The sequence below is a fragment of the Ochlerotatus camptorhynchus genome, unplaced genomic scaffold (assembly GCF_037179485.1).
Source record: "Ochlerotatus camptorhynchus isolate MF236.1 unplaced genomic scaffold, CSIRO-AGI_Acam_v1.1 ptg000569l, whole genome shotgun sequence".
Taxonomy (NCBI): Eukaryota; Metazoa; Arthropoda; class Insecta; order Diptera; family Culicidae; genus Ochlerotatus; species Ochlerotatus camptorhynchus.
In genome coordinates, this window is record NW_027041050.1 from 1,708,821 (window position 1) to 1,780,909 (window position 72,089).

Consider the following 72,089-nt stretch of genomic DNA (forward strand, 5'->3'; position numbering starts at 1 on the left):
TTCCGGTTTTCTTCACCACGATGTGAGTCGGTGATGCCCATTCCGAAAAGTCCACCTTTTCGTAGAATCCTGCAGAGATTTCCTTGTCGATTTCAGCTGCATAGCGATCACGCAGAGCAAGAGGTACATCCCGAGCCTTTGCAAAAATTGGAGTTACTCCTGACTTTAAATGCACTTTTGCTGGCGGTCCAATCAGTTTACCGGGAACTTCACTGAAGATTTCTTCGTAGTTGTCCAGTAGTCCTGACAGTTGCGCTCGTTGATTTGGAGTAATTTCGGTGGATGTAACCGTATTGACAGATGAGTCTACAGCGAACATTTGGTTCAAATTTATCTGGTCAGAAAACTGAGAAATCCACTCGCGCCCAAAGAGAGGGTCGGAATCTCCTTACACCACGTACACGTTCAGTCTGCACGATGTTGATCCGACGGATACATGCACAGGAAGGCGACCAAGGCAGTTGATCCTGTGACCAGAGTAGCTTGAAAACTGTCTATTTGTCGGCAGTAACGCAAATCTTGCCTTGATTCCTCTCAGCTTCGATTCCGAAATGATTCCACACGGTGCTCCAGTATGCAGTTCCATTTGAAGGTGTTGGCCATCGATTACAACGTCGATCATTTTCTTTTTCGAATGACTTTTGTCGTCAACTTGACCCAGTGTCTGTACCACATCGATTTTGGTAGCTGGGTTCTCCGACGACTCTACTTGATCAGTGGAAGAGTTTTGGAACTTCGACCTTCCCGATCGACACACCTTGGCGATATGGTATTTTCTATTGCACGTGTTACACCTAGCATCGCGGAAACGACATTGATTCCGCATGTTTCATATCCGAGCTTGTTCGTAGCCTCAGGTTCCGTCGATGAGGTTCCCGTGTTGACTTCCCTTGCTGTGTTACGGGTTGCTTCCAGCGTGTGCGCGATGTCGTACGCAGCCTTAAATGTTGCCGGATTTTTCGCGATGATTTCGTCGCACATAGGGTAGAGCACTACTTCAGCCTAATCGCCCATTTTGGGCCTATCGAGCAGAAACCTTCAAATAAATCCATGATTTCAGAGTTAACAAGTCAATTATGCGTTTGGTTCGATACTTTAGTTAATAAGCTACCGAACAAAGTCAATGAGAACGCGTGATATGAAAGTTTGCACCGATAATTTCCAAAAACAAAAGAAGCGCTCTGACCGAATCAATTTTTATCTTCATCCGATAGGCCGAAGTGAAGTCATTGGCGTTTCAATGCGTTAGGCCGAGTTTAGAATCCGTAGGCCGAGTTTGGCGTCAAGAAACAGTGTTAGACTTTTGACAATATCTCAACGATTGGTTTCTCGTTTTCAAATCTTACGGTACGTACGGAAAGGATAATAAATTTGAAAGCCATCAGTAATAATAACATTCCGTTTGGTGCTAAACTGCGCTAGATTAAGAAATACTAAGTAATGGTTGTGCTTAATAGGCTGGAAATGGGGTAGTTAACCCTATCCTTAGCTTCTAGCCCGTGCAAAAACTGTTCAATCAGCATCCGATCCAAGAATTCACCGTATTCACAGTATGCAGCGCCTTGCTTCAAACGAAGAACGAACTGGGGAACAGATTCACCCTTATTCTGTACGATGTGTCGAAATTTGATGCTCTCGACGAATTTGTTCTTGGTGCGATCAAAATGAACGATGAGAGTGGCGCATAAATCATCGTAGCTAATCCCGGCAGGGTCACGGGGACTCACAAGGAACTTCAATGCGTTGTTGAGCTCTGCCCCCATGTGTACTCTAGCATAATTCGCGTACTGAGCTTCCGGAATGTGACTCAGCTGCAATGCCCACTTGAACCTCTTGAAGTAGTCAGCGACGGATACTTCTTCCGTGGAGCGGAACTCTGACATGGAGAACGGGGGTACCTTCGGCGACGGAGCGGCAGCTTCTCCTGCCTGATCCGGATTCGCTTGTTGGACGACACTTCCCATTGATGCTCTCAGAGCCTGCGCGATCATTTGGGACAGAGCCTCCATGAGCTCTGGAGTCACTTGTGCCATTTTTGTTTTCCGAAGTATGAATTTTTCCGAAGATCCTAACCTCACATTCAGAACGCTACAGGTTTTTCCGAACTATCCCACTTCTGACACCAAATATTACGTTTATATCAGTGGGTGTTTCTGTGAGGTAAGTAATAAACCGGTTCTACTAACGCGAGAATTAACTTTATTGATTGGGACTTTAAATAGAAATATAGCTTTCAACATAAAGCCATTCGAAATCGATCTCGCGGTTTTTATATTCTTCTATTGACTGACTGAAAACGTAGCATACACTGATTGAAAACGGTACATGGAAAATGAAATGAACATACATAATACCGCTAATTCAATAGTGTCGTCCATGTACAACTAAAATAATTATTGTGTAATCTTCAAAATAAAATCAAATATCCGGAATATAAGACTGTCCGGTATTCGGTACATTACACAGAAAGATTATTTCACAGATATCTGTGAAATTTTACCGAAATCCGAGCAGTAGAACCTTCGGTAAACAGATCGGTGAATATCAGTGAAAACCCAAAAATCTATGAAATAATCTTAGTGTGTACGCTATGTTGCAAATTTAAATAAAACCAAATGCAAATGCAAATAAAACCATGGAAATTTATATCAAATTTGATTTTGGTCCTAAAAAGCTGGAGAACTGGTTCCATTACTGACACACTTACCATACACACTCAGAAAAATTTATGTAAATTTAGGTGCTCTGAGAGTGACGTATACGAGCGTCAATTTTGAAATAAAGTTGAGTCATAACAGACGCAAAGTATAGCTCAATCAAATGTACTTTTCGTCAAGAAAAGAACTCTTCAGTCTCGGAGCACTTAATATTACAAGACATGTTTGTTTACGTCTCATCTCTTATGTCAAATATGGATTCCGTCACGAGTAAAATGATTTATTTCTAAGGATGTGAACCATTTGCCGAGTTAAATTTAACTCGTGGTTAAAAATGACATTTCGAAAGTTATTTCTTATGTTCGAAAATCCCCGTGCTGTCGATCGACCGGTTTTCGAGCCACGGTCGTCAAAATTTAATTTCTTGTCTGTCAGAAATAACCATGCCCGGATAGCAGGGTTAATCGATAACTTTCCATCTGTCAAATTTTAACCAAAAGTTTAAAAAAAATCGCTAAATGGTTCAGAGCCTAAGGCTGTGAACCATTTGCCGAGTTAAATTTAACTCGTGGTTAAAAGTGACATTTCGAAAGTTATTTCTTCTGTTCGAAAATCCCCGTGCTGTCGATCGACCGGTTTTCAACCCACCGTTGTCAAAATTTAACTTCTTGTCTGTCAGAAATAACCATGCTCGGATAGCAGGGTTCATCGATAACTTTCCATCTGTCAAATTTTAACCAAAAGTTAAAATAATCCACCAAATGGTTCAGAGCCTAAGTGTGTACTGTTCAGAAATTCAACCACAACGAAATGAATTTCCCTAAATATCAAAATTCTTAACAGTTAACGGCTCAATCGAGAAAACAAATTGTAAATAAGAATGTTCTAAACTTTGTTCACAAGTCATTCGCACATTCGTCGTAAACAATGCACGAAAAAGTTCTCCGAAAGATGTCTATATTTGTGATCATTTGCATACATTGGAAAGCACAGAAGATCACAAGACGCTAAGCAGAGGACTTTGTTTCAAATTCAATAAGAAATTCATATTTCACTTGTCCTTTCTTGCTGTTTCCATTGGCAGATTGTTTGTGTTCGGTAAAACAATATATATCCTCCAAAAGATGAACACGAATAAAACAAAACAGCTTGTTTGCTGAAAAATCCTTCGTTTACATGTTTATTTACCTTTGGCGGCGCCTTTGCTGTCCCCTTTTGGCATTCAATACCTCGGATGGCTCTTTTGAGAATGCAAATTTCCATGATTTCTGCAACTCATGGTTCAAATATTCGATTGCAAGTGGGAAAATCGTTTCTTACAGAATCGACCAATCGAAATAAAGTATGCTTTATTCTACCGAAGGGTCAAAGTGCATCTTATGCGCACTTCAGCAATATACCCTTCAATCAATTACGCCACTAACGACGTCAATTCTCACATTATTTACCCCACTTCGATGTCGCCGCGCCCGAGGTGGGTAGGTAGGTACGTGTGTGAGTGTTTATGAGCCGTAGGAGGCGACGTTCAATGGCTCGAGCCGCTCGCTGAAAGGAACCGCAACCACACAGCCAACGGTCAGAAACATCACATAAAAATCAATTTACATCCCTTACGCCTTTTCTCACAGAAGGGCTATCTGCAGCAGACTGGTTCAAGTACCTCAGGAGTTGAATAAGTAAATGCCCAATGGGTCAAAGTGATATATTTTAAACCAGTCTTTGCTTCAAGATCTCAACCAGCATGAAAAAGAGGTTACCCGCAGAATTCAGCCAGCAATCGCAAAGGTGCGGAAAGGTACCAAAGCAATCAATACTATTTGATTTGATTTAATATAAATGCTTCAATAAGCGCAAACAACTTGCCGATATCCCGCAGGAACGAAGGCGAATATTCTTTACAAGAAACAATAATCATGTTAAACATATATGAGTTCGATACCAAAGTCGATACCGCGCCGCGCTGTGAGCTCAAATTGTGATTAATGAGCTATAAATTGTGAACCGATCGATACCGGCACCGTACCTGCAGCAGTGTTTCATTCGTAAGTCAATTCGGCTAATGTATTTATTAAGCTGAATCCGGCCGATCGGTGGATTGCAAAAACTGATCAATCGAACCAAACCTGCACAAGCAAACGGAGCAGAGCAGAGAGATTTGTTTCCGAGAGGGATATTTATCATTTACATATTCTCTGGCACCGGTTGGGACTTTCTTCTCGTTGGTTGACTTTGCACGCTTTGAACTGATACCGATTTGGGAATCGATGGGAATGAAGATACAAAGTTAGAGACCGGTTGTAAAATGGCTCAATTGTGATTCGAATTGTTCTCTGAACATTGTGTAGGGAAGAGCAGATTTCAATATTTGAAAAGACAATTACCTAACCGAAAATGAAACATCGAAATTAGTGCCATGCGGTAATGTTAAAATGATTACTTCTACAATGCGTTACTGTAACATTTTCATTTAAAGGTGTTTTCCATACAATTCCATTAATTAGGTATATACTGAACGCAGCAATGATTGCGATTGTGGTGGGAGTCTATTTAAATCGGCATATCTATGTTCATAGAATTAACCGCATCAATGATCCGTCAGCTTATTAGCGTTCCCATTGACTATTTAGGTTATTTTTGTCACGACCAACATAAACCACAACTCACATAGCCGCCCCTTGCACATTCTAGTTCAAGGCAATCACCGAAATCACGAACGACCGACCTTTCAAAGACGACGAAATTCGGTGAGTCATCCCGGCTCAATTTTTGACTAATTACGAATCATAAATTTCAATCAATCTGTCGATTGTATATTGCTCCATAGTTCCCGCTCGAAAGGTTACAAGGCTCAATTTTGGGGGGGGGATTTGAATAGAATGTTTTAACACTTTTCATAAGATCCACGCATGGCTCGTGCTAAGGTGGCCTCCATAGGTAAAGGGTCAATCAGGCCAATCAATCATGCAGATCTCACCAAAGAAAGGCACCGATCACTACACCGATCGCGCAGAGGAAAGTGAGACCCGCTCGTATTGTTGGTAACAAGGCGGTGTTGCTCTTTTGATTATTGTTATTGTTTGGATCAATCTTCACCCGCTGACAGCGGTTTGTTTACATTTCCCGCTGCGGGTTACCTGTATGTATACTATACATATACACATAACTTTGTTTTGCTCTTCGTTTTTACCTTAGCTTGATGCTTCGTTCCTTTCTATGAAAGCACGATCCGCCGAATTCTACTTCGAGAAATCACGTTATTATTTATGCGCCATAATTACGAAATTTATTACTCCATTATGTCCGATTTTCGCACCTTCGCAGACTTTGCTTGTATTCTTCTTAATCATGTTCACCTGATCGTTCCTTTTATAAGATGATGCTTTCATGGTACTAACACAAAAATCAGGATTTCGGTAATTATTATATTTGTTTATTTTTAAAGTTCATTTTTGCTGAATTATTGGTAAAATTGCCTCAATTTACATATACCTTTAAAAGAATTAAAAGTAATCCGTACAGCACCCAACAGGGAAATGTAAAGTTCTGCTACAGATTTGCATGAAAATTATGCCGAGTTTACAATGTTTTGCGTCGTGAACAGATTCTGTAAAACCTGCTAGCAAAACACTACAATCATGTCGAAAATTTCATGTAATTTTTATGACCACATAAATAAACAAATGCAGTAAAAGCAGCGTAATGTCAGTTCATGCATTGTATTAATGTTAATTTTGTCCTTTTTAGCAAGTAATATTACACAATATTTTCGACATGATTGTAGTGCTTCCACCTTGACGTGATATCAAAATTATTTTTTTGCTGTGTACGTTTGTATTTTCCTGTTCTAACAATCGAGACCCTCACAGGATTCATCCTCAAGTACATGTCCCCACCGGAGCTGGTAGCCGGAAGGGAATATCCATTCGCTTGCTCTAAGCATCTGGATGCCCCGTACTACGGTAGCAAGATCCTGGTCAATTTCATAACCATTGCAGAGAGAAAAGTGCCCTGCAGAAGGCCATCATCAGAGTGATTTGACAAAAAAGCCAAAACTTTAATGAACTGGTAGAAACGAGATCATTTCCTTATTGAAATATTGCATCCAATAATTTTCTTCATTCATTGTTTTCGTTTCGTTATCGAACTGACATTTGCATGGTCAGATTCCAAAACTATATGCCCTACTAATTCTGTTTTCGTCACCAATTAGATCAGATCCCAGAGCAAACCAGAGTAGCTCCAACAATCAATACGAAACTAACGATTTTAAATTGGCTCACCACTTTAGTAGCCTATTGGTCCCAAGCTAACGTACCCTATTCTAGTTGAAATTCTATTACTACACTATGTTTGTTTTGATTCGCTATGAAAGTTTGACAGATAACATCAGGGGTGTGTGGATTCATGCAGAACATGCAGGGGTGAGTGAAATAGCTTAGGACTGCTTGGGACCGTTGTTCTGAGTGAGCCAAAAATAATAATGATTTTCTTCGGGACCCAGTGGTCTTAGAGTTACCTCTATGGTAGCTCGGAGCAACTCTGAGTAAAAGAGGTACTCAAATAAAAGCCGTCTTCCCCCTCGCTGCTTACCCTGCATCCGTTCTTCCAGGAATTCGAAAAGCCTCCGGGGGGAGAGGTCGGAACATAACTTTTGACGTAGAACTACGTCTTTGTCGACTATACTGGGGTGCAAATCAAAAAATATGTGTGGTGAAGGAGTGTTAGGTTTTGAACGCTTGTAACTTTGTCATTTATAGATGAAATTTAAATCCAAAAACGCCAATCGATAGGATATTACATTACAAACCTGCTAAAATAAATATTTTTTCCATTTTTTCTGTAACTAAACTTTTGAAAATGTACAAATGATAATTTTATCACTGTTTTCATGAAATAAGCCTTTTTCCCAAACCCAGTCATCATAAACGAAGACCACTTGGGTGCACATTATTCTGCTTGAACCTGAAAATTTATAAAACAGCGCTGCTGTCGTGCTTTTCCTCATTGTCACTTCGGACGGCGTGGCACTAGTCCTCCAGCAAGCAGGACCAAGTCAGTGGCTAAAGGTGGATCATGGCGTGACCACAATGAAGAATGCGACACAATGAGGAATGAGGAAAAGCAATGCATGTAAACCCCTCCCCTTTCATAATAACCTCTGCCACTCCCCCCCCCCTCTCAACAATAACCCGAAAAAGACATGGACTTTGACGATCACTTTTTTCCGGGAAATAAATTTTAAACAAACCACAATTATAGTTTAAACAGAAGTTTTTCCCTTAATTTCTTCCCGCACGAAAACTTTCAAATTTGAGGAAAAAAATTGCTTGAAAGACATATTCGATGAGTTTATGTTGGTGAATTACACACAACTGACTGTAAACCATATCTGGTACCTCTATACATGAAATTATATTAACATCCAAAGTCCATCAATTTTTCCATATTCTGCCCAAAAAAACGTTCTGCCCTGCCCTCATTGATAATAAAATGGCTGGAAATCCTGTCAGTTGCGGGGCTTAGAAAGTATGTTTTGTGCAGAATATTTAAATAAGGAGGGACTTCGAATGTTAACCTAAATGCATATATCATGCATCATAGATAGAGATAGATAGATATGTTCTACGTCATACTGCGGTCGTGTCTAGGACACAACCCTTTATTTTTTGTTACAACCAAACCCCCTTCGCTCTATGGAATTTATAGAGACAGATAACAGCGCCAAACGGTTTGTGACGAGACAACGTTGAACTGCAGCGTTGGAATAAAACACGCACACCAACATCTATACATGTACGAACCCACACAACTGAGCGGACGGTACAGCGCAAATCAAAACACGAAGCGGTGTCATCACTCATCATTCAGCTTTGGCTTCTTCCGTTTGCGTTTGCTTTCACCGACGTTGACAAATACTTCCTACGTTATAAAATAGGAAAGTAATGATTATTCCAATGTAATTTTTGAATAGAATGCATGCTGCGTTGGCCAAAGAAGACGGCATATTTTATTACGTTCAGCAATGATTCCGATACGTTGCATCTCCAGTGGCTGGGGTGTTGGAATAATTCTTTAGAGAGAGTGAATGCTTTTCCCATGTTTACTTCTATGCTTATTAAGATTCTTTTGAGCACCAGCTCCGCAAAACATCAATTACTATTAGAGATTTGCATCTTACTGATACCGGTGGTATATTGGAAACTCTTTCGCTCTAAAGTAAAACATATTACAAGCACATCATGATGCGCGCTTGGATGTGTGATGGTTTTCTCAAGTATTCCTGTTGCGTATAAAGTGGTAATGATTGAAAATCGGAACAATCACAAACAAGTAAGAATATTGCTATCGCAATATAATGATGATGACTTCGAGGATGATATCGTCTCAATGAGCTGGATTACCGAGGTGAAGCAGTCGGTTAAGTTGTGTGAGTAAAACCCCTGTACGATACATGCAATTAGTGACGTCACTAATTGCGTTTGCGTTGATTTTTTGGATTACTAATACAACCATATTTCATGATCTGCTTCACCTCTTTCTGTACCTCATTGATATCGTCTTCTTTCCTCGGCTGATCATCAACGTCCGCATTAACATCTGTCATGCTGACACCTGTCAGTTATTGAGCCCAGGTGGTGGAGTTGGCGGGGAACTCCCAACAGTTTCAATGTGCACTCAACAGATGCCACTGCGATCACATACGGGTGGTAATTATATGCCTTGTATGAGTGGGATTAGTGGGATATCTTCTAAATTTGATATCTTTGCTTGTATGTATGTACACTGAGGCAAAAGTACTTAAGAATTTCATAACGCATAACTTATGAACCCGGATGATTTTGATTTCATAAGACGCTTATGCATTTCATAAGCGTAACTTATGATTTTCAGAAGCGTCGATGAAGTTATCATTTTTGGATTTGAAGTCAGTTTGTCAAAATGGCGAATCATGGAAGCCTTGTGTTCAACGAACAGAGATTAATCGCAGATTTAATTTCGAATGTACCGGGTGTGTGCATTGGACTATTTCAGCAGGCAAAACTACGCTTAATAGACTTGCTAACGTTGGATGAAGCTTCTTTTTGTTCGCTGTTTTCGAATTACTCGCTTCCATTTGAAATCAACCAAATTTGGAGCTGGGTGCTGGATTGGCGGCAGAGAAATGTAAGTATTTGCATCCTATTTTAAATGATTTATGCTTTTTTAATTGATTTCATTTCAAGCACCTTCAAAACTGTTTCCCGAATAGAAATTGTAATGTAGAAAACATCAGCAGACATCTTCAATACATTAAATTTTAACGTGTATTGCTGTACCCTTAATGTATTCAGACTTCAGTGTGACGTCCAAGTACATAAAAATACATTAGCCTCAAACGTTACATCAGAATCAAACGTCTTGACGATGTAAAATTTGACATCAGAATACATCCAATGACAACAGAACCTAACGTTACATTAGAATCAAACTTCATCACGATGTAATTTGTTGCACGCATAAAACATCAGAATACATCCAATGACAACAGAACCAAACGTTACATTAGAATCAAACTTCATCACGATGTAATTTGTTGCATGGATAAAACATCAGAATACATCCAATGACAACAGAACCTAACGTTACATTAGAATCAAACTTCATAACGATGTAATTTGTTGCACGCATAAAACATCAGAATACATCCAATGACAACAGAACCTAACGTTACATTAGAATCAAAGTTCATCACGATGTAAATTGTTGCACGCATAAAACATTAGAATAGGGTATACGTCCCTAACCTCGGTCTAATATGCAGCCATCGATTACGTTTTTAATCATAACTCATCAATGAATTTACCTGCAAACGATATTCTACTGCTAAATGGTATGCTTAGATATGCTTATCATGTCGTTTGCTATCAGAAACCACGAAAAGTTGAAAAACTTACTTTTTTTAAGACAATAACTCACGAGGGAAATGTATGTAATATGGGTCTATTGTCCCCAAATTGGGTCTATTTATGGATGCAACTTCGTCCTATCTTGTTTGATCCTCAAAAAAAACGCTCTTGGTAACGTTTTCTGATGTATTTTTTTTTATCACTATCACTGTTAACTTAATGCTCTTCATTCCTCAAAACATTTCTTAGAGAAAATTTTACGAAAACTACATTAAATCACTCAATTTAAAAATTAAAAATTAAAAATTTCGCTTATCGTCTTTTGACCGCAGAATATCTAAATCAGAACATTGTGATGTTCATTATACAGGTTTGGCAGAAAAAATCTCCCTTCCTGTTCGTTCCTTATCATCCAAATGCAAAACAACATTGTTGACGTTACTCTTATTGCTATATGCTGTCAAATGAATTTCATGGGCCATAGTTAGGAACATAGAAAAGAAATGTGTCCCTAAAGTTGGGTCCATGTTTTACTTGTGAAAACGTTGTTAAACAATTAAAATAAACATAAAATATTCAAACAGCAACTGTAAGTTTTACGTCTAGTGTGTATTATCAGGTAATTCCAATCAATAAATGCCATAATCAGGCCATTTGATGATCGTCAGTCAACCTTCCCATCTTAACCTTATAAGTCATGGCGGCTAAAAACTCCGAACATTGTGATATTCTCAACCAGTTTTATTACTTACGAGAGCTGAAAATGTATTGAAATGTTGTGATATAAATTGATTTGTGTGTGGTACACATTTATCAACCATCAGTGATCAATATTTTCCTTATTTTTTGTGTAATATTCCTTAATTAATTATTTATTTGCGTGATAGGCCGAATGAAAGGACTAGACCCACATTACATACCGTAACCCTACATCCTATGACACAACAATAAAAAGAGGCTTGCAGTGCAGTGATGCCTCCTATGCATAGTTTTGTGACATTATTAATTGCAAATAAAATTGAACTCTTTAGAAGAGTGGAGACGCTAATAAAAGTGCACTTAGACGTTGTATCGTCTTGACGCCTTCTGCGCACTTATTATTCATTCACCAAGGAATAAGTGCGATGAAGCCACAACAACAATTTAACGTAAAACCGCACTTTTATTAGTGTTTCCGCATTCATAATCTCATAAATGTGCCCAATGCGCAATTCTCGGCGCAATCATATAAAATAGCACATTGCGATTACAAGGTAGAGCTTACCATCATTAACTCTTACACGACTGACATAGCCTCAAATCACTGAAGGAAAGTGTGGCATGCCCTGTGGTCAATGTTTATTTGTATGTAAAACAAATGCCCTGGTGACGTTACAGTGCAAGAGTTAATTAGTGTTTTAATTGATTATTATCGTTTCAATTGAAACCCGATTTTACTCTTGTTCTATACGTTAAACATAACGTCGGCCATAGAGATTGCTAAAGTATGATTGTGTCAGTGATTTGTTTTCATCGGGAAAATTTTCTGCTATGAAGTTTTTTTTCCCGATGAAAACATTTTGCGTATACGTATACGTGACGTAGTGTGCGTACGATAAACGTCAGCAATCTCTATAGTGTGCTGTATACCGCATCAGTGTACGAATACAGCACACTATGTCCGACGTTATGTTTAACGTATACAGAACGTTTTCAACGAGGTTTTCATTTGAAACGATAAAATTAATTCCAAGGCAAACGAAGAAAACCACCTGGCCACCCTGCATGGGCCGGCGCAGCCTGCATGCATATGCATTCCTCGGTACATTCTATGCGCTCGAGTATTGATGGTCCGAATGTGAGGATAACAATAACAAACCAGCATATCTGGCTGAAGCGAAAGTGAGGATAACAAACTTCGCACTTGAAAATGGGATTGCGCAAGTGTGCGTGTTATGAACGACAGAAAGGTCATTGTCGTTCTCATTTTTGAAGTAAAGCTCTATACATCGCTGCTGCATTAGCGTATACCAAAATTATTCAGGGTGTAGGTGTCAGATGGACGTTCCATTACAAACAACTGATGTTGACCTGTCAATAATTCGCGTTATTTGGCGTTTATTAGCTGAATCGCAAAAAGAAAACTAGAGTCCCTGAGGCCCTTCACGGTGTTTCGCAAAAACCCATTAATGGGTATAAAAACACCCATTTCCGCTAAAAGTGCCCCTCTTCATTTAATGGGTAAACTATGGTTTACTCATTAATGGGTAAAAGGGGGATCTGTCAATAAATGGGTGTTTTTTACCCATCTTCTTAAATTGTGTTTTTCGTAAAATGGGTAAAAAAAATACCCATTGCTTCAAATGGAGGATGCTGGTGCTGGGTTATTTGTCCTCGTTGATATAAAAAACTTTCAAATATTTACATTGAAAATAAATGCAGTTGTAGCATAGAGGTAACTCTAAGACCAGAAGGTACCGAAGAAACGAGCTCAACTTTTTGGCTCAGCTCTGGTACTATCTCCGGTCCCAAGCTAATCGATTCACCCCTCGAAACATAGGAAAATCCACTAACCCCTCATTATATCAATCAAACTTTCATAGCGAACCAAAACAAACATTGTGTAGTACTGGAATTTATACTAGAATCGGGTACGTTAGTCGATTTGCTTGGGACCAATAGGCTAGTCAAGTAGTGAACCAATTTAAAATCGTTAGTTTCGTATTGATTGTTGGTTGTAGCGAAAAAAAAATATTACACGAGATATTACAATACCATATTGGATAAAACTGAATAGACTTATCCGTAAGCCTCTCCAATGTTTCGGAATCTAACCTTTTCCGGAGATCGTCCATTTTTGCTAAAAAAAAGCGGACAGAAACTGTTTGCATTCCTTAAGTTTGTTTTGTCCGAGTCAGCACTACACGGCAAATGAGAACACCCAAATTTGAGTTTAGTTCACTCATAAATCGCAAAAAGTACAGGTTTTCCAGGTTTTTCCAGGAAAAATTTTCCGAAAATAAGAAAAGTAAAGATTGGATTCTGTGGATTTTCGTCAATCCTAATTTTCTGGAAGATTTTTGAGGTTTCCGTAAAAGGATCTCGATGGGAAAACCGAATACGGATCCCGATGGGGAAACCGAATACGGATCCCAATGGGGAAACCGAATACGAATCCCGATGGGGAAACCGAATACGGGTCTTGATGGGGAAACCGAATACGGATCCCGATTGGGAAACCGAATAAGGATCCCGATGGGGAAACCGAATACGAATCCCGATGGGGAAACCGAATACGGGTCTTGATGGGGAAACCGAATACGAATTCCAATGGGGAACCCGAATACGGATCCCGATGGGGAAACCGAATACGGGTCTTGATGAGGATTCCGTAGACGGATCCCGATGGGGAAACCGAATACGAATTCCAATGGGGAACCCGAATAAGGATCCCGATGGGGAAACCGAATACGAATCCCGATTGGGAAACCGAATAAGGATCCCGATGGGGAAACCGAATACGAATTCCAATGGGGAACCCGAATACGGATCCCGATGGGGAAACCGAATACGGGTCTTGATGAGGATTCCGTAGAAGGATCCCGATGGGGAAACCGAATACGAATTCCAATGGGGAACCCGAATACGGATCCCGATGGGGAAACCGAATACGGGTCTTGATGGGGATTTCATAGACGGATCCCGATGGGGAAACCGAATACGGATCCCGACGGGGGAACCGAATACGGATCCCGATGGGGAAACCGAATACGAATCCCGATGGGGAACCCGAATAAGGATCCCGATGGGGAAACCGAATACGAATCCCGATTGGGAAACCGAATAAGGATCCCGATGGGGAAACCGAATACGAATTCCAATGGGGAACCCGAATACGGATCCCGATGGGGAAACCGAATACGGGTCTTGATGAGGATTCCGTAGACGGATCCCGATGGGGAAACCGAATACGAATTCCAATGGGGAACCCGAATACGGATCCCGATGGGGAAACCGAATACGGGTCTTGATGGGGATTCCGTAGACGGATCCCGATGGGGAAACCGAATACGAATTCCAATGGGGAACCCGAATACGGATCCCGATGGGGAAACCGAATACGAATCCTGATGGGGAAACCGAATACAGATCTCGATGGGGAAACCGAATACGGGTCCCAATGGGGAAATCCAATACGGATCCCGATTGGGATTCCGTAGAAGGATCCCGATGGGGAAACCGAATACGGATCCCGATGGGGAAACTAGTAGGTCCCGAAGAAACGTGCTCAACTTTTTGGCTCAGCTCTGGTACTATCTTCGGTCCCAAGCTAATCGATTCACCCCTCGAAACTTAGGAAAATCCACTAACCCCTCATTTTATCTGTCAAACTTTCATAGCGAATCAAAACAAACATTGTGAAGTACTAGAATTTTGACTAGAATGGGGTACGTTAATCGTTTGCTTGGGACCAATAGGCTAGTCAAGTATTCAGCCAATTTAAAATCGTTAGTTTCGTATTGATTGTTGCTATTATTGTATCTGCTTCTTGCTATTACATCATTATTTCATACATCAGCTTGAATTACGTTGATCGATATTACATTTTTTTTTTTTGCTGTGTACAGCCATAAGTGAGTTCAAGAGCAAATTTTCATTATGTCGTAAGTAACATTCGCACCAATCCGAGAAAAATAAAGTTTTGTTTTGATGACCGAAAAGTTATTCCTATTTCCAAGTAAACACATATAATCTCATAGTGATAGCAATGTTTAACATATTTAGCAGGGTTTTAATCATACAAATGCAAATCGCTAGCTTTCATGCTAAAAAATACTGGTTTTTGAGTCAAAAGTTATTATACGTCGTTTGGTGGCCCCTATTGTTACTTAAGTCAAAGTGTATTTACCAGGATTTTTGGGAGAATTATCAATTACGTCTCCTTACGTGCAGCCCATTCATCATTTTAGGACCACCGAAATCATTAGCAACAAACAGTTCGATTTATTCACTTTAATAATGAGAAAGCGAAACGACGAACATACACTTTTCACGGGTTTCTCAGCGCTGTTACTTAAGTCAAACGGCATCTCCATAGAAATTGGGTGACTTAAGTAACATCGAAAACTATTTTGATCGGAAGGTGATTACGTCAAAAAGCAATTTGACTGGTAAATAAATTAAAAAATGGGATTTGATCCTATATTCGGACAGTATATAGTGTAATAGCAGGAGAATCGATTGACACTGATAGCTCGACTTTGTTTACCTTTGTTACATTCGACGTAATGAAAATTTGCTCTTGATTTAATGAATTCGCTGATTGTGACTCTCTGAAAATTAAATGCCCAGGTTTTATACGTCAAACTCATCCTTTGCAACGTCCTCTTGTAACTTAAAAATACAAAATGTCATCATAACGTACGCCAGTCACTTCGAATGTATGGGAATGGTAGGAAACCATTTGAAAATGCATGGAAATTTTCAGTTTTTATTCATTATCGACTTTATGGGCAGTTTTAGATGCACAAAAATTGCGCGAGTACATTACTATGGTGATAAGGTAAACACTCGTTTATTTGTTTCCTTCTGTGAAAGCATGTTTAGTCACAAATCGTGGATTTTCTGATATTCTCCATACTGCAAAAATGACTATCCTACCACTGAAGGGGCGACATCTCTCGGATCTTCAGTATAGCTACTACTCAAATCATATAATTAATTCCGAAAAAACATGTTTCCGGGCGGAATAAGTTTCATCAAGCATTATGATGGTACACAAAATGGGCCACAAGTTTATATAAAATTTAAAGTGTGGTTCGCAATCAGGGAAAGACTGAGATTTAAGAAAGCACAATTCTAATGTAAATTTTTCATAAATAACATCAATTTAGAATTCTGTACTATTCAATAACTATTTCTTCGAATTTTTAAGCAGTTCGGATAACAATTTGGCCAACGTATAAGATACTTTACTTTTGCTGGTCCGATGTCCCTCAAGATTTGACCTGTATAACAAAGTTGTGCAAACTAACTCGGTCCCTGGCTGCTTGTCTCCAATTAATCATGTTTTGTGGTTTTTAACATCATCCAAATCCAGAGGGCCAGTCACTTCGAATGTATGGGAATGGTGGGAAACCATTTGGAAATGCATGAAAATTTCCAGTTTTTATTCATTATCGTCTTTATGGGCAGTTTTAGGTGCCCAAAAATTGCACGAGTACATTACTATAGTGATAAGGTAAACACTGGTTTATTTGTTTCCTTCTGTGAAAGCATATTTCAAGAGCAAATTTTCATTATGTCGTAAGTAACATTCGCACCGATCCGAGAAAAATAAAGTTTTGTTTTGATGACCGAAAAGTAATTCCTATTTCCAATTAAACACATATAATCTCATAGTGATAGCAATGTTTAACATATTTAGCCGGGTTTTAATCATACAAAGGCAAATCGCTAGCTAGTTCTTATACGTCGTTTGGTGGCCCCTATTGTTACTTAAGTCAAAGTGCATTTACCAGGATATTCGAGAGAATTATCAATTATGTCTCCTTACGTGCAGCCCATTCATCATTTTAGGACCACCGAAATCATCTTAGCGACAAACAGTTCGATTTATTCACTTTAATAATTAGAAAGCGAAACGACGAAAGTACACTTTTCACGGGTTTCTCAGTGCTGTTACTTAAGGCAAACGGCATGTCCATAGAAATCGGGTGACGTAAGTAACATCGAAAACTATTTTGATCGGAAGGTGATTACGTCAAAAAGCAATTTGACTGGTAAATAAATTTAAAAATGGGATGTGATCCTATATTCGGACAGTATATAGTGTAATAGCAGGAGCATCGATTGACACTGATAGCTCGACTTTGTTTACCTTTGTTACATTCGACGTAATGAAAATTTGCTCTTGATTTAGTCACAAATCGTGGATTTTCTGATATTCTTCATACTGCAAAAATGATTTTCCTACCACTGAAGGGACGATATCTCTCGGATCTTCAGCATAGCTACTACTCAAATCATATAATTAATTTCTCGAGCGTCCCACACTTCCTACATCTTGCTCCACTTGGTCTAACCACCTAGCACGCTGTGCTTCTCTGCGTCTTGTACCGGCCGGATTTGAGTAAAACACAATTTTTGCGGGATTGTTGTCCGGCATTCTTACAACGTGTCCCGCCCATTGTACCCTTCCACCTTTAGCGACTTTCTGGATATTGGGTTCGCCATAAAGTTACGCCAGTTCGTGGTTCATTCTTCTCCTCCATACACATACACTTCATATACCCTGCCAAAGATGGTCCTAAGCACGCGTCGTTCGAAAACTCCCAGTGCTTCTCGAGCATTGTCTATTGTCATATTTTTCGTGCACAATAATTTTGTTTATTATATATTTGCAGTTCGTCAATAAGGCAGCCCAAAACTTTCCGCATTTTTGGATCATCTGTGGAACAGGCAGCAATTTTTGGAGCGATCCGTGAAGGGGAAGGCTTGCCACTTGTAACAGTGGACCAAACAAGCCAGCAACCCCGTCCAAAGTGTCTTGCATTATTGGCAAATTGGCACAGCGGGTCGATTTAAAGGGAGATCTGGAGGCGCAGCTATCACATTGTCATGATTGTCTGGTAGTTTACTCAAAAATGCTATAACAATCGCTAAGCTCGCTGTAATGTCACCAAGTGCCTCGTCACCTACAAATTGGCGCCTATGTCAGTGGTCTAATAACTCTTAGCGTGCTAATGGCATAGTTCCCCTGCCGCATAGAGAGTTGCCACAATGATATTAGGTTAGCTAAGGTCAGTTAACTGACTGGTGGGAAACGGGAGCTTCAGCATTGACTATTATGTACGCATTTTTATGATGTTATCTAACAATTATGGTGTGTAGTGTTTACACGATCATGTTTCTAATTCTAATGTGTTGTAAATATAATTGAAAGCATTTGAAAAGTAAGATTCTAGTGTTCTGTATATCTAAAAACATGTTCTCTGATGTTTTCAGATGTACAAAACGTTTAAAGGAAACGTTGTTTGAATGTTTTCAAATGTAGATGTTTATACATTTGAAAACATTCAAACAACGTTTACTTCAAACGTTTTGTACATCTGAAAACATCAGAGAACAACAAACACGAAGTACAATTGAAAACATCAGAACCACGTTTAGTTCTAACGTTGTGTACATCCGAAAACATCCAAAAAACGTTTGGTTCTAGCATCAGGAAACATCTACGTTAGAAAACATCAGAATACATTTACATATAAAAACATACCAACAACGTTTAGTTCTAACGTTTTTTACATCCGAAAACAACCGAAAAACGTTTGATTCTAACATCAGGAAACATCTACATTAAAAAACATCTGAAAACATTTACATATAAAAACATCCGAACAACGTTTAGTTCTAACGTTTTTTACATCTGAAAACATCCAAAAACGTTTGGTTTTAACATCAGGAAACATCTACATATGAAAACATCAGAAAACGTTTACATATAAAAACATCCGAACAACGTTTAGTTCTAACGTTTTGTACATCCGAAAACATCCTTAAAACGTTTGGTTCTAATGTCAATAGATTGAAATTTTTGACGTCAGACCGACATTAGAATGGCAAAATTTTGTTCCAAAATTTCTGATGTATACACCATGTTACGTTGCTTAAATACAACTAAATCATAATGTTTTCTAATGTTTGACATCAGGCATACATTTGATTTCGATGCTGATGTAGACATCAAAATCAAACGTTGGGCTAATGTAAATTTCTATTCGGGTTGCTAGTGGAAGAAGTTTCAGATTTCGCAAGAGGTGGCCAGCTCCTGAAAGAAAAAGCAGTTATAATCGGAAATCCGATCGATGTAAGTTCCTGTTTCTTATTATTTCCTCGTGTTTTACCCCATTTTGTTTTTTTTTCATTTTCACAGGATCTCCGAGTGTTTAAAGAGGAAATTCAGGAAAGTTATCCATCCGCTGATGAAGATTTCAGCCATGTAAACAAACCAGTTAACGAAATTGATGATTCGAGTGAGTTTGTTCTACCAGCAGCCTCGAGTTCAGCAACCGGAAAGCAGACGACAATCACGAACGCAGCTGTATTTAAGTTTGAAATTACCACTGAAGAGTCAAATTTGGTAGCGGAAAGTGCAGAAAAATTATCTACAGAAAAGCTCGAGAAAAGAGGATTATTTTCACTTCGAAGTACTCTCAGTGAGCCTATATCAAATAAAAAGCTTCCTCCAGCTGTACGTACCGTCGAGGTTTTAGAGCCAGGAGTAGCAGAGCATTTTCCTGCGAACAGAAAAGTGGAACAAAACAACGTAAGTTATTTTATAATATATTTGAAAATCTAAAAAATCTACTTCTTTACTGCTTCTAGGAAAGAGAAGAATTTTTGACATCAGCGAACAGCGAATCACCTCCTTTTCTGTCGCCAAACCATCTCCGAGCTCTTTTGGTAAAAACAGATTATGGAAAACAAGTGTTGAAAGAAGCGACAACGCACAAGCTTTCTAACGTGGGTCAAAAGCTAGTCGTCGACACGGTTGCCCGATTCCATTTATCTTTGGGACGAAAAACCACTGCAGAGTAAATAAACGACCTTAGTGAAGTCATTATTCGCGTTTTTCCCAAAGAATCAAAGGTAAAACTTAGTGAGAATATGACACGATTAAATGATAATGTTTTCAGTGAATGGTGATTTTATTTTTCGTCAATTCTTCCGTTTATTATTGACAGTCAAAAATCAACGCTAAGGGTTGTACTTGTACACCCTACAAGTAAAAAAAATGACGGAAAAACAAATCATTTTATTATAGAAATTAGAATTTTGGATAATCTGGCATCTTTTTTGCATCTTTCATTATTTAAGGATACATACTACCTACCGAAAACTGATAGATCCAATCCTGGAGGAAAAGTTTTTAGCAGGATCAACTATATTAAACAATCTGAGCGTCAAAGAGCTAAACGAGACAAAGAACACTTCGCCCCAATTGCCGAAGGAGACATCGAGTCGCAAGAGCTATCAGCAGAAGTGGAAGCAGCAGTACAGTGGCTCACCGTAAACACTGCTCCCTGGACAACTGTTATTGCTTTGTGGGAAGTTAGTTATCACGCCAGGAAGCGATATTTAAAACAATACAGTTGGGCTCAGAAGTTGATTGACGATTACCCACAGCTGCGAGAAAAGTTTGAGTTCCAACTGGTAAACAATTATTTAATTATTCTCAGTATTACACATAATAACCCAATAATATTGTCTTGCAGCTTGACATCGACTTCCGGAAGCTCAGTTTGGGAAAACCTACAGATCACTCCCGGAAGTGGGAAACACTTTTCGAATCTATAGCACGTTATGCCAGCAAACATGGCAAAAACTCTTCGACAAAGCGCCTCATTGAAGGATTACGAAACCTGACATTTTCGACAGGTAAGAAAATGTCAAAATGGAAATTGTATGTATGATAATTTTAAACTAATCGATTTAGATTACAATAGTTTTGATTACAGATATATTGAAATATCGATAAAAAAAATGTCGACTACTGTCGTTTTCGTTTTTACGGTGTAGTAACACCGGTGTTACATCGCCGTACACCGACAAAATTCAGGGTGTAGCTATCGGTTGCACCTTTGTTAACAAACAAATTATGTTGAGTTGTCAATGACTCGCGCTTATTGCTGCTTACTCTACACCGGTGTAGTGTAGCAAAAACGAAAACGACATAAGACACTTCTGATGAGTACTCCACTTGACAAGTTTTAGCACGCATTAATGACTTTTGTTTAGTAATATTATTTATGTATTTAATTATTTATTTATAGATGTTCACCTACTACAGCTTCTTCACGTGCTAAGTACAGTTCTCTTTCCTGTCAAAGCATCCAAGGGGTTCAAGCCTACCGTAACAGTTGCGCAATCGGATACCTTTCTGTTGGCCAGCAACATAGAATTAGGCCGCATCAAACTAAAGTAAACTCTGGAAATCTATGACAAGCAGAAGATACCTGTAGTGCCGAAATTGATTGTCATTGGAGAAGCTTTAGAAACAGCCTGTGGAGTTTGCTTTGTGGTGTATAAAGCAATTGAATATCAGCTTCCCACAATCACGAAGGGGATCGACGTGTTGTTGAAACTACACATTGTATTTGGTCTGCCTGTTTCTCGGTTGTCCAAGTTGGTTTGGATATTTATAGAGAAATTTATCTATAATTCAGAGCCTTTGCAAGGAAGATACTTAGCTGTTAACAAGCTAGTGGATTACTTACGAAATCAGCCACAATGATCATCCCATGCAACACGAAATTCGACACAACTGCTGATTTCTTGCATCACGTAGAGAAAGTTCACAGACTACCCTCGGATAATCACTTCAAGTGTCCTTTCATTGTCTGCATCCAAGTTTTCACTCAGTTATCTAGTTTTAAGAAACACATTAAAAAACATGATTTCAGCAAGCTTATTCATGATTCAGCAGAACAAATGGTTCAGGAACCACAATTTCAAATAGATGTACCTACAAAATTAATTAGACTAGAGAAAGAAAAAGCTGTAGAACATGATGTTGCATTAGACAAAAATTTGAAATCCATACAGCAATCAGCAGTACAGTTAACATTGGATATGCATCGGAGGAATAACTTTACAAGACAAGACGTAAGACACATTCAGTAAGCAACAGAAGAATTTTGTACACGATCGGTGGAGAAAATTGAAGCTGTTAAGGTTGACTCTCTTAGTACACAAACTAAACATGAATTAGATAAGTACCTATCACAAATCAAGACCGCGTTTCATTTTATTGACACTGATTACAAGTTTTTTGCGCACTTAAATGATTTGAAGTTATATGAAGGTCCAAAGACATTCGTTTTAGAACAAAATGAGGCAAAAGTGTCAACTAATGAGAATGGCAGAACATCTTGTTTGGTATTAAATCCAATAGAATTTCAAGTCCAATCTTTTTTTCAAAACAGTTGAAATCCTTGAGAAGACTTTGCAGAATACTGCTAATTTGGAAAAAGCTGACAAGATCACACACTTTGTAAATGGAACCGTGTGGGAGCAAATCAAAGCAAGGTATGTTCAAGATGAGGAAAACTATATTTTACCAATCTGGCTTTATGCTGATGAATTTGAGGTCAATGACCCATTAAGCTCCCACAACAATATAGATTCCGTATGTGGAATCTATTACAGTTTTCCGACCCTTCCTGATGCGTTTAGATCGAAGCTTTGTAACATTCTGGTTACAGGATTTATCAGAAAAGTTACCATAACACAAACAGGCGTGAACAAACTACACTGAACCAATATGACATATTCCTGTTATGTGGAAATCTTATAAATTTGCGCTATAAGATAATCCATTGAAAATTATATGATTGAAATTGTGCCAGGTAAATTCTATATGAATATCTGATACATTTACAATGCTGATAATTTGGTAACTTTTATATGATCATCGTATGATAAATGAAAATCGATCAAATTATAATAATTAACTGAAATGGATTTGAAACCCATAAGCATAAGCTATACTTTTCACCACAATATAATATATGTGTCATAAATCAATCGAAGTAAAGTTTGTGTGAAAATCACATGAAATTTACTTCTTCTTTTGACACATATATTTAATCGATTTCTAAAAATAAATCGAAAAATAAACATCAGGCAGTGGGAGCTTTCACAGTTGTGCCTTTTTTTATTGTAGCTGATTTGGGATTCGATCAAGGACTGTTGAGGTGTGATGCTTTCGGTGTCTGCGCTCGATTTCACTGGGCCACGACTGACTTCAAGATTGAGCTCGTTCAAATAGCATGAATTAAGAATAGCTCTCCCGACATGGAATGCAGTGCAACGTTATGCTCGTTTTGCTAGAGTGAAGACAAATAGCACTGACAAATTTATGTTCCGTTTCGGTGGTGTGGTTTGTTCAAATCTTTCTTAATGCACCTGTGTGCAATAAATCAACGACTAAATTATATAAGTTGATGTAACTGGTTCATGAAGTTCGAGTACTAGGGCTGGAATCTGAATTAACCGTGTAGAAGGCTTACAATTAGAATCATAGCAAAGTAAATATTGCAGTAGAATCATTTTTTTTTTCAATCTCAATACATTCTTTTCCGGAAACAAACAAAGATTATTCAATACAGTATCATTGTTGTTAGTAGTATTTAGTTCAACTAATCATTTTAATGAGTGTACGATAACATCGTTGAAAATTGTTTCAATAATTTATAAAGAACAATCATGTAAGATGTATTTTATTGGGAGCGATATTCAGTCCAGAAAAACATGCAAAAACAAACGTTTGCTGTTGGATTTCTTAAAAGGCATATCTATATGACTATTAAATGATTGTGATGGATCTGTTTACAATCTTTAAACCTCAAAAATCACAGGAAGCTATTCCAATGAGATATACATGTTTTCCTATACTGCAAAGTTAAATGACAGTCCAATAGTTTCTTCATGTCTGTTTACACGCGACATATCAACAAACGTCAAAAATCATTAAAAGCAACTCCAATAAAATATACATCATTATCTTATAAGATATACATTTTAGTGAGCAATATTCATCATGAAAACAGGTATATTTTACTGGATTTTCTCATAGAGCAAACTTATATGATTTTCCATTAGTTTCTAGATGTCTGTTCCCACCCATGACATATCAACAGTTTTTCACCATGAAATATATCAAACAATATTCATATACTTATTACCTATCGCTAACCACGTTCGAAGCAAAGTATTATCAAGTACTAAGTATGTGAAATTACGATAGAAATCATTCCATATCGCAGTCATAGCTTTTAAGTGATAATCCAATGGAATCTATCAATCATCACATAGAATGAATAAATCTGCTGACATTGCTATGTTATAAGATGGATCCAATAAACGGTACATGTCGATTTGTTTCAGTGTAGTAGAGAAAGCATTAGAACCGTTCAAAAAACTGGAAAATGAGGGAATATTTTTCAACCTGAATTCGCATCTGATTAAAGTCCGTTTCATACTATGCTTATTTCAAGGAGATAACCTTGGAGTTCACACACTGTTACAAATGTCAACCGGGTTTAACGCAAATTATTACCATAGAGGTAACTCTAAGACAAGTAGGTCCCGAAGAAACGTGCTCAACTTTTTGGCTCACCTCTGGTACTATCTTCGGTCCCAAGCTAGTCGAATCACCCCTCGAAACATAGGAAAATCCAATAACCCCTCATTTTATCTGTCAAACTTTCATAGCGAATCAAAACAAACATTGTGTAGTACTAGAATTTTGACTAGAATGGGGTACGTTAATCGATTTGCTTGGGACCAATAGGCTAGTCAAGTAGTGAGCCAATTTAAAATCGTTAGTTTCGTATTGATTGTTGTTATTACTGTCGTTTCTGTCGCAGGCATAGAACAGATTTACAAAAAGATACCATGGAGTGTGAAGACTGTTTGCGAAACACCGTAAATTATGAACAGGATGTAGAGATTGGTAAACACTCGGAGACAGGAATTGCTGGATATTCTGCGTTTAATCAGCTAGCATCTTTTCACGTATTCAATAATCCTAGCGTAGATGCGATGCATGATCTGTATAGTAATAGAGTATGCAAATACGGTTTACTTACAGCCCTCCATTATTTTGTGTACGAAAAAAGATTTCTTAGTAGGACGACTTTAAACACAAGAGTAAATTTCATTAGTAGAACATCAGCTGATGTGAGCTTAAGTCGAATGCCAGATTTCGAACAAGTATATAACAAAAAGACTAAGGGTAAAAATATAACTGGTAGAATGACGGCATCAGAAATGAAAGCATTCTGTAAGAATTTTACATTCATTGTTGGCCCGTATGTTCCACACGACGATCCGGTGTGGACGTTTTGTAAAGTTTTGATCAAGACTGTAGATTTAATTCTTCATAACACATTTACAGAATATGATTTAAAAGAATTGAAAAACTTGATACAACCTCATCATTATTTGTATCAGATGCTCTTTGAAGACACTCTTAAACCCAAGCAACATTTTCTCGTTCATTACCCAAACATAATTTAAAAAAGTGGACCGGTTGAGCGAATGATGTGCTTCATGTGCATCAGGTCTTTAAAGAATATGCGCATGTCATTTCATCACGATTGAACATTGCATATACTTTATGTATTAAATCTTGCTTGCAATTTAGTCACGATTTGTACCACAAAAGATTTTTTGATTTGGAAGTTGAAGGTGAATTTAATGTTAACACCCTACAATCGAGACCATACTGTTCGAAAATCGCGAACGAATGCCCTTTCAATGTGAAAGAAAAAGTTTTTTTTTGCACATTCGATCCAATTCAATTCACAATTTAAAATAGGTCAATTTATAACAATATCGGAAAACGCATCGATCAAATTGTTAGAAATAGAAGAGTTTGTGAAACATAGAGAAACAATATATGCAATGTGCAGAAATTGGGAAAAAGGAGCATATGATGATCATTTATTAGCTTATGAAGTAGTAGAAAGATGTGATTCAATGTGTATTATTGGTATTGGTATGCAGTGATTGGATCTCCATTTTCTATTCATGAAGTGAAAAACCATTATTATTTCAGGATTAATAATGATTTTAACTAGATGTAGAGAATATTATTAAGTTTAGTATTATAAATAAACCAATGTTGTTAATTAATTATGTTTCAATAAAAGAACATTTAAGCCGTAGCAAATGATTGAATATTTTGCAGCAAGAAAACATAAGTTGATCGAGCTTTGTCCATCCTTAAAATAAGTGACGGTTGGATGAATTTCGATCAATTTATAAGCTTCTGATAATTAAATTTCTATTAAAAAATAATTCATATAACATACTTATGAATATTATAGCAAGTTAATAATGATATTCATAACTACACACAAAACAAAAAGAATGTGTCCTTGAAAATATTGAACTTTTCTTTTAAAAGTTCGCTTAAATTTGGTAAATCAAGATGAAAAATCTTATTCCTAGAATATATCATTTAAATCAAAAGTGAAATCTGGTTGATTTCCATTTAAAATTAAAAGTGTAAACTTTTAAAATTAGAATAGGTTGACTTTCAGTGTGGCATTGATGCCAATTCCATGCGTCAGTCTTTTACCATCCATTCTGCATGCACTGTTCTGGATTTCGCATAACAACACAAACACGCGAGGTGTGAAGATTCCGAAAAAAAAAATTGTTGAAATATAATAAATTACATTTCCGCAGCATCTGAGCTAAACAGTTAAGGTAAGTGTAGAAGCAGTGGAAATGCGTAGAGAACCAGAGTTCGTAAATGTATACGAGAGCGACCGGGAGAGCGGGACTGATTCCTCTTCCGAGGAAGCGCAGGACGAAGACGAGAAGCAGGAAGAGCAACCTTCAGTTTCGGCGGCTGGTACTGTCGGAAGAGGAACGGATTGTAATGCAGGTAATTTTTATCATACTCCTACATATTTTCGTGTTATTAGGTTTTGGATTTTTTAAGGTTATGTTCTCTGCAATGAGATAATGAATAAACTTCGGATCTACGCTTGGCTCATATTATTTATTTACGGGTTTATATTATTGCAATAAAACTGTTGCCATTAACTTATTTTTTTATCGTTTCTTTCATTATTTAGAACACATAAACGAAACATGCGAAGTCGAAGAGGTGCTTCCGAAAAAAGTGAACCAGAATATTAGGTGTTCTTCAGACCTTCCGGAGCATTCCGAATCGAGTGGGACTTACGACGGTGGCTCGGCTAGTAGCTGCTCTCCAAGCTCCCCTCTTAAAGAGCAGCTTGACGAATGGAAACTGAGCAACAGCATTTATGTGCTATTGAAAGGTACGTTAATTGTTGTTTTTCTGAAGTGTATGTTGGCACAGAGGAATACTCTATAATCCACGTCCACGCAAACCAACATCGGAATTTCTAACGATATTTAATTTTTAATTTTAATTGATCAATCTTTCCCACGGTCTTTCCTAATATCTGTTTTTTACTTAAATTCGTTATTTCAGAAAAAGGACTAGAGTATGAAGACCTGAAACAAGTTTCAATAGCAGATGTAAATGAACTGTTTGAACCCTGTCGAACGGGAGAGAAGTTCCGACTACTGAACAAACTACGTAATTGGCCCTCATCTGCACAGTACCAGCCTGCTAAAGAAATTTGCTCTAAACTTAACTTCGCCAAGTCACAGGTTCAAGCGCAAGACCTCGACAGATTATTAAACGTTAACGAGAAAGGAAAAATAATAATGCGATATTACAGTAAATACCAAACTGTAAACAAAGTGATGCAAAAAGAACTCAGTCAGATTATAGTCGACTCGTATATCGCACAAGGGAAAAATTTCCCAGTCGCTGATATGGACAAATTCGCAGAACTTATCGTTGCTAAACTTGGCTCTGAAAGAAAAGTACTCTGCTAGTTTTGTTATAGACAATTTCCATTATGATTCGTTCTAATTTTGCACTTTTTAATTTTTTCAGGAAACTTATCTGTGTCCGCGTGATAAATCTATCGGAAAGATAAATCCGTCAGGTCTGTTGTATCATCAGTACTATAACTCAAGTGACCGGAAAGCTCTCCAGTCACCACGCAAGAAGAAAGTGAAACTGCAAAACTCCAACGAAAGTGACGTATCCAATCAAAAGTACGGCCCTGAAGGTAAATATATCGACAGTGAGCATGCATAAGGGCGTAAACGCGATGATCGATTTTCTCTTTTGTTAATAACTCGCTAGATTTAACGTTTCTCGGTACGTTTGCTGTTGCTTTTGATAGGCAATACAACCTGTTACAACTGTGCCTTAAACAAGTTCTAGAAAATTGTTTCGCTTAGCTCTTTGATCGATTCTCTTCATCGACTTTCTCTTTTGACAACCACTGCTATTCAAACAGATTTCAAGCTATTTTTACCACATGGTTTGATAAAGGAGGTTCTTATCTATCGTTCAAAACGTCAAATACAACAGGGAATGGCTTTGCAACTGAGTTAATAACGAAAGAGAAAGTCGATGAAGAGAATCGGTCAATGCAGATAGGATATTTTGAAATGTTTATCAAGAGTTGAAAATTGTTACACTTTGTTGTGATTTTGGGACAGATATGTTTAAGAACGACAGTATACTATTTAGTTTTTTTTATTATTTAATTTGTTTTATTTAGATTTAGTTTCGCTGAAGGAAGATCAGGCATGGCTACAAAATAATAACACACCTTTAGCCGATGTCAAGGAGAAGTGGAAGAAAACTTATCCGTATCGGTTGCAGATGATCAAGGAAATCCCTAAAGCACAGAATAAAATTTCTAAGTTACTGGAATCTTGGCCACGTTTTGGAGACTCGGAAGGTCCTGTCTATGTAAGTAGAACAATATTTTCAAGTTAGAAATGTATAGAGAACCAACCAACCGAGGGGGGGCGACACCTCTAAATCTTAATTCTAGATGCTCAAAAAATATCACACTAGCGAATCAATCTTCGGCAAATCTTCTTTCATTTCTCGCATCTATTTGCATTGCGCGTAATCTTTTTGCAGAAAATCTTCAGAAGCGATATAAACTTTATTTCTATCTATTAAGCGTGCGCGCACATAACAAAAGACAATATTTTCTGCATCGCAGGTAGAGTCGCCCCCCTCGCAACCAACAGTATGTTTTTTGTGTTCTTCGTACTCCATGTTCTCCTAGTTCAAACTATTGTGAACTTCTGTTTGATAATAGTTTACTTATTACCATATTTATTAGACCGGTGCAAATTTTCACGACAAAGCTTAAATTGGTCCTCTTTTTGCCCCTGATGAACTTCTTTTCAGTTTGCTATTTTTAGTTGCATCAGAAGCTGACTCAACAATTTTTAGATTATATGTATGGAAAAATATATGAAAACACACTGCTTCTAATTCAATCATATATATTAATTATTCATTAAATGCTGCCACAACCACAAAAGAAGCAATCTATAGTTCACAATGTGAGGAACAACTTTCTCGAAGGCAGGAAATCTATTCGACTAAACAGAAAAAAAAGTTATTGTTCAGTGCAAGAGGTTTTTTGTTGATATTGTTATTCCGCAGCAAATAGAAACAAAACCGTCAAACTTTTACCCGCTAAGTGGAATCGATTTCCCCCGTCAGCAGCAAGGTAGTTCCTCACATTGTAGATTTAAAAAGGTTTCAATGTGGTTTTTGTAGAATTGAATGAATAATTTATATACATTGCGCATTTCACACCAAATTGGACTAATAAGCGCGTTTTCACTTATTAAAAAGTGTGATAAAATTGCAAGTTTACGTCTAATGGTCGTGGTGTCTTCGGTGCACTTATTCCTTATGATGCAAGCAATAAGTGCTCCGAAGACATCAACACGATTTGACGGAAACGCGCACTTTTATCACACTTTTTGCATTTTTAGGACAGTCCAGTTTCAGCTGCAATCAGCAATATATGGTTGAATGAGAACCAGTGTTTTTTATATATGTATTTACATATACAAACTGTAAACAGTTTCAGCCAGCTGCTTGCACAACCAAATAATTTCAAACTAAAAAGGGGGCCAAAATGGAACCGCTTAAGATTTGTCGTAGGAAAATGAAAAAAAAATTACACCGGTTTATCATAACTAATATACTCTGTAAATGTTATTATCGTGTATTTAAGTGAATATTAATAAAAAAAAATCTACCGTTTTTATATTTGTCTATCTATAGATTGATATCGACTATGAGTTTCTGAATCCAGGTAATGGAAATAAATTGCTTTTGTTGTGGACTTCATTTGCTGATAAATTTTACCGTCATGCATCGACCGTTGTAATCCGAGACGCACCATGTTTGGAAATTGTTCAAAAACTCAAGCAGCCGGATATCTCTCAATGTAATAATAATTTTCATCCAACAATACATCATTATTTCATCAATGTTACTTTTTTTAGGTTCTCGGAACTTCCTGCTGTACAAGCTCTTCCCATGTATAGTCAAACCCAAACGCGTGGGACATAAAGTATTGCCATCAATTATCCAAGCGCAACAGGACTCCGTGATTCATTGTATAACTGCTAACGATATTGGCCCTGCAATTGAAGAACTAAAAGGCCATAAGGATACGTTTCAACCAAAAATTATTGTCGTTGGGCCGGAAGACACCAACCTTTGTCAGTTTTACGTTGTGAAGGACAATATTTTCTGGAAAACATGCTCTTTCTTGAAGTGCATTGATCTGGTGGTGAAAAGCTGCCTAGTGTTTGGACTGGACTTTTCTCCATATAATGAGCTGTTTTGGGTATTCGTCCGAACACACTTTCTGAAAGAAGAGAAAGTGAAACACTCCAAATCCAGCGCCATCATCAACCTCGAGCACATCTTACAGCAATGATATGCTTTATTTGCAACTCAAGTTTCAGCGAGGCAGCGATCCTGATCAAACATCTGAAGAAAATTCATGGTACACCGAGCTGTTTTACATATAAGTGCGCTCATTGTAATCCTAATCTTAAATTTCAAAATATCTATTGTTACCAAAGACATCTTAAGTTAAAGCATGAAGCTAAAAAACCAGAACAAGAGACAAATCCAGACTTTCATGGAGAATCTAGCTTTAGGCCCACAGAAAAACAAGCCGCAGAAAGTCACGAAAGTACAGAAGAGACAAATGTAGGCGTTCATGTAGAATCTAACTGTAGATCTGCAAATAAACTTGTAGAAGAGGATGAATCTGTTACAAAAACTAGAGATGACATGCTAAATAATGTGAGGGAATCGTTTTTTTCATTTACCCTTGGACTTCATAACAACAGTAATTTAACTAGAAAAAATGTGATTGATATACAAACCGATGTGACCAGTAAAATAATACGACCAATGCTACAAACAATATCAGATGCTACACTACTTCACATACCAGATGAGAGCAAAAAAATCGAAATTCAATCTCTATATGATAGTTTATCCAATCCATTTGATTTCATTGCAACTGAGCATCGCATGTTTTCTCAATTGATAAAGAATGATTTGTTCAAGCCACCAAAAATGTACACAATTGGAAATGAACTTGTGGAAATGGTGATGCATGGAGAACCCACAATAGATTTAGAGCAAGTTAGAGGATGCATCCTGCCGATTAAATTCCAGATAAAAAAGTATTTTGAGACGGGGACTATTTTTACAGAAACAATACAACACATGGAAAACCTCGAAAAGTCAGATACAATAGATAATTTCATAAATGGCACTTTGTGGAAAGAAGTTAAGCTAGGTTATTTAAATCGTATCGTTATTCCGTACTTTTTGTATTCTGATGATGCCGAAATATGTGATCCTTTAGGATCAAATGCTGGGACTCACAAAATTTGTGGCTTCTACTATCAGTTCCCCACTATTCCAACTCATCATCTGTCCAGATTGGAGAATGTATTCGTAGCAGCTTTTATAAATTCGAATGATTTTGCTGGATATGGCGTAGAAAAGTCAATTAAACCGCTTGTTGATGTTCTAGTTTCACTTGAAAATGAAGGCATAGATGTTCAAGTTGGAGGCAAAACTCATCGGGTGTATTTCGTATTAGGCGCTTTATTGGGTGATAATCTTGGCTTAAATATGCTCATCGACTTTACAACATCTTTCAGCTCGTTTTACTATTGCCGATTTTGTAAAAGAAGCAAGGCTGAAATGGAGAATGATGTTGTAGTTCACTCGGAGTACATTAGAGATGTAGAAAACTACGAAGAAGACATCACGGCTAATGATTTTCGTAAAACGGGAATAAAACGTAAATCTATTTTTCATGAACTTAAATACTTTCACGTTACCAAAAATGTTGGAGTGGACCTTATGCACGATATCTATTCTTCTGGTGTATGTAAATATGATTTAATGCTAGTTTTAAATTATCTACTACATAATTTAAACATAACTCTGGAAACCATAAATTATCGTAAACAAATGTTTAAGCTCGGATCATCAGAAATGAAATACTTGGCTAAGCCATTCACAACAAATCATATCAAGGAGGGTAATTTCAAAATGTCAGCAAGGCAAATGATGAGCTTCGTCCATTTTTTCCCTTTAATAATCGGTGATAAAATTCCTGAACGCGACCCCGTATGGTTATTTTTTTGCTCACTATTGAAAATAATTGATCTGATTTTACTTCCCAAATACGATAGAGAATTGCTCGAAAAATTGAAAAACGAAATTGAGAATCATCATACACAATATTTGAAGTTATTTCCGGATGCGAAGCTAAAACCCAAATTTCATTTTTTGCTACATTATTGCGATTCTATTAAAGAGAAAGGCCCTGTTAAATACATGAAATGCTTCAAATTTGAAGAAGAGCACCAACAACACAAGACAGTTGCACGAAATGTAAAGACAAGAAAGAATATTTTACAAACTATATCAATTAAGGCATGTCTCAAATTTTCAAATAACATTTATACCAATAGTTTCTTCAAACATGACATTCAATGTGAAAACTATGTACAGTTACAAATAAGTCAATTAGATTATTTTAATAAACTTAATGTTTCTAATATCAATCACCAGACAGTGAAAATATGTAAATCTGTTATATATAAGGGTACGTTTTATCAAAAACATGATTTTTTAACAGTATCAAATGGACAGAGTGTAAAACTGTACGAAATTCATGACACAATCATTATAACAGATAACAAATTCCAGTTAGTTGTTGCTGAATATCAGATCATAGGTTACAGAGATCATTTTGTGTCCTACGAGGTAGGATCAAAAATGGATAATTTTGCCATGTTAGACGCAGATATTTTTGACGGCCCTCCAATTCATGTTTACCTACTGAACAATGGTAAAAGCTACATACGTGTTAAGAAATATTTTAATTAGTATAGTTAATAACCTGTATAAATGCATTATTTAAAAATAAAACAAAAAATATAATCTGTCTGAAACCTTTTATTTTTATTACAATCACATTTTACAACAGAATTATGAAATTATTCATGTCATTTCAAAAATGTTATCATTTTATTATGAGAGTACATCGCAGTTATCTCGAATGTCAACACTTTTATTTGGAAAGTATTTATTTGTTCCTACAAAATAAGCAGATTTTCACATTAAACACGAAATGCTTTGGATTTGACATTTAAAAAGTTTGAACGAGAGGAGCACCTTTTAAAATAAAATTATGACCAAGCTCTTGATGTGAATGTTACTAAACATTTGCAGGGAAAGCTTTGAACTCTCTACCAAAAAGAACTAATGCGTACTCTTATTTTAACCAACGTTTTTCTTAAATCTGCAAATGTTTTTTTTTTGTGTGTACGCATTATGATTTTCACAAGTAAATACGTATGTTGTTCATTACACATGAATATGATTTTCATAAGACAACTTATGAAAATCTTAAGTGGTATGATGAACAAATTCCCCTCCGAAGTCATAAGATAAACTTATGATTTTCATAACAGATCCTTTTGTCGTAAAGTCATTAGTCATTCTTATGGAATTCTTAAGTACTTTTGCCTCAGTGTAGTCCAGCTCTCTTCTTTGCATTCTGGACGTAGCTGTGCGACATGCCGATCTTTTTAGCCAAATCACGGCTTGAGACGTTGGGATTTGCTTTAATCATCCGCTTCACCTTTCCCTCCGTCTTTTTGTTCAACGGTCCCGGTTTTCTTCCAGCTCCTTTGCCGTGGTCCAACGTCAACCGCTCCTGGAACCGCTTCTACACTCTGGAGACGGTTGAATGGTGAATGTTCAACATTTTTCCCAACTGCCGGTGCGACAGGTCAGGAAGTTCCAGGTGTTTGGAAAGAATTTGTTCTCTCAACTCGCGTTGGTTCACCTCCATTTTCGTTGAATCGAAAAACACGACTTCGAGTTTGACCGAGAGTTTGACAGCATGTACACAATACACATCAATGAGAAAGTGTGCAAAATTTGGTTGATTTTTACCCAATGGTAAAAAAGTTATGCCCTGTTGAATGTGTCGCAATAATTTCGTGTTCGCCCTTTATACCGTATGCGTGATAATGTTTGCACCATTTAACAATGTCAAAATTAAAAAAAAATCTCAAAAATTTCGATTTCGTTTTATTTATTCAAAGTGCGCTTCCGGAATGCACGGCAGGTTCTAATAATGTAGTCTGGATCCATTTCTCTCCAGGTACGGGTCAATGTTTGTCTGAGGCTTGCTGTACTCGGGTGGCGTTTAGAACAGGCCTTGGCCTTCATGACGCGCCATATTGAGTAATCTAGCGGATTAAGATCGGGGCTGAATCAACAATCAATTCGAAACTAACGATTTTGAATTGGCTCACTGCTTGACTAGCCTATTGGTCCCAAGCAAATCGATTAACGTACCCCATTTTAGTCAAAATTCTAGTACTACACAATGTTTGTTTTGATTCGCTATGAAAGTTTGACAGATAAAATGAGGGGTTAGTGGATTTTCCTATGTTTCGAGGGGTGAATCGATTAGCTTGGGACCGAAGATAGTACCAGAACTGAGCCAAAAAGTTGAGCTCGTTTCTTCGGGACCTTCTGGTCTTAGAGTTACCTCTATGGCTGAATGGCGGCCACATATTCTTCGCCCAGAACGGAAGATGTTCCTGCAACCACTTCTGAGTGCGTTTCGAGGTGTGGCACGGAGCTTGTTGAAATACAATGTTTGGCTTTGGACCGTACTGTTCTTTTATCCACGGAAGAACATACTTACTTAAAATCCCGATGTAGACCACCGTGTTGACCTTGTCGTTTTCTGGAATGGACACCGGGTCCATTGTTTTGCCATCGGAGGCCACCAATCCAAACACCATAACGCTAGCAGCATGCTTGGTCAGATACACGTTCTTGTGCTCGTCGGCCACGTCTTTTACCGGAAGAGAACTAATATACCGGTCGGTTCTGGAATTTGATACGGGATCGACGGTAAACAAGATTTTCAGTTCAAGATTTTCTTGCATCGTTCGTCTCGTAGCTCCTGGATGCGGTTGGTAATCATATGAGTTTTTTTCTGTGCCCTCGACTTCGAACCGCAATCTTCCTTTACGATCTTCCGTACCGTAAAGTCACGTGTTCCTTTGAAATTTTCCTTATTGAACGCACTGGATTCACCCGAATCTTCCTTTTGATAGCAGCGATAACCCTCGGAACCCGAGCTGACCTCGGACGACCTGTTCGCGGATACTTGTCCTTTCTTTTCTCGGTCTAAAACCCTTTTGACGGTCCACCGGGACACTCACATGGCGATTGAAATGTCTTTTTGCGACATTTGCGGGTGGGACAAATCACGAATACACTGCCACTTCGTCATGGTGCAACTGTCAAACTAAGTAAATCATTTTCTTTTATACACAGCCTACTACGGTATGAGCTATAGGTTACGTGAATGCAAAGAAAACCAAGGCATTGTATGCACAGGTGAAACGGGAACCTTATTTGTACGATGGTGCAAACATTATCACGCATACGGTAGTGCCTCAACATAATGTCCCTTATCCATTGCGTTAATAGAAAATGTTACAAAATTCAACAGATTAGTAGTCGTTGAACGTCTTTTAACAAAACCATGCTGTTTGTTATCTGTCAAAGTCATAGGAAAAGTTATTCAAATCGAGCAGAAGACCTGTCAAATGGATAAGATGTCGCCTCTTTACCCAATAAACCACTTCATTCGAGTAGTTAAAATGACGTATAACGAATAAGACATTATTTTGAGATTTTTTTCTAGAACCACAAGAAAAGTAACCAACATTTGTGCGTTTCATAAAAAAATAAAAATTAGTTGACCCAGTTTTGTGAAATCGCTGGTAGAAAGTCACGCTAAAACTGCTTGACAAAGTGGTCAACTCAGTCTCTTTAGTCCCAAGTGCATCTATAAGTGTACCCCTAGTCTAAATTCTAGTACTACACTATGTTTGTTTTGATTCGCTATGAAAGTTTGACAGATAAAATGAGGGATTCGTGGATTTTCCTATGTCTCGAGGGGTCGATTAGCTTGGGACCGAGTACCATAGCTGAACCAAAAAGTTGAGCACGTTTCTTCGGGACCTTCTGGCCTGGAAACTAACGATTTTAAATTGGCTCACTACTTGACTAGCCAATTGGTCCTTCGGGATCTCTGGTCATAGAGTTACCTCTGTGGCGCTAGTGTGTATGTGAACATCCTATGTAAACTGTTTCTCGAGAGCCTGGCCATATAGAAAGTTGCTGTCTTCAGCAAAGTTGTTCTGGTGACCAAGTCCTTTCGAATGGTGGTCATATTATTTCAGAACTCTCTCACTACGCGGTGCTAACATAGAGGTAACTCATGTGGAGGCCGGAAATCGATGCCAGACGCCATTTTGTAATCCAAGATGGTGGTTATCAGTTCAAGAAAAACTGTCAAACACCCTACAATATGGGTATTTCCGAAATGGTGACGACATGGAGAAGCCGGAAATCAATGCCAGACGTCATTTTGGAATCCAAGATGGCAGCCATCGGTTCAAGAAAAACTGTTGCCAGCGCCGGTGATGAAGTGGTAAGTGTGACTGTTTTCTCACCCCAATGGCAATGGGTCTGGGTTCAATTTCAGCCAAGGTCGGTGGGATTTTTCGGAGGCAAAAAAACCCCTGGTCACGTCTTCCTTTGGAAGGGAAGTAAAGCCGTTGGTCCCGGCTCATGTGTGTTGAATGGGTGCGATATCCTACGCAGGTGTGGAAGCTGCCTTCTTGCACATTCGATTGCCGTCAATGGATGGCAATCGATGTCCGTCGGTGATTGGCACTAGATTGTGTGAGTGCATGTTATGCGGCCATGAGAGGTGACGACAAAAAGGCCATTATGAACGGCATAACGGACACGATGACTGGTGATGGAAAACGAATGGCCTGGGTCAAAGGACAGTGACCCAAATAACGTCTTTCTAGGCTACACACACCGATCGTTAATCGTCAAACAACCATCGAGTTAAACGGTCGATAAAGTCTCTGGTTAAATATTCAAACAAGACAAAGCCTAGAAAACATTACTGTGCAGACATAAGCTACTTGAAGATAGTGAGAGGAAAGTGAAGGAGAGCGAGTGAAAGAAACGGACAGCAGGTAAATTCCCGGAATCACCATTTTGGTTCAAAGGTCCTAATGTGAACCGTTTGTATGTTAGGACCCCGCTGTAATTTTTATATAGTACCGTTGAGGTATACCTGGTAGACGTACCGGTAGGCTACGCCAGTTCCCAGCCAAATAAAGATAATTCCGGCACGAACCGCCGAACCCGAGTCCTTGAACATACTCGGTGGCCCAGCCAGCATCAAAAGGTCGAGAGAAGTTCAGTAGCGCGCCAAGGAGGTATCCGACGCCGCCAAAGGAGAAAAGGTAGAAGGTGCTATGAGGAATAAAAGTGTCAGTAGGATCCGACAATAAAAGTGGTAGCTTTGAAAAGTGAAGTGCTGTAGGAGTTTTTACTGTACCAAGTGCGATCATTCCTTGCCACGTGGAAACCTAGTTCGGTAAGCGTGCCGACCCTGAGGCGGCCATTGTAGTTAGGGAGTCTCAGGATTGCTCCTAACTGAGGTGGCTAGTACTTACAGTCTGACGTTTGCTTATGGATTCCATGGGAGTAAAGAGCTACAGAGTCGCCGTCAACGCCAATTCCGGAACAAATAAAGGTAACACGAAAGTATTGTAGCACATTTAATTTGCTCTCAAATTTTATATATATATTTCAAATAAAAACCAAATTTGTAGGGTGGTTCAATCAAGCAAAGATGGGACGGTTATGCAAATGTCGGCAGTATAATTCTGCGTGAAATTCGATTAATCATGGATTTAATTCAAAAGTGCGTCAAATATGGTGCCTCCATGGTAATGTCGAAAAGTTTGATCCATTTCTTAGTTAAATGGCCTTTCAAATCTGTTTTGGTAGTACAATTCGAAAATGGGAAAGGAAGGCCCAGCTCCTGGCCCTGTTAGAGTGAGCAGACATCGAGTCTTCTGTACTTAAGTAAATTTTCAGTCGAATGCTAGTTCATCACTTAGAGAATGCAATGCAAATTTGTGGTTGATTAATTTATTGCACAAGCTGATGATTGAGTTGTATGCTACTGATGCCCTGAATCTCATCGAAAGGGCACAACAACTGGTGGAGATGAACCAAGGTTGGAATGCCGTACCAGGATCGGAGGTGGATATTGTCTGTCAAACGCAACGCTTCGCAGGTCGGTACTAGCAAATATTAGTTTTGTGCTGTGCGCAGTAACCTTCCAGGAAACTAACTTTGATTTCAGGTTATCGATGAAATGGTGTCGCTGGTGGTCTTGTCGGAAACAACATATTCGAAACAAATACCTACAATGAGACGAACATCATCCTTCTTTCTCAATAACGTTGACCAGCAGGTTCTCACCGTTTATCAGTGCCTCGACAATGAAGGCAACCTATAAGATGTTTTCATAATCATAATTTACTTTACCTTGAGATGTGTAAGCACTGTCGATTTTTGCACTAGGGCCAATAAGTTCACACGACGATTAGATGCACCAGTATTTGGCCTTACTGGAAATGCATAAAATATTGCCTAAAATCGAGTTATTTGCTGTTTCAGCAGTTTGTTAGCCATATGGGTAAGAATATTACCCAATAGGAGAAACTATAATTTGAAATCAATACTAAACCTCAAAATTACCAAAACGTGATCTGATATTATATACTCAGTACATGCTTCTCTACTCATCTTGAATCACAAAGTTCCTAATATATTCATGATATATTTACATTTACTATGATTCTCCGCTAGGGCCAAAACACATTCACCCATATTCTTGCTCTAGTTTGAACCGTTCGATCCACCCAAAACAAAAAATATGGTTCGAACGAAAACAAGCATATGGCTGATTATTTTGAGATTTTCCAAAACTTAGCGAAATCAGGGAATTAGGGGCGAAAAATTATGGTATTAGTTTTTCTTTTCTGCAAATACGGACATAGCACGACATAGGCTTATTTTTCAACATTGTTGATTTAATTTATTGGGAATTACAGCTTCTTTGTCCATATGGTTGGTTATAAACTACAGGAAAACCCATGGGTGAGATGGGTGTCATATAAAACAGAAATAAAAAGCAGAAGCACTGCAGGTTGGGACTTTTGAACCTATCGATCTGTTCGGCCAATATCGTCATTTACGTTAGCATCTGCAAGGGACATTGAAATTAGGATGATGTTAAGTATTTTACAAGCTTCCAAGTAAATTAATCTAAACTTACTCTTTCCATCACACGCCACAATTTTGACTTTGTCCACTTTGGCGAATTCATGCACCTCCCGAAATTCGACATCATTCAGCATCAGCGTCCACACGTTATCGCAGAAGCGGTAGGTGTTCAACTTCGCTGCCTTGAACGTTACCCTGGATTTGACTCGGTTCGATAGGGCTGCATTGATGGATTTGTCGAACTGAACCAACACTCGGACTGCCAATGCCGGGGTAATTTGACCATACTATAACATATTTTTTTAGAACATGATGCATATCAATAATTTAGTCGAGCCTTCATTTTGTAAAATTCCATACGGAAGTCATGCATGAAATAAGAATGAATTAACTTACCTGAATCAGCTCGTCCAATGTTTCCTGCAGTGTATTTCCAAGTGTGGTATTACGATACAACTGATAAGACATGTTTTAGCGTAGAATAATGAATATTTACTATAGCAATTCAAATAAATTAACTTTCTTGACTCCGATACTACGATCGGTTTGGGTTCTGCCCACAAACAAAACCAAAACAACAGCCATCAATCGGGCACGGAATTTGACGTTTCTCTTTGAATCGTTCTTCACATTTCATCTGAAACTCACTGTGAAGGTGAAAGCTGCACACGTTCACACATTTTGCCAAGAGCTGTACTTGTTGCAAGGTGAGTAGAACCTGTGGGTGATGAGAAGTTTTTTTTTTTTTCAATATTGACTGCGCTGAAATAATAGATTCATCGCCATCAGTTGAGAGCAAACGCTAACTGAATTTTGCGTAATGCTCACCCTAATAAAAATTGTTATGGTTATTAAGCTTAACGACGTGTTCCGGTTATCATCCAAACCATTTGTAGAATAGTTGAACCATTTGGGTTCCCGTAAAAAAAAATCCAATAAAAATACAATGATTTTCATTGTCATTGTAACAATGATATTTACTGTCGAAATATTGGACATTTTTGTCCATTACCATAAAATCACAAAGAAATTCATTGTTCACAACAATGAAAAACATGGTATTTGAGAAATTTACAGTAAAAAAGGGGGGTTGTTAAGCATCTTAACAATAAAAAAAGTGATTTTTCTGGAACAAATTTGATCTCTTCACACTAATTTTCATTGTTTGAGCATTGTATGTATAGTTAAAAATTGAAGTTTATGTTTTCTCCCGTACAATAATTTAACAATAAATTTTAATGTACACGAAATTCAACAGTAAAAATCATTGTAATTTCGTTGTTTTATTATAATTTTTTTTTCGGGTTACCATTCGTTTATGGTATTTTTTAAAAGTGCAGTCCAAGGGTTTAGACAACTTAGATATATTTAAAATATCATCATACATGTAGAAGATAGAGCCTCGGAGAGAGCTTATTGTCAGCTGGATGGCGGCAGTCCCATACAAACATTTGAAAAACCATGACGGGTTGCTTTAAACGGTCCCTTTGCCAAAACAATAGAGATCTCCAGACTCGTCTCCAGATTCACAAGAGTGTGTATGAGACTGCGTAATTTATTTTTAAGAAGTTGTGATACCATTTTTAATCTTCTTTGGATTCATAAGACTAGTTACGTTTAACGCACGAATAATAAACTACTTTAAAAGGTAGATCCACTAGCACGATCTACCTTTTAAAGTAGTTTATTTCATTCCTCGTCGAACGTTCGACAGAGCAAGTTTGCTTAGGCTACTCTCCCGCCGCCGCAAAAGTGTTTTTCGGAAAAAAGTGGATTTTTTTTCTCTCCCCGATCGGAGTTTTTTTTTACACCTTCAGGTGTGCAGTGCCACAACCATCTCAGCCGAGTCTGAAGATTGGATTGTCCAACGGTAAAACTATCAACCACCACCTAGACATCGCATCATACGGCATCAAAAGGTCATCACCCGTATACACCGTACAACGAAGCAGCAGAACTGCAGATACGGTCTATACAGACCGGACGGTGCCCTTTGTGCTAAGCCACGTGCTGCAACAATAGAGCGATCATCTCTGCTTCATCGCACAGTGGAGTTTGTAAACGCGCCATCCCGGCATATAGAGATAAGTTAATTTTTTTCTCAGCCTAATTCTTTTTTTTTTTTTTTTTTTGTAAATATTTTTTTTTTTTTTGTTTGGTTTTTGATTTGCTAATATTAAGTAATCCCCCTGCAGCGTTGAATTTCCTTTCTTACAAATTATTATTTTTATTATTATTCATTATCTTATTTAGTTTTTTTTTGCACATATTTTATTTTACTTTTATTTTTTTAACACTGAGCAATTCACTCACAGTGTTGACTTCCTTTTCTTGTTGTTTCCTTTCCAATTTCAATCCATAGATTTGAAATTTGTGGAAAATATAAACATTTAATAACTAAGATTGCAACCAATTCCGTTGCGGTGGTATCTTAAGTCACCGCAATGGATGATACAAATAAAGGCGGGGGTCTGTCGCTTGACATCTCTGATGATGAGTCAATAAAGTCTCCCTCATTTGAAAAGCTTGATAGCTCTGAGGAAATGGATACCCTCGAAGAGCACCTTGATCAAACCACCAGCAAGAACACTGGAGCCTATCCAAAAGTGAAATCTCTACCACAGCCCCCTTCTCCTCCATCGCCGCCTTGTCCACCATCGCCGCCTTGTCCTTATGTGCCCCCTACTCCACTCCTTCCCCCGAAAATATCAGCGACCCCCCGCCACAAGGCTTACCCTGATGACTCGAAAGGTCCGTGGGTTGTTTTCTTCCGGCCCAAACAAAAACCTTTGAATATTTCTCGGATTTCGAAGGATCTGACAAAACATTTTTCGGCCGTAACCGATATCTTTAAGGTGACGCCAAACAAACTGCGCGTTACCGTTGATAACCTGAAACAGGCAAACCGAATTGTTGCCTGTGAGCTTTTTTCGATCGAATATCGAGTCTACGTCCCCAGTTGTGACGTAGAAATTGAAGGAGTGGTCACCGATTCGAGTCTGACTTGTGAGGATTTCCTGCAAGTCGAATCTTTCGGCATTTTCAAAAACCGTGCCCTTCCGAAAGTCAAGATACTGGACTGCATTCAACTGCAGTCAGTGTCGCACATAGGCACAAACAAAAAGTATACCCTCTCAGATTCGTTTCGTGTGACCTTTTCAGGATCGGCATTACCTGACTACGTCACAATTGGGAAGGTTCGACTACCTGTACGCTTGTTTACGGAGGGTCCTTGTCATGCTACACCAATATGCGTTTACTGTAAGGATGCTCCGCATGCTCTGAGTGATTGCCCGAAGTACAAACAGCAGGGAGAAAAACTAAAGCGGTCCTTGCAAGCTCGCTCTAAGCGCTCGTTAGCAGAAATTTTGAAAACGACCGCTTCATCTTCCCAAACCACCCCAAAAAGCAACAACACATTCTACCTCCTGCCAGATGATGATCAGGGCTCTGACTCAGAGGTTGGTGAGAGTAGTCCTTTTGTCTTTAACGGCAACACGAGGAAGCGGTCCAAAACAAACGTCACGCAAAAACCTCGTAAGGCCTCTCGTACGGACTCTCAACCTACCTTGACAAATTTAAGAGGTAGCGGAAATGTAGCAAAACCCCCACCACCGGGATTTCAAGTTTGTAATTTTAACAAAGACTTTCCGCCACTTCCGGGATCATCTAAAACCCCAGATATCCCAGTTTTTCAGCCAGAAAATCAGCTAAATAACCAGCAAGAACATGATGCCATGTTCACGTTTTCTGGAATTGTGGAGAGCATCTTCAATATATTCAACGTCTCTGACTCAACTAGGAACATTATTAATTTAGTGCTTCCATTTGTGAAAACTCTTTTGAAGCAACTAGCTTCTAGGTGGTCCTTCCTTGCATCGATCATATCTTTTGATGGATAATTTTCCGAATGAGGTCGGAGATATGATCTCTCTTCTTCAGTGGAACTGTAGAAGTCTTATACCGAAACTTGACGCATTAAAATTTTTAGTTCACAACTCACTTTGTGACGCATTTGCTCTTTGTGAAACATGGCTTTCTTCAGACACCGATCTCCCTTTCCACGATTTTAACATTATTCGCCTTGATCGAGCAGATTCGTATGGAGGGGTGCTTCTAGGGATTAATAAGCTCCATTCCTTTTATAGAATCGATCTGCCTTCCGTGACAGGCATTGAAGTTGTCGCGTGTCAGGTAAATATTCGAGGTAAAAGCCTCAGTATTGCCTCAGTATATTTTCCTCCGAGAACTGCGATTTCTCGCCAAGGTCTCTCAGATATCTGCTCAGTTTTATCTGAGCCTCGGTTGATCTTAGGAGATTTTAACTCTCACGGTACAGGCTGGGGGGAACTGTACGACGACAACCGCTCAACCTTGATATACGACATGTGCGACATCTTCAAAATGACAATTCTGAACACCGGGGAAGCAACACGAGTAGCCAAACCTCCAGCAAGAGTAAGCAGATTAGACCTCTCACTTTGTTCGAGTTCACTATCGTTGGATTGCTCGTGGAAAGTAATCCAAGATCCCTACGGTAGTGATCATTTGCCAATCAAAATTTCTATTACCAATGGTTCATCTTCCACTCGCTCGGTTGACATCGCGTACGACCTCACGAAAAACATCGACTGGAAAAAATTTGCGGCCACGGTTCTCGGTGGTATTGAATCGGTTGAGATACTCCCTCCGCTGGATGAGTACTCCTTTTTATCGCGACTTATCGTTGACTGCGCTCTTCAAGCACAGACGAAACGCGTTCCGGGTGTTTCCATTCGCAGACGACCTCTCACTCCGTGGTGGGATAAGGATTGCACCAACGCGAACAGCGAGAAGTCCGCCGCGTTTAAACGCTTCCGCAAACACGGTAAGGTCGGGGATTTCGAGCGGTACACCGACCTCGAGAAAACTTTCAAGGGCTTTGTTGTGACGGCCGAGAGTAATGATGAATACAACAGCTAATCGACGAATTCAATTTATTTAACCACTTTTAATTAATAACTTTTACATCTTCATCCGCGTCTCCGGACATGATTTCGGCGTCTCTCCAGTAACTGTACCGCACTTCATCTTTTTCTGTTCACACACGTACAAGGCTCAATGACAACTCGGGAAGGTGAGTAATTCAAGGTATTGGCAAAATAAATCAAGATACTGAATGCTAAGGTGTAACATCTCTCCCCCTTGAGAAAGAAAAATTCTTCGAGCCCGTTGCAAAAATTTAAAAAAAATCACAAATTCAATTTTGTTGGAGCCTTCACCACCCTGGTAGAACGCCTCAAGGGTTGTGCGACTTCCGTTGCTGGGATTGATCCAGTCCTAGTATTCGAAGGGCCTTCCATTGGATCTGGATCAGGTTCCGCTGGTCGTTGATCAACTTGCATCTCCGGAGTACAGACCGGAGCAGTTGTTGACGTTTCCTTGGTATTTTCAGGAGTAGCTACTCCTGACGGAGAAGCAGCCACCCCCTGACTACAGTACTTTCCCGGTCTGGCACTATTCGGTGAAGTATCCGGAAGATGAGCGCCCACACCGACGATATGGTCGATATGACGCTCCCAGCACCGCCCGTCATCCAAGCGGACAGCATACCGAAGTTTTCCAACTTTCTCCGCAATCTTTCCAAACTTCCATTTGTCAGCAGACAAAAAATCTCGAACACGCACACGATCACCGACTTTGAATTCTCGTACTATGTAGTTCTTCGCACTAACGACCTCGTTCTTCGGTAGCATTAAGTCAATTCTTGATCTTATCTGTCGACCAAACATCATCATAGCGGGTGATTGTCCAGTCGTAGGATGTATCATCTTCCGGTATACCAATAGTATGTTGCAGAGTTCCACATTCAGCTGCATCTTTGTGCACTTTAGTGACTTCAATTTCTGCTTCATTGTTTGAACATAGCGCTCAGCTTGCCCATTTGTTGCAGGGTGATAGGGCGCTCCCATCTTGTGAACTATACCGTTCATCCGCAGGAACTGCTGAAATTGCTCGGATGTAAACTGAACACCGTGATCGCTCACAAGCACCGACGGTATTCCAAAAGTACTGAAAATTTCACGACACATCCGGATTGTGCTATCGGTAGTGATGGAGCTACATACTCGAACCTCCGGCCATTTGGTATAGGCATCGACCAGAATGAAAAAGTATGTGTCCATGAATGGTCCCGCGAAGTCGACATGAACTCTTTGGAACGGTGCAGTAGGGGCTTCCCAGCAGTGTAATGACATCTTCGCCGGCACGGGTCTCACCGACTGACACTCGACACAACTTGCGATCATCTCCTCAATAGCACTGTCCATTCCGTTCCACCAGCAATATCCTCTTGCTAATGACTTGGTCCGCGTTGTTCCAAAGTGCGTAGAATGCAACTCCTCGAGAACTTGCTTCCGTAGAGAATGTGGCACATACACCCGTATACCACGCAGCAGACAGCCTTTTTGCAGAGTGAACTCGCTCTGGTCAATTCCAAATCTATCCTTTCCCTCGACCAGTACACCGTATTTGATTCCTTGAATTAAATTCCTTACGGTTGAATCTTCAGCAGTTGCTTGAGCTAATTCAGCAACAGTAAGTGGAAGTGTTTCGATTTGGTACATTTCTACTAAGTCCGACTCTTCAATCACGTTATCTGCGTCAGCTAATTTCAGTGGAATTCGAGACAAAGCATCTGCATTGGCATGGTTCACCGACTTTCGGAACCGTATTTCATAATCAAATGACTGCAAGTAGGTTGCATAATGCTGCATCCTCAGGGCGGACATAATAGGCAATCCTTTGTGCTCCCCGAATATTTTGGTTACTGCTTGATTGTCTGTAACCAAAGTGAATCTGCGACCGTACAGAAATTGGAAAAATTTCTTGACGCCAAAAATTATCGCGTACGCCTCTTTGTCCACGTGTAGGTACGCTTGTTGGGTTCGATTCAGCGTTTGGGATGCAAACTGAATCGGACGCTCCGAACCATCTGGGTAGATGTGGCTAAGTACGGCTCCAACTCCATATGGCGATGCATCGGTAGCCAACAGCAGGGGCAACTCGAAGGAATAATGTACGAGGCAGGTTTCCGCTTGCATTTGTTCCTTCACAGCGTGAAAAGACTTCTCACATTGCTTACTCCATACGAACGGCACATCGTTTTTAAGAAGGTTGTTCAGGGGATAGAGCACAGTACTCAGGTTCCGGAAAAATCTACCATAGTAATTGATAAGACCAACAAATGAACGTACCTCGTCCTTGTTTTCCGGTCTCCGCATCTCCTGGATTGCCTCTACCTTTTTCTGGATCTTGTGGATGCCCTTACAATCGATCAGATACCCGCAGTACTCTATCACATCCGCGAAAAACTCGCATTTGTCACGGTTGACTCGAATGTTATTTTCATCCAGACGGCGCAAAACTTCCTCCAATCGACGCAAATGAGTCTCGTCATTATGTCCAGTGATCTTGATGTCATCCAAAAATACACTGACACCCTCGATTCCTTGCAGCAATGCCTCCATTTGTCGTTGCCAGATGGCAGGCGCCGATGCCACCCCGTACATTAGACGGCTCGGACGATACAGACCTCGGTGAGTGCTTAGGGTAAGAATTTCACGATCCTCCGGAGCAACTTCCATTTGCAAGTAGGCCTGCACTAGGTCAATTTTGCTAAATTTCTTCCCGCCAGCCAGGGAGGCGAACAGCTCATCCACCGTTGGAAGCGGGTGCTTATCCACCACCAGATTAGGGTTGACAGTTTGTTTATAATCCCCGCAGATACGTACACGGTTGTGGGATTTCTTTACTGGCACAATCGGCGTCGCCCAATTACTGTGGTTGACCTTTACCAACACTCCTTCAGCTTCTAATTTGTCGAGCTCAGCTTCAACAACCTTTTGCAGATTGAACGGAATTTTACGTGCTTTCAGGAATACAGGACGGACATCATGCTTCAGTGGCAGGTTCGCTTGAACACGGGAGATCTTACCGATGGAATCCTCGAACACTTTCGGAAACTTTTGCAGCAGCCTTTCCACAGTAGCAGCAGGATATTCATATGGAGTACCTTTATCTATCTCGTTAACTGCACTTTTCTTCAACAAAAGTGTGTTCCAATCGACCGGCATACGACAGAGCCATTCGCGCCCGATCAACGGATGTTTTTCCGACTTCACGATGTATAATGGTAATAGTAAGTTTTGTCGATCGAATTCAACACACGCGTCCATTATCCCGAGCATTTCAATGTTTGTGTTGCAATAGCTCACGAGATTCACATCGCACTTCCGCAAGTTCGCTCCCGCGAGCAGTTTTTTCCAACAATTCGCACTCACGATGGTAACGGGCGATCCTGTATCTACCTCGAAACGTAAGTCAACTCCATTTACGCGCACTTTCAACCAAAACTTTTGATTGTCCGATATGGAGTTCACCGAGCATACTTCACGAACTTCGGAATCACTGCAGTCTTTTCCGAGATCATCGACGAAGTTCGTTTGCACTGTGTTTTGCTTACCCGCCGGTCGTGAACCACCAGGCTTTGCCCCAGATTTCTTCAAGCACACTTTTTCTAGGTGTCCTTTAAGTCCACAGAATCTGCATTCAGTTTGTTTATGCTTGCAAGCATTGGCAAGGTGCGACTTGTCACCACAACGATAGCAGCTAATATCACTCCCAGCGGCCCCTTTTTGAACAAAACGCCTTTCCCCTTCGTTTAATTTGCTCTTCGACTTGTTCCGCTTACCTGGCTGGTGCTGCATTTTGTGGACTTCCTGCTTACCTTGGCTGCCTTCAATTTCAGCTCCACCTTTCTTTGAGAGTTCCATACCCACAGCGATATCACGAGCATCCTGCAGTGTGAGCTCTCTTTTTTCCAGCAGCCGGCTTCGAATGTCGTTCCTCTTAATGCCAAACACCAACTGGTTCCGGAGTGCAGTTTCCAGGTACTGGCCAAAGTTGCAAGTAACTGCAATCCGTCGAAGTGCAACCAAATATTCATCAACGGACTCCTCCGGCGTAGCAGCATCTTTGTCGCCTTGGCGACGGCACTTAAAACGAAAGTTTTCACTGATTTCCAGTGGTCGGGGATTAAAAAACGCTTCCAGAATGTCAACAATCACTTGATATGTTTTCGTACGGGGCACTTCCGGCGCGATTTTGTCGCAAATTATGTCGTAGCTATCAGGGCCCATATAATGGAGCAGCAAATTTTTTCGCATCTGTTCGTCGACAATTCCGTAAATGGTGAACGCATTTTCCAGCCGTTTCACCCACCGCATCCACTTCAACTTGCGCTTGTCGAAGGGGTCAATAGCAAAACTTGGTGGTGGAACGCCAGCAGCAGCACGAGCAGCATCACCTTCTCCTCCCGGATTCGCCATCCTCGTCGCCAGAACTGTTGTGACGGCCGAGAGTAATGATGAATACAACAGCTAATCGACGAATTCAATTTATTTAACCACTTTTAATTAATAACTTTTACATCTTCATCCGCGTCTCCGGACATGATTTCGGCGTCTCTCCAGTAACTGTACCGCACTTCATCTTTTTCTGTTCACACACGTACAAGGCTCAATGACAACTCGGGAAGGTGAGTAATTCAAGGTATTGGCAAAATAAATCAAGATACTGAATGCTAAGGTGTAACAGGCTTGATTAAAGCCAAGAAACGCGGTTACTGGCGTCGGTTCGTCGATGGTTTGTCGCGAGAGACTTCCATGAGAACACTCTGGAATGTCGGCAGGAGAATGCGAAACGCGTCATCACCGGTCAACGAAGACAAGGAGTACTCAGACAGTTGGATATTCAGCTTCGCGCGGAAAGTTTGCCCGGATTCGGTGCCGGTTCAAACCAACGTTCGTGATCGTCCGTCGGGTAATAACGAAATAGATTCTCCGTTTTCGATGGTGGAATTCTCACTTGCTCTCCTCTCATGTAACAACTCAGCTCCAGGAATGGATAGAATCAAGTTTAACTTGCTCAAAAATCTCCCAGACGTCGCGAAGAGACGCTTGTTGAACTTATTCAATCAATTTCTGGAGCACAACATTGTTCCGGATGATTGGAGGCAAGTAAGAGTTATCGCCATTCGAAAACCCGGTAAACCCGCGTCGGATTTTAACTCGTACCGTCCCATCGCGATGCTGTCCTGTATACGGAAATTGTTGGAGAAAATGATTCTTTTTCGTCTAGACAAATGGGTCGAGTCGAATGGTTTACTTTCAGATACGCAATTTGGATTTCGGAGAGGCAAAGGAACGAGCGACTGTCTTGCGTTGCTTTCAACTGAAATTCAACTGGCCTATGCGCAAAAACAGCAAATGGGTTCAGTTTTCTTGGACATTAAGGGGGCTTTTGATTCTGTTTGTATCGATGTCCTTTCGGATAAACTCCACGATAGTGGGCTTTCACCAATTATGAACAACTATTTGAGCAACTTGTTGTCTGAGAAATATATGAGCTTTTCTCATGGAAACTCGACAACTTCACGAATTAGTTACATGGGTCTCCCCCAGGGCTCATGTTTAAGCCCCCTTCTTTATAATTTTTATGTCAAAGACATTGATGGTTGTCTTGATGAAAATTGCTCGCTAAGGCAGCTTGCAGATGACGGCGTTGTGTCCGTTATAGGGCCAAGTGCACCGGACCTGCAAGGACCATTGCAAGATACCTTAGACAACTTGTCTACTTGGGCTTTGAAGCTGGGTATCGAATTCTCTCCGGAGAAAACTGAGTTGGTTGTTTTTTTCTAGGAAGCACCATCCTGCTCAGTTACAGCTTCAACTAATGGGTAAAACAATCACTCAAAGTATTTCTTTTAAGTATTTAGGTGTCTGGTTCGATTTCAAATGTACATGGGGAAAACATATTGCGTATCTGAAACAAAAATGCCAGCAAAGAATTAATTTTCTTCGTACAATTACTGGAACTTGGTGGGGAGCACACCCGGAAGATCTGATCAGGTTGTATCGAACAACCATCTTGTCGGTTCTAGAGTACGGTAGCTTCTGCTTTCAATCAGCGGCGAAAACACATATCCTGAAGCTGCAACGGATTCAATACCGTTGCCTTCGTATTGCGCTAGGCTGTATGCACTCGACTCATACGATGAGCCTCGAAGTACTCGCGGGTGTTCTCCCACTGACAGATCGTTTCGCGGAACTGTCCTTCCGGTTTCTTATCCGTTGTGAAGTAATGAACCCATTGGTAATAGAAAATTTTGAGAAGCTACTCGACAGAAATCCTCAAACAAGATTCATGAGTTTGTACTATGAGTACATGACGCTGGAGGTTGGTCCTTCTTCATTAATCTCCAATCGTGATTGCTTTCAAGCCTTCTATAGTTCCTCTGTAAATTTTGATCTGACCATGATGCAAGAAATCCATGGAATACCAGATCACCATCGGTCGATGGTTGTTCCCTCAATTTTCGCAATCAAGTACCACCATGTAAGTAACGATAAAAGATTTTTCACAGATGGGTCAACCATAAATGCTTCCACTGGATTTGGTGTATTTAATCAATTTCATAGTGCCTCTTATAAACTGCAGAAACCATGCTCAGTATACGTTGCGGAACTCGCAGCTATATTTTACGCAGTAGAGCGAATTGCCTCACTACCGTCTGACCATTATTTTATTTTTACGGATAGTCTTAGCTCATTGGAGGCTATTCGTTCAATGAGGCCGATGAAGCACTCCTCGTATTTCCTGCCTGAAATACGATCTAAACTGAGTGCTTTATCTAACTGCTCCTATACTATCACCTTAGCTTGGGTCCCATCTCATTGCTCAATTCCGGGTAATGAGAAAGCGGACTCATTGGCTAAGGTGGGCGCTATGGAAGGCGATATTTTTGAGCGACAAATCGCCTTCAACGAATTTTTCTCCATTGCTCGTCAGCAAGTCCTCATCAGTTGGCAACAAAAATGGAATGATGGTGAATTGGGAAGATGGTTACATTCTATTCTCCCTCAGGTGTCGAACAAGCCATGGTTCAAAGGGTTGGACATGAGCCGCGACTTTATACGCGTTATATCAAGGCTTATGTCCAATCACTGCTCGTTAGACTCGCATTTCTATCGAATTGGGCTCTCAGGCAGCAATTTATGTGCGTGTGGCAGTGGTTATCACGATATCGAGCACGTTGTTTGGTCATGTACCTTACACCGTGTTGCCAGATCTGAGTTATCCATATCCCTCAGGGCCCGAGGAAAACAACCCGCGATACCCGTTAGAGATGTCTTGGCGAGCCGAGACCTCGACTATTTGAATTTAATTTATGTGTTTTTAAAACGGATAGATTTGAGGATTTAGTAGTTAGTGTCATCTTGTGTTCTCCCAAGTTGTTAGTTGCCCATCGGTGTACCCCCATGTTTGTCTTTTTCATCAGAGTGTCGCCTAGTTCGAGATCAAGAGCACATTGCTCTCCAAACCTTGTGTTCACAATCCCTACCCTGCCATCCATTTGTTACAATTTGTTACCCCTAACCTCGAGATAGCCGCGAGTAATCGGCCTCCGCTTTACTAACGTTAGTTTTAGGTAATTTTGTTATTTAAACAATGAATATCGGCTCCGCAAAGCTTCAGCAAATGAGCCTGGAAAAATAAACGAATTATAAAAAAAAAAAAAGTAGTTTATTGGCGTTGACGGCGACTCTGTAGCTCTTTACTCCTATGAGAAAATCCATAATCAAACGTTAGACCAGTTAGACTGTGCGTGAAACATGGCGGACTTTGTACTGTCAACATGGATGACGATCTGTCAACATGGATGACGATCTGTCAACATGACCAGATAATCTCTATATGGACGTTGGGCTTTAAGGAACGTGATATTGTGCTTGGAGATCTCTATGTCACTGTATGGCTGTGTGTTTAAGACGATGAAAATTGTTTATATTATTCACAAAGACTTTGGTCGTCGTGGTTCCAATACCGTTCAAAGGAACTGCAAAAGTAGCGGAAATTCGAAACAAGAGACTGATCCTGCCAAATCGTGTGCGCCATCAGCGATGCCAGAGATATTCTTATAATATTGCGTTACCAGAATGTTAATGGTTTTGCCAGTTTTTGGATTCCGAACGATGAATGGGTTCTTTAAAAAAAAGTAAGAGGTTGTATCCAAGACTCGACCGTTGATTTGAGGTAGGATTACGTGCTCGGTATCAATATTTGACGACTATGTTAGGGAAACCACTTTTTGCAGGCAATCGGTAATAATTTTAATAACCATAGCAACAGTTAGACATTTGTGTGATTTTCAATAGTGACCTATTGAAAATTGATAAAGTATTCATTTTAGCACTTTTGTAGATCAATTACCAATCGATTGGCTTGTTTAGAATTATAATCCATCCGCTATTGACAGAGTTATAAGTGGTCAAAACCTGACCACTTTTCGTAACGCGGTCGATTTTTTTTTTTTTTTTTAATTGCATCCCCAATATGTTGCCAAGAGACGTAATCCTACGTCAATATGCAAACTTTGCGGAGACATAACACTCGAAAGCAATTTTGTGAAATATGAAGTAAAACAAATCCTAGCTGGTTATGCATGAAAAACGAGTTAAACATTTTGTCAAGCTTCTGCACTCATGTTCCATCAGATGTCACTGCTGTTGTTGGCGGTGGCATCTATCGGAGACTACACATAATATGTTTTCGGATAATTGTTCACAGAGGACAGTGCAGTGCAAAACATGTCTGGTACCTCTATATATATATATATATGCATTTAGAGTAACATCCGAAGTCCCTCCTTCTTTACACATTCTGCACTCAAAATAGCTCACCCCTTACAGGATTTCCTGCCGAATTATATGAATGGGCGGGGCAGAAATTATCGTTTGTGCAGAATATGTAAAAAAGGAGGGACTTCGAAATTTTAACTTTTTGCCACTGTGGGGACTGGTAGTAAAGCAGATAAAATTGTATGGGTAAAAATAATTTTTATTTAACAATATTTTCAGGGAAAAAAATGAATGACAATGTTGCTGAATAATTTCTTTAGGTTGTCGTTTACTTTTTTGACCTGAATATGCACCGAAAGCGAATTATTCCCAGTTATCTCAAATTCAATATGGAGATTTTAATCACTTCCTACCAGCGGGACAGCACCGTCTCTGTGGAAAATGGCCGAACGATATGATTAATCTCCCCAATACATTCGGGCCTACAATTCCTGTTTTATTTGGAAATAATTTAATCAAATTGCAGTTTTTTAATGATTTGACACCGAATTTGACACCATGCACTTTTTCAAATCATTTAAAAACTCAGCGAAAATTACACTCAAACGCGAAAAAATCTTGATCCATTTGAAGTTGTTTCATCAATATCAATTAAGAAATGATTAAATGTGAGCAATGTTGCCAATTCAGAGATAAATAGCATTTAGCGTTAGATTATTTGACAATCTAAGACTAGAAGCTCCCGAAATAACGTGCTCAACTTTTTGGCTCAGCTCTGGTACTCTCTTCGGTCCCAAGCTAATCGATTCATCCCTCGAAACATAGGAAAAACCAATAACCCCTCATATTATCTGTCAAACTTTCATAGCGAATCAAAACAAACATTGCGTAGTACTAGAATTTCGACTAGAATGGGGTACGTTAATCGTTTGCTTGGGACCAATAGGCTAGTCAAGTAGTGAGCCAATTTAAATCGTTAGTTTCGTATTGATTGTTGGCTGTATGATGCAGATTTCAAAATTTTATAAAATGCTTCTAATTCTAAAATATATATTTTTTTTTCGATTATTCTACGGTAGAGGAAAACTTTATCACCACCTTTTCAATTTGATTAATATGCGTTATGTCTCGTTTCGATACTTTTGACGTAGGACTACGTCTTTAATTTCTATACTGGGGGTCACATTAAAAAAAATCAAAATTCAGACATGTAACGAAAAATCCCAAACACGGACGCAACGATAGAGCGCAAATCGAAAAACGACACATTGCCATTGTTCACGAGCTTGTTCACATGCTCAATGCTCGGTTGATTGCTTACCATTTCACCAATGAAAGGAAGGGAGGAGAAAAGCAGCAATAATAAAAACGCTAGCCAAATTGTTTTCTTCGTCATTTGCTTTCGAGCAACGGACGGCTAAGTGGAACAGCATATATCGCACCATTACGAAGACGACACGACGACGAAAGCACCCACATCGACCGGAGGAAAGGTTTCCCGCAATAGGCAGCATGACTACTGTGTTACCTGACTTATAACAAATATACGTTGTATACGAGTACCCCGAATACAACGTATGACTCGTCTCATTTTGCATAGCATTTGCAATGTAAAATTAGACGAGTCATACGTTGTATTCGGGGTACTCCTAACAACGTATATTTATTATAAGTCAGGTAACACAGTAGGCCGCCCAACATGGTCTATACAAGGTGTGGAATTGTAGACATGAATGTATTGGTGCACTCGAGGGGCACGCAATACAAAGAACCGGGTGCGTTGAAGTTAAAATACAATCAAAAGTACTTAAAGTAATTAATGCGTCTTGAAGTAATACTGACGGTAATTAAAATTATCTATCCATAATTAATGTAATTAAAGGTATTGAAAATGTAATTAATGTACTTTAATTTCGAAATTCCAACTGTAATTAATGGAGTTAAAATGTAATTATTGCTCTACATTGTGTAATTAATGTAATTAAAGCAGTAGCTAATGGAATTAATTTAATTACAGCCGTTGCGTGCGTTGGAGTTAAAGGTTATTGCGTGCCCCTAGGGTGCACTTCGTTTTTCACTCGGCTTTCATTCTGCTTCGCACTATTCGTTTTTTCGTTTACTCGATCACCCTTGTAGCATAGAGGTAACTCTAAGAACAGAAGGTCCCAAAGAAACGTGCTCAACTTTTGACGTAGGACTACGTCTGTGATTTCTATATGGGGGTACACTTTTTGAAAACCAAAAATGGAACATGTAACAAAATTATGAAAGATTTTGAACGGTAATAACTCAGCTGCCCCAAGACCAATTTCAATAATTTTATCACCAATCGATCAGAAATATTTCTACACATCTGCTAAATTTAAGACTATGATAATTAAAATTATCACCGATTGCCTATGAAAAGCGATTTCCCTAACACAGATTTCAAAGTTGAATTCCATCCGGTCTCACCAAACGGTGCTTATTCAATGACCTCGTGGTGAGTGGTGGTGTTCTGCAGTACACAACGTAAGCCTGCCTGCAAGCAGCGAGCTGCAGCCCACATGAGCATCCATAGAAGGAGGAAGAAGCCGCACCGGTATTGATCGGAATCATACTAAAGAGTATAATCAGAGAGAACCCTGCTAAAATGCCTATTCCTACGCAAAACACAAGCTGCAGTTGACAAATCTCGCGTCACTTTTCAAATAGACCAATGTAACAAATGTAAACAAATCGAGTTAAGCGATACAAACTATTGCTCTTCTATCATTGTATGTGATACAAAAACATCCATCCAAATTTACTTTAATTTATTTAAAATAATCATTGATCAAAAATTGTCAAATGTACAGTTTGAAATGATGGGTGTATGATTGTTACTTCGGTCATTCGGACTGCCTAACATGATTGGTGCTCATTTTCCAAAGGCGGGGCCAATCTAAAGTTAGGTACTATACTCTGAAATCTGTGAAAGGGAATCTAGTATCATGTAGACAAAACGTCCAATGTAACACTGATTGATTATGTCATTGAGAAAAATCGTCCAATGTAACATGTCCGATGTACAACTCGACTTGTCAAAACGTCCTATGTGGTTTTTTATATGTTGTAGAATGAAATTCAAAGTAAAATTGTGATTTTACCGTTTCTTCTGAATTTTCAACGTTATTATACACTGACTAAATTAAAAATAGTATTGCAGAATGTATTGTTTTTAAACAGTTAAAATAATAATCTGTTGAACTTCAACTTCGATTTTCTCAAAATGGTGGATATGTTACATTGGTCTATTTGAAAAGTGACGCGAGAAATATGATTTATTATATAAGACCACGTAGTCCTACGTCACCATTACGTACAACCATAGAGGTAACTCTAAGACTAGAAGGTCCCGAAATAACGAACTCAACTTTTTGGCTCAGCTCTGGGACTCTTTTCGGTCCCAAACTAATCGATTCACCCCTCGAAACATAGGAAAAACCAATAACCCCTCATTTTATCTGTCAAGAGGTAACTCTAAGACCAGAAAGTCCCAAAGAAACGGGCTCAACTTTTTGGCTCAGCTCTGCAGACTAAGATTTTTTTACAGTATACTGTAATTTTTTACCGAATATGGAACAGCTGAACATTCGGTAATCCATTCGGTAATTTTTTTAATTTACAATCCGTTCTGTAAATTTTCTTCGCTTGTGGCCTGTCAAAATTTACTGACCTGGACTGTAAATTTTACTGAAAGATCGGTAAAGTTTACCATAGCGTTCAGTATAATTTTTACCGAATCGACTGTACTTTATTTTCAGAATAAATAATAAACATTGTAATTTTTATTGATTGATTAACTGTTTCTTTCTTTCATCAAACCAAAAGATTCATTCCTTTTAACCATATATTTTTTTGGAAGATGCATTTTTATCTTGAGTTTGTACAGAAAATTATAAAAAAAAAAATCAGTAAAGAACCCGGACGAGGTTATCAACTAAGTAGCGAACCGTTCTAAAATGCAGTTTCGGCGGTAGAGGAGGACATTGAGTTGCATAACGTCCATGGCGTCTGAAAGAAATTGGCCCAGAAATGAAAAACTAATTATGTTTTCTGCATAAATTGCACAGAATCTAGCGAAAAGTAAAGTACTTACGCTTCACAACGTAGAACCGAAGGACACTCAACATTGAAATGGCAGCTAATATTGAGTTTGACAGTACGAAAATCTGTTCAGTATCTTTTACAGAATTCGGTACTTTATTGCTGTTTGATTTTGTAAAAGATTATTTTTACAGTATACTCGTCACAATTTTTACAGAATTGCGAAATCGCTGCCTTTTACAGTTTCGATCCGCAAATTTTATTTACAATTTTCGGTAAATGTATGTAAATAACGGAAATTCAGCAGTTTAGATTGCGGAAAATTTGTAAAATAATATGTTTTACAAAGCATTCGGTAAAAATTACATTTTACCGAACAAATCCAGCAAAAAAGTACCGAACAAGATTTAAGAAATTTGGTGTGTGGTACTATCTTCGGTCCCACGCTAATCGATTCACACCTCGAAACATAGAAAAAAAACAATAACCCCTCATTTTATCTGTCAAACTTTCATAGCGAATCAAAACAAACATTGTGTAGTAGTAGAATTTCGACTAGAATGGGATACGTTAATCGTTTGCTTGGGACCAATAGGCTAGTCAAGTAGTGAGCCAATTTAAAATCGTTAGTTTCGTATTGATTGTTGATCCTACGTTAAGCCTCCGTCCGTGCCCCTACGCACAAACCCTTCTACCATCGAGTCTACCATAGAGGTAACTCTACTTTTTTAGATAAATATATGTTTTGAACATATTACGTGTAATCTTCAAGTGCTTTCACTTGAGAAATCTCGATGAACCATTCAAAAGGTCGTATCTACTTTGATCGATTCTCTTCATCGACTTTCTCTTTTGATAACAACCACCAATGCAAACAGGTTTTGCGCTCTTTTTACCACATGGTTTCATAAAAGAATATTTTATCTTACGTCCAAAACGTCAAATACAACAGGTTACGTTTTTACAGCTGAGTCATTAACGAAAGAGAAAGTCGATGAAGAGAATCGATAAATGCAGATAGGACCTTTTGAAATGTTTATCTAGAATGTTTTAAATATATTTTCATATTCCGTCACATACGTCATGAAACATATGTTGATGTGTTGCATGAAATACGAAACTATCAAATCCAAGCTCTTTTTCACTCATTCGTTTCACCGAAGCTTGAATGAGAGGTCAATGAAGCGACGGAAGAAAGAGAGACAAGCGGTTGAAAATGTGTTTGCTGTTCGACTTCGACCACTTCAACAGAAAAAGAAAGCTAGCAGTTTCTTTATCGCATAGATTTTGTTGATTGAACCTGACGACCAAATTTGATTTTAATGTATGGATTCCGGAACAATAGACTTCTCTGAAGTTTATGAATTGCACAAGTATTAGTGCAGAACTTGGGGTAAATTATAAGTATTAGTGCAAGCAAAACCTTTGAATTCACCCAAAGTTCTGCACTAATACTTGTGCAATTCATAAACGTCAGAGAAGTCTTTACCAGGTAATTTGCTGCAGTACTATAATAATCATCTTCATACATTAGAGACCTCCAAGCGCAATCTCACGAACACTAAAATCCAACATCCATACATAAAAATGATGAAGAAGAAGAACCAACAATGTATCGCGATATCACAACCATTTAAAAAGGTAACGCGTGGTCTCACGCACACTTTTGTGCATCTGAAGAACTGTATGCCAAAGCAGAAATTAATTTTGTGACGTGACAACGCTTTGTCAACCAAATTTACAAATGTTTTTTTTTTTACTAGATGTATCGTCACTTATAGTACGTTCATAGTACGTTCAGACTACAGAGTTATAACATGTTATAGCGCTATCTTGATGGTGGTTTCTGTGTTGCAATTATTTGACAACCATTATAACATGTTATAGCTGCTTAGTCTGGACAGCGTTTTAAGGACACATTTAATTAACAACTCGTGTGACAAAGTTCAGTGGAGTATTTTGACATGAAGCAAAAATTATAATGTATCACCAACACGCAGAAAAAAATATTTTAAAAGTAATAATATTTGACGTAAAATCAATAAGAATTTCATTTTGTTTTGGCTGCAAAAAGAAATCATTATTGTTTCAACAATCCAGTATTTTTGTTTCTAAAAACCCATGGATTGTTAAATCAAAAAGAAAATCTTTTAGAATTTACAAGAGCTTAGATGGTTTTGACGTAAGCTGTCAAATTTGGCAGCTGGGTCAACAACAAAAATATGTTTGTTTTTAAAAGAGATTTCTTGTTGATTCAATCGTATTTATTTTATAAAGTCTGACAATTCACGCAGTAGAAATAAAAATGTGTTTATTGATGTAAAAATAATATGGCATTTTTTTTTTATGTTTCGTTTTCATTTGGAAACAAAATTGCAGAAATTGTAATTGAATTTCTGAGGCATAAAATGTTCAGTTCATGAGCTGATGGGTCGATATGTAGGGTCCAGATGTGGGAGCTGCCTTCCTGGCGTCGGGAGCATTGGTACTCAGTACGGAAAACAAGATCGATGGAAAAAAATAAAGGAAAAAAAAACAGAAATATTGATTATATTTATCAACTGCAGCTCGAATTGCAGCATACTTACTTAACTCAAGTCTCAAGATTTTCGAAAATCTTGCACTTATTTCCCGAAATTTACAATTAAAAACAATACTTACGTGGAACGCGTAGGTATTGTTATTGTTTACATTTTTGTCCGGGTGAAAACGAGGGAATGGTTGGTAGTTATTTTTGCTTTCATGGCCCAGAGAATGGACACAGCAAATAAATGCTAAATTAAAATTAACTATTGTTGGCTTAATAATAGAATATTGTTATTTTTACAATAGTTGCATTTGAAAAGTGGCTGATTAAAACAAAAAGAATCCTATTTTGAATTTATATTACTAAGTATTATTGAAACAACAAAAAGCAATATAATTTCAACTGGAATTGTTTGCTTAAATACAATTAAAGATTTTTTTGGTTCAATGCAAACAATTTTCTGTCCGTGAACAAACGGATTACCCTAATAAAAAATAACCATAAACGAACGATAACCCAAATCATTGAACTATTCCACAAATGGTTTGGATGATACCCAGAACACGTCGTTAAGCAAATTAACCATACAATTTTTATTATGGTAAGCTGTCAAATATTTTCCGATTATGGATTTTTATAGGATATCATCTAAGTTTTCCAATAGTATTGATAGTTTGTTGGACTTACGCATTATTTAGGCATGAAAATATGCAAAATCATCAGTGCAATGTCAAAACGTTGTTAAGTCACACTAAAGGCCGGCGCACAATAGATACGTTTTAAGGTTTTTTGACAGTTAGCCCATGCATTATCTGTCAAAAAACCCGAAAACGTATGCATTGTGCGCCGGCCCTAACTTCACTCCGTTGTACGGTACCATGTATTTGTTGAGCGAATCATATCTCCTTCAAGAGAGAAATAAAAATTGATCGTTCTCTCTTTCCTTTCATCGTTCAAGTTCATCTCCAACCGGGAAAGATTATTCATTATTTAGTCTGCGAGAGCAAAGCAAAGAGATTACGCATATTCACATGTCGCAGTTCTGATACACAACAGTGTGTCTGAACTAGCCAGGAAAGGATCACTTCTCTTCATATATCTAAGCTTCTGTAGTGTTCAAACTAAACTGATAACACGGTGATGTGAGAGTAAGCAACAGATGCTACCGGTGGTTGGATTAGTATCGGAATCAGTATTCTATAAACTGTCGACCAGCTGTTTTGTGTTGTACGGCCGAATAGAGAGAAAAAAGTGATGATTGTGATAACAGATTTAGCAATAATTTAAAGCAGTGTCATGATATAGCCGTTGTGCGCTGGCCTTTACTCTTATCAGTGAGCTAGTTTACGCGACATGAAAGAGTGTTTATAGATGCCAAAATAGAAACGCAAAATTCTTCCAAACTCCGCAGTTCAAAAGTGCCTTCTGTATGAGATTTGATTAATATACTACAGTGCGGAGAGTGTAAAATCTTACGAAATATTGTAGAAAAACATGAGTCTTGATACAATGAATGATATAGTTAAAAAGTACAAGAACTGGAAATCTTACATCAAGGTACGTAGATCAGATTAAATGTGTTAAGCTACGATTGATTTATTCTAACAATTAGCACCAATTTCTTAACTGATACCCTCAATATATGTGTTGCACCAAATCAGTGCTGTTGGTGCCGCTTCTGGCTTTGTTGGTTGGCGTTGGATGGATGGTTGCTTTGCACTGCAACGACAGTGAAGCAATTTTTTTTTCTATTTGTCTGACGAAATGAGCGAAAAAAACAACACGATAGCGAAATGGTGTTGGGGAGTCTAATGGCCCGCGAATAGAGGAGAGTGGTTCACCAGTATACATTTCCATGTGTATAGAGTACAGTGAAGACCCTCCACTCCTTTTGTGTGCTTAACGCTTCGCTTGGTCCATCATCTGACCGCACGGAATTTCATCATACTCGCATACACGTTTCCCGCAGCTTCACTTCTACTATCACGAGCTGTCTTTTCAGTTCAGCTCAACAGATGTTGATCGTTCTGGGCAGTTGATGCAGTTCTTTGCTCTTTCTTTCTCTGACGTGCACTTTAGATCGATGCTAAAAATCATAACCTTAAGCAAACTTGAGGAAGATTTGTTTTCGTGGGAACCTACTAATACATAGGAACTACTTACGAAGACGTTTCATGACTCAGCTGATAGGGGATTTCCCATTCAAGTAGTCAAATGCTTACGTTAAAGGAAGTGTGTTTCCAAAACGTTCTGTTTCAAAACGTATTTATTGTGTAATTGTGGTCATTGAAAATTGTGGGAGAGTAATGAGTTATCCTCTTACAATTTTCATTGTCCACAATATCGCACTTCCAAGTGCAGTTACCCGTTGCAACTCATGTAGACAATTCCTAGAATTACCCCTAGTTTAAACTGACGATGTGGACGTGTTGGTAAAACGCCCACCTAAGATGTATCATCCCCTATAATGTCCGGTATAAATACTCTGATAACAATCACAATATACATCCGTAAGTTTCCATAGTGACAGCAGTTCTCATAACGTACCTACCTGATGATGATAGAAATATGCACGTTATCTCACAGTTGAGTGCGATCTATGCCATTGTTAATGAAGATAACGACTTAACCATGAAAACTCTTCTCAATCTATTTTCTTTTACTAAGTTTAGTGAACTCATTATGACGTCAAACTATTCGGCAATTCGGGCATGATAGTTCATGATGCTCATAATTCACTGACATCTTCAAAAAAAAACCTCATGAAACGCTGTCGATCATTGTGCATGTTGAATTGCACGTAGAGTTTACAATATTGAATTGTGTAATACTCTGAAAAGATCAATGTTGATTACTAAGAATTGAGTTTTTGATTACGAAAACGTCATGGATTTTCATTTCTTAAAATGATGTCTGTTGGGACCTAAACTTTTTCAAAAACCGAACTCTTATTTCAACCTTATCGAGAAATGAAATGATGAAAGTCATAAGTTACTAAATTAATTGAACTCATGACAAAAGATTTTATCAAATGTTAAGCCTTGCTTTATGAATAAATTTTTCAATGGCATATGGTTCTACAATCAAATGGATGATCAAAGCATGGTTTAACAATAACCATGGATATACACACTTAGTTTTTTCTACCGAGCTCGGCTGTGCAAATCTCGGCAAAATAAGTTTTACTGAGATTTCAGCAAAAGTGACATTTGATTGCTGAGTCTCGGATAATGCTTAGCAGAATCTCAGCAAACAAATGAAATGTTTGCTGATATCTCAGTGAAACGTTTTTTGCCGAGATTTGCACAGCCGATCTCGGTAGAAAAATCTAAGTGTGTAGGATGATAGTGATAAAAGCTGTTTAATCAATTATGCTTGCAGCTGGTAGTAATTACTCGATTTTCAATCTTCATTGTCACCAACTTGTGACAATGATGACTTCGCAAATGACTCAGCTTGGCGACCAACGTGGCTGTGAAGCAAATTTAGCTCATACATAAGAGATGTCTGTATTTCCCAATAATTCTCATTAACGTCCTAATAAATTTGACCAATATCGAATCAATGTGCTTCAACACTTCAATTGAATCCTATGCGAACATTTTTGGACATTTGTTATTGATTGATGTGATCAGTTTCGATGCTTTCTTCGAAGGTTTCAATCCATTACGTCGTTTGTGGCGCCGGTGGTGTAGTGGTAAGCGTTATTACCTCTCACCCCAGCAGACCTGGGTTCAATCCCAGTCGGCGCCACCGGGATGTTCTGAGGCATAACATCTCTGATCACGCCTTTCTTCGGAACGGGAAGTAAAGCCGTTGGTTCCCGGTTCATGAGTTTGATGGGTCGCTAGGTAGGGTCCAGGCACGTATAACAACATCGACGGAAAAACAAATCATGGAAAAAATCCATTACGTAGCAATGTTGCTAACGCACTGGAATTGAATGCTTTTCAAATTATTATTTATTGGCACCTTGGGAGCATCGATTGATTGCGTCACCCGAAAATTGGACAATATTACCAACAATCAATACGAAACTAACGATTTTAAATTGCCTCACTACTTGACCAGCCTATTGGTCCCACGCAAATCGACAAACGTACCCCATTCTAGTCGAAATTCTAGTACTACACAATGTTTGTTTTGATTCGCTATAAAAGTTTGACAGATAAAATGAGGGGTTCGTGAATTTTCCTATGTTTCGAGGGGTGCATCGATAAGCTTGGGACCGAAGATAGTACCAGAGCTGAGCCAAAAAGTTGAGTACGTTTATTCGGGACCTTCTGGTCTCAGAGTTACCTCTATGCTATATGCATGAGAAAATTCATTCACTCGCACAAGCATCACAGCCTTCCTCACCTACAAACGGATTGCTGAACGAGTGTTAATTCTTCAAACCAAGTGACTCTGCAGGTAGACTCGGAACTGACAGCAGTAGAAAGAATGTGAAGGATAAACTGAAAGGCAGCCGAACAATTTTCTCTACCGATGGAAACCCTATTGAATGCGTAAAAACCGAACGCTAACGATTTAAATAACCGAGCGAGATATTTTTTGGCTCAGTGATTTAAATCAGTTGAATTGGCAAATCAAAGTTTGCCCCGTAGATAATAGAAGAACTATGAAAGTGATTATAGTTTCAGAATTATGCACGGCTGCAATCTTAAAATGCATTTTTGTTTTAATGAAATCTGGTTGATCCCAACCAATAATTTTCAGGCTGGCGGGTATGAAAATGTTTAAATCGATTTATCTCCGTTAAAACGGCTCTAATCGAGATTTAGAAGGTTTTAAGCTGTCAGAAAGTTTTTCTTCAAAAAAAAAAATCCCAACCCATTATTTTCAGACTGGCGGGTATGAAAATCTTTAAATCGATTTATCTCCGTTAATACGGCTCTAATCGAGATTTGGAGGGTTTTTAGGTGTCAGAAATTTTTTCCCAAAAAAAAATGTTCCTACCCATTATTTTCAGGCTGACGGGTATGAAAATCTTTAAATCGATTTATCTCCGTTAATACGGCTCTAATCGAGATTTGAAGGGTTTTTAGGTGTCAAAATTGTCAAATGTTTCTACCCATTATTTTCAGGCTGGCGGGTATGAAAATCTTTAAATCGATTTATCTCCGTTAATACGGCTCTAATCGAGATTTGGAGGGTTTTTAGGTGTCAAAATTTTTTCCCAAAAAAAATGTTCCTACGCATTTTTTTCAGGCTGGCTGGTATGAAAATCTTTAAATCGATTTATCTCCGTTAATACGGCTCTAATCGAGATTTGGAGGGTTTTTAGGTGTCAGAAATTTTTTCCCAAAAAAAAATGTTTCTACCCATTATTTTCAGGCTGGCGGGTATGAAAATCTTTAAATCGATTTATCTCCGTTAATACGGCTCTAATCGAGATTTGGAGGGTTTTTAGGTGTCAACATTTTTTTCCCAAAAAAAATGTTCCTACCCATTTTTTTCAGGCGGGCGGGTATGAAAATCTTTAAATCGATTTATCTCCGTTAATACGGCTCTAATCGAGATTTGGAGGGTTTTTAGGTGTCAGAAATTTTTTCCCAAAAAAAAAATGTTCCAACCCATTATTTTCAGGCTGGCGGGTATGAAAATCTTTAAATCGATTTATCTCCGTTAATACGGCTCTAATCGAGATTTGGAGGGTTTTTAGGTGTCAGAAATTTTTTCCCAAAAAAAATGTTCCAACCCATTATTTTCAGGCTGGCTGGTATGAAAATCTTTAAATCGATTTATCTCCGTTAATACGGCGAGATTTGGAGGGTTTTTAGGAGTCAAATTTTTTTTCCCAAAAAAAAATGTTCCTACCCATTATTTTCAGGCTGGCGGGTATGAAAATCTTTAAATCGATTTATCTCCGTTAATACGGCTCTAATCGAGATTTGGAGGGTGTTTAGGTGTCAAAATTTTTTTCCCAAAAAAAATGTTCCTACCTATTATTTTCAGGCTGGCTGGTATGAAAATCTTTAAATCGATTTATCTCCGTTAATACGGCTCTAATCGAGATTTGGAGGGTTTTTAGGTGTCAGAAATTTTTTCCCAAAAAAAAAATGTTCCAACCCATTATTTTCAGGCTGGCGGGTATGAAAATCTTTAAATCGATTTATCTCCGTTAATACGGCTCTAATCGAGATTTGGAGGGTTTTTAGGTGTCAGAATTTTTTTCCCAAAAAAAATGTTCCAACCCATTATTTTCAGGCTGGCTGGTATGAAAATCTTTAAATCGATTTATCTCCGTTAATACGGCGAGATTTGGAGGGTTTTCAGGAGTCAAATTTTTTTTCCCAAAAAAAAATGTTCCTACCCATTATTTTCAGGCTGGCGGGTATGAAAATCTTTAAATCGATTTATCTCCGTTAATACGGCTCTAATCGAGATTTGGAGGGTTTTTAGGTGTCAGAAATTTTTTCCCAAAAAAAATGTTCCAACCCATTATTTTCAGGCTGACGGGTATGAAAATCTTTAAATCGATTTATCTCCGTTAATACGGCTCTAATCGAGATTTGGAGGATTTTAAGGTGTCAGAAATTTTTTCCCAAAAAAAAATGTTCCAACCCATTATTTTCAGGCTGGCGGGTATGAAAATCTTTAAATCGATTTATCTCCGTTAATACGGCTCTAATCGAGATTTGGAGGGTTTTTAGGTGTCAGAAATTTTTTCCCAAAAAAAAAATGTTCCAACCCATTATTTTCAGGCTGACGGGTATGAAAATCTTTAAATCGATTTATCTCCGTTAATACGGCTCTAATCGAGATTTGGAGGGTTTAAGGTGTCAGAATTTTTTTACCCAAAAAAAAAATGTTCCTACCCATTATTTTCAGGCTGGCTGGTATGAAAATCTTTAAATCGATTTATCTCCGTTAATACGGCTCTAATCGAGATTTGGAGGGTTTTCAGGCGTCAAATTTTTTTCCTAAAAAAAATGTTCCTACCCAATATTTTCAGGCTGACGGGTATGAAAATCTTTAAATCGATTTATCTCCGTTAATACGACTCTAAGCGAGATTTGGAGGGTTTAAGGTGTCAGAATTTTTTTACCCAAAAAAAAAATGTTCCTACCCATTATTTTCAGGCTGGCTGGTATGAAAATCTTTAAATCGATTTATCTCCGTTAATACGGCTCTAATCGAGATTTGGAGGGTTTTCAGGCGTCAAATTTTTTTCCTAAAAAAAATGTTCCTACCCAATATTTTCAGGCTGACGGGTATGAAAATCTTTAAATCGATTTATCTCCGTTAATACGGCTCTAATCGAGATTTGGAGGGTTTTCAGGTGTCAGAAATTTTTTCCCAAAAAAAAATGTTCCAACCCATTATTTTCAGGCTGGCGGGTATGAAAATCTTTAAATCGATTTATCTCCGTTAATACGGCTCTAATCGAGATTTGGAGGGTTTTTAGGTGTCAGAAATTTTTTCCCAAAAAAAAAATGTTCCAACCCATTATTTTCAGGCTGACGGGTATGAAAATCTTTAAATCGATTTATCTCCGTTAATACGGCTCTAATCAAGATTTGGAGGGTTTTTAGGTGTTCCTACCCATTTTTTTCAGGCTGGCTGGTATGAAAATCTTTAAATCGATTTATCTCCGTTAATACCGCTCTAATCGAGATTTGGAGGGTTTTTAGGTGTCAGAAATTTTTTCCCAAAAAAAAATGTTTCTACCCATTATTTTCAGGCTGGCGGGTATGAAAATCATTAAATCGATTTATCTCCGTTAATACGGCTCTAATCGAAATTTGGAGGGTTTTTAGGTGTCAGAAATTTTTTCCCAAAAAAAAAATGTTTCTACCCATTATTTTCAGGCTGGCGGGTACGAAAATCTTTAAATCGATTTATCTCCGTTAAAACGGCTCTAATCGAGATTTGGAGGGTTTTTAGGTGTCAGAAATTTTTTCCCAAAAAAAATGTTCCAACCCATTATTTTCAGGCTGGCTTGTATGAAAATCTTTAAATCGATTTATCTCCGTTAATACGGCTCTAATCGAGATTTGGAGGGTTTTTAGGTGTCAGAAATTTTTTCCTCAATAAAAATGTCCCAACCCATTATTTTCAAGCTGGCTGGTATGAAAATCTTTAAATCGATTTATCTCCGTTAATACGACTCTAAGCGAGATTTGAAGGGTTTAAGGTGTCAGAATTTTTTTACCCAAAAAAAATTCCCAACCCATTATTTTCAGGCTGGCGGGTATGAAAATCTTTAAATCGATTTATCTCCGTTAATACGGCTCTAATCGCGATTTGGAGGGTTTATAGGTGTCAAAAAAATTTTCCCTAAAAAAAATGTTCCTACCCATTATTTTCAAGCTGGCTGGTATGAAAAACTTTAAATCGATTTATCTCCGTTAATACGTCTCTAATCGAGATTTGGAGGGTTTAAGGTGTCAGAATTTTTTTACCCAAAAAAAAAATGTTCCTACCCATTATTTTCAGGCTGGCTGGTATGAAAATCTTTAAATCGATTTATCTCCGTTAATACGGCTCTAATCGAGATTTGGAGGGTTTTCAGGCGTCAAATTTTTTTCCTAAAAAAAATGTTCCTACCCAATATTTTCAGGCTGACGGGTATGAAAATCTTTAAATCGATTTATCTCCGTTAATACGGCTCTAATCGAGATTTGGAGGGTTTTCAGGTGTCAGAAATTTTTTCCCAAAAAAAAATGTTCCAACCCATTATTTTCAGGCTGGCGGGTATGAAAATCTTTAAATCGATTTATCTCCGTTAATACGGCTCTAATCGAGATTTGGAGGGTTTTTAGGTGTCAGAAATTTTTTCCCAAAAAAAAAATGTTCCAACCCATTATTTTCAGGCTGACGGGTATGAAAATCTTTAAATCGATTTATCTCCGTTAATACGGCTCTAATCAAGATTTGGAGGGTTTTTAGGTGTTCCTACCCATTTTTTTCAGGCTGGCGGGTATGAAAATCTTTAAATCGATTTATCTCCGTTAATACGGCTCTAATCAAGATTTGGAGGGTTTTTGGGTGTCAAATTTTTTTCCATTATAAAAATGTTCCTACCCATTATTTTCAGGCTGGCGGGTATGAAAATCTTTAAATCGATTTATCTCCGTTAATACGGCTCTAATCGAGATTTGGAGGGTTTTTAGGTGTCAGAAATTTTTTCCCAAAAAAAAATGTTCCAACCCATTATTTTCAGGCTGACGGGTATGAAAATCTTTAAATCGATTTATCTCCGTTAATACGGCTCTAATCGAGATTTGGAGGGTTTTTAGGTGTCAGAAATTTTTTCCCAAAAAAAAATGTTCCAACCCATTATTTTCAGGCTGGCGGGTATGAAAATCTTTAAATCGATTTATCTCCGTTAATACGGCTCTAATCGAGATTTGGAGGGTTTTTAGGTGTCAGAAATTTTTTCCCAAAAAAAAATGTTCCAACCCATTATTTTCAGGCTGACGGGTATGAAAATCTTTAAATCGATTTATCTCCGTTAATACGGCTCTAATCGAGATTTGGAGGGTTTTTAGGTGTCAGAAATTTTTTCCCAAGTTAAAAATGTTCCTACCCATTATTTTCAGGCTGGCGGGTATGAAAATCTTTAAATCGATTTATCTCCGTTAATACGGCTCTAATCAAGATTTGGAGGGTTTTTGGGTGTCAAATTTTTTTGCCCTTATAAAAATGTTCCTACCCATTATTTTCAGGCTGGCGGGTATGAAAATCTTTAAATCGATTTATCTCCGTTAATACGGCTCTAATCGAGATTTGGAGGGTTTTTAGGTGTCAGAAATTTTTTCCCAAAAAAAAATGTTCCTACCCATTATTTTCAGGCTGGCGGGTATGAAAATCTTTAAATCGATTTATCTCCATTAATACGGCTCTAATCGAGATTTGGAGGGTTTTTAGGTGTCAGAAATTTTTTCCCAAAAAAAAAATGTTCCAACCCATTATTTTCAGGCTGGCGGGTATGAAAATCTTTAAATCGATTTATCTCCGTTAATACGGCTCTAATCGAGATTTGGAGGGTTTATAGGTGTCAGAAATTTTTTCCCAAAAAAAATGTCCCAACCCATTATTTTCAGGCTGGCGGGTATGAAAATCTTTAAATCGATTTATCTCCGTTAATACGGCTCTAATCGAGATTTGGAGGGTTTTTAGGTGTCAAAATTTTTTTCCCAAAAAATAAATGTTCCTACCCATTACTTTCAGGCTGGCGGGTATGAAAATCTTTAAATCGATTTATCTCCGTTAATACGGCTCTAATCGAGATTTGGAGGGTTTTTAGGTGTAAAATTTTTTTTCCCAAAAAAAATGTTTGTACCCATTATTTTCAGGCTGGCTGGTATGAAAATCTTTAAATCGATTTATCTCCGTTAATACGGCTCTAATCGAGATTTGGAGGGTTTTTAGGTGTCAAAATTTTTTTCCCAAAAAAAAATGTTCCTACCCATTATTTTCAGGCTGGCGGGTATGAAAATCTTTAAATCGATTTATCTCCGTTAATACGGCTCTAATCGAGATTTGGAGGGTTTTAAGGTGTCAGAAATTTTTTCCCAAAAAAAATGTTCCAACCCATTATTTTCAGGCTGACGGGTATGAAAATCTTTAAATCGATTTATCTCCGTTAATACGGCTCTAATCGAGATTTGGAGGGTTTTTAGGTGTAAAATTTTTTTTCCCAAAAAAAATGTTTGTACCCATTATTTTCAGGCTGGCTGGTATGAAAATCTTTAAATCGATTTATCTCCGTTAATACGGCTCTAATCGAGATTTGGAGGGTTTTTAGGTGTCAAAATTTTTTTCCCAAAAAAAAAATGTTCCTACCCATTATTTTCAGGCTGGCGGGTATGAAAATCTTTAAATCGATTTATCTCCGTTAATACGGCTCTAATCGAGATTTGGAGGGTTTTTAGGTGTCAAAATTTTTTTCCCAAAAAATAAATGTTCCTACCCATTAATTTCAGGCTGGCGGGTATGAAAATCTTTAAATCGATTTATCTCCGTTAATACGGCTCAAATCGAGATTTGGAGGGTTTTTAGGTGTCAGAAATTTTTTCCCAAAAAAAAATGTTCCAACCCATTATTTTCAGGCTGGCGGGTATGAAAATCTTTAAATCGATTTATCTCCGTTAATACGGCTCTAATCGAGATTTGGAGGGTTTTTAGGTGTCAGAAATTTTTCCCAAAAAAAAATGTTCCAACCCATTATTTTCAGGCTGGCGGGTATGAAAATCTTTAAATCGATTTATCTCCGTTAATACGGCTCTAATCGAGATTTGGAGGGTTTTAAGGTGTAAAAATTTTTTTCCCAAAAAAAAATGTTCCTACCCATTATTTTCAGGCTGGCGGGTATGAAAATCTTTAAATCGATTTATCTCCGTTAATACGGCTCTAATCGAGATTTGGAGGGTTTTTAGGTGTCAGAAATTTTTTCCCAAAAAAAATGTTCCTACCCATTATTTTCAGGCTGGCGGGTATGAAAATCTTTAAATCGATTTATCTCCGTTAATACGGCTCTAATCGAGATTTGGAGGGTTTTTAGGTGTCAAAATTTTTTTTCCCAAAATAAATGTTCCTACCTATTATTTTCAGGCTGGCGGGTATGAAAATCTTTAAATCGATTTATCTCCGTTAATACGGCTCTAATCGAGATTTGGAGGGTTTTTAGGTGTCAAAATTTTTTTCCCTAAAAAAAATGTTCCTACCCATTATTTTCAGGCTGGCGGGTATGAAAATCTTTAAATCGATTTATCTCCGTTAATACGGCTCTAATCGAGATTTGGAGGGTTTTTAGGTGTCAACATTTTTTTCCCTAAAAAAATGTTTGTACCCATTATTTTCAGGCTGGCTGGTATGAAAATCTTTAAATCGATTTATCTCCGTTAATACGGCTCTAATCGAGATTTGGAGGGTTTTTAGGTGTCAGAAATTTTTCCCAAAAAAAAATGTTCCAACCCATTATTTTCAGGCTGGCGGGTATGAAAATCTTTAAATCGATTTATCTCCGTTAATACGGCTCTAATCGAGATTTGGAGGGTTTTTAGGTGTCAGAAATTTTTCCCAAAAAAAAATGTTCCAACCCATTATTTTCAGGCTGGCGGGTATGAAAATCTTTAAATCGAT

At 38.5% G+C, this 72,089-nt stretch overlaps 3 protein-coding genes and 1 pseudogene across 4 annotated transcripts in view; 3 read left to right on the forward strand and 1 right to left on the reverse strand.

The window, feature by feature from the left end:
- Positions 1–5,618: 5,618 nt before the first annotated feature.
- LOC135713589 (uncharacterized) lies at positions 5,619–20,881 on the forward strand (annotated as a pseudogene).
- Positions 20,882–26,824: 5,943 nt separating this feature from the next.
- On the forward strand, positions 26,825–38,738 carry LOC135713590 (uncharacterized). Its single transcript, XM_065236720.1, has 6 exons — positions 26,825–26,984; positions 27,178–27,384; positions 27,561–27,961; positions 28,035–28,212; positions 28,714–28,907; positions 38,592–38,738. Exons 1-6 carry the CDS (start codon positions 26,825–26,827, stop codon positions 38,736–38,738), a joined length of 1,287 nt encoding a protein of 428 aa, XP_065092792.1.
- Positions 38,739–39,532: 794 nt separating this feature from the next.
- Positions 39,533–40,266, reverse strand: LOC135713575 (transcription initiation factor IIA subunit 2-like). The gene is made up of 3 exons (XM_065236705.1): positions 40,119–40,266; positions 39,775–40,009; positions 39,533–39,702 (listed from the first exon to the last, which is right to left on the reverse strand). Exons 1-3 carry the CDS (start codon positions 40,188–40,190, stop codon positions 39,662–39,664), a joined length of 348 nt encoding a protein of 115 aa, XP_065092777.1. The 5' UTR covers positions 40,191–40,266; the 3' UTR covers positions 39,533–39,661.
- Positions 40,267–61,013: 20,747 nt separating this feature from the next.
- The window catches only part of LOC135713576 (lysM and putative peptidoglycan-binding domain-containing protein 1-like), a 56,545-nt gene continuing 45,469 nt past the window's right edge, over positions 61,014–72,089 (forward strand). For both annotated transcript variants that reach the window (XM_065236706.1, XM_065236707.1), the window contains exon 1: positions 61,014–61,553. In XM_065236706.1, the coding sequence (XP_065092778.1) occupies positions 61,491–61,553 (63 nt within the window). In that variant the 5' untranslated portion in view covers positions 61,014–61,490. The remainder of the gene's footprint in view (positions 61,554–72,089) is intronic.

Bases quoted from the DNA above. Each gene is read 5' to 3' on its own strand.
- LOC135713590 (XM_065236720.1), top strand. From the start codon at position 26,825: ATGCGTAGAGAACCAGAGTTCGTAAATGTATACGAGAGCGACCGGGAG. The intron at 28,213-28,713 runs GTAAATATATCG...TGTTTTATTTAG, and splicing joins TCAAAAGTACGGCCCTGAAG to ATTTAGTTTCGCTGAAGGAA. The intron at 28,908-38,591 runs GTAAGTAGAACA...TTATTGCACAAG, and splicing joins ACTCGGAAGGTCCTGTCTAT to CTGATGATTGAGTTGTATGC.
- LOC135713575 (XM_065236705.1), bottom strand. From the start codon at position 40,190: ATGTCTTATCAGTTGTATCGTAATACCACACTTGGAAATACACTGCAG. The intron at 40,010-40,118 runs GTAAGTTAATTC...AATATGTTATAG, and splicing joins CATTGGACGAGCTGATTCAG to TATGGTCAAATTACCCCGGC. The intron at 39,703-39,774 runs GTAAGTTTAGAT...TGTCCCTTGCAG, and splicing joins TGTGGCGTGTGATGGAAAGA to ATGCTAACGTAAATGACGAT.